Source organism: Salvia splendens, chromosome 9 (assembly GCF_004379255.2).
Source record: "Salvia splendens isolate huo1 chromosome 9, SspV2, whole genome shotgun sequence".
Classification (NCBI taxonomy): Eukaryota; Viridiplantae; Streptophyta; class Magnoliopsida; order Lamiales; family Lamiaceae; genus Salvia; species Salvia splendens.
The window spans coordinates 20,961,063-21,032,469 of record NC_056040.1 but is presented as its reverse complement, the minus strand read 5'-3'; the positions used below and the strand labels follow the sequence as shown (position 1 = coordinate 21,032,469).

The following is a 71,407-nucleotide window of genomic DNA, read 5'->3' as shown; positions in this document are numbered from 1 at the left end:
GCGGCAGCCCCCCATCGCCGATCCCGATCCCTGACCCCGGCGGCACGTGCCTACGCGGAGTTGGCAGCGGCCGCCAACCGGAGGACGTTGTTGGACACGCACAACGCCCTCATGCAATGTCAGGACCCGGCCAAAGCCGAATACCTCCAGGGGATGATCGATGAGCTGCGCCGCAAGTTGGGACTTTTGTAGAGTAGTCAACTTTTTTTCATTTCTAACTCGTATAAAACTTTTTTTTAATCAATGTAGGATTTACCGTTTTTAATTAATCGTGGTATTTTAAAATTATTTTGCATTGACATATTTGAAAATATTTAAATTAATTAACAAAACAATAGTGAAACCTATAAAGCGGCCTTTAGAGCGCTCCACTGCAGGTGAAAGGGTATGAGGATAAAATGTTGACGTGACGGTGCATAGGGCGGGCTTTAGGGTGTCCCTTAGGGGCGCCCCACTGCTAATTCTGCTAATTCTCTTATGTGTATTGAACCATTTTATTCGTCGCTTTAACTGTGACTAAACTTAGCGAACTTACACACAAGTTTTAAACATGTACTGTAGTACGTATTTATTATTCCAACACTTTTTTTAAAATTTTGAACATTTTCATCAATTACATTAATTCCAATAATTAATGTATTACCAAATTTAATTAAGTACTCTATTAGTGGTAGTCGATTAAAATATTATTTGAGATGTTTAAATTAATTATTCTTACTACCTGCGTGCTTAATATCCGTTATTTTAATTTATTGTATTTAATTAGTTATATACAAATTTTGGTTTCAGTTGTCAAGACAATATAAGAAGAATATTCCAAAATTGATGAAATCAGGCAACAAGTAGAAATGTTAGTGTTAGTGTAGCCCGAAACTTGTAAGCTAATACAAATATCCCATGAATGCTAGAAATTTTTTATATGTTTAAATTACAACCCAAATGGCTAACGTGAAACTAGATGTCCTGGACATATGTGTAACGATTATCTACTCCTTTTGTAATAGTAATATAAATATGATTACTTTTATCATTATGTATTACATGAATCACATGCTAATTTTATCTGTTAATAGCCCGATTAGCCAACACACAATTAATTCATAAGCCGAACAGGGTTGACTAAACACGTTGGATTGACCCGATTAACATCCATAACAACAAGAAGTTTAAAATGTTTTAGCAATTCATATTGTGAATATAAAATAAACCTGCATTTAAAAGCAGACGAAAATGAAAAACCACCACCAAGTATCAAGCAGATTAGCAGGTTGGAAGAGTTTAGAACTTTGAGTAAAATTCAGAACATCTACAATAAGGATAGTCTAGTAATAGCTTAGCCAAAAACTCTTCTCATGTTACATCATCATGTCCTTTCCACAACCTAGCCACTGCGCTAGCCAAGCAACAACCTAACAATAGGCTAGCAATAGCCTAGCCAATGCCTTAGCCAGCAAATAAATTGACAAATACGATTAATTCATTTAATTGTTGGTGTTTATCAAATAGTAAAAAAATAAAGTGCAATGAATTGTAAATATAGAGTATAAATAAAAAAAAATAATATTCGGCTAGCCGATCGCTCGCCTTGCAATAGGCAGTCAGCGATCGGCTAGCCGGTTTGTCCACGCCCTAGCTCTAGGGCGTTGGTTTTTCGTCCGTCGGGCTAGCCGTGCGGCCAGGGCACTCGGCTAGTCCACTATTGTGGATGCTCTCAAGCTACATTTTTTACCACCAAATCTCAATTCAAGCAATTTCATGTTTTTATACCGAGTATGAGACCAGAAGCACCTAACATTTGACATAAGCAAGAGAAGCTACAAAGCAGACAGTTTCGACAGTATTGATTTGGTAACAAGAGTATCAGACTTCTCAACAGCCGCAGTTAAAATAAGCTTGTGTGGCCTCAATGATGGAGTACATTTGTTGATTAGGCATAACACAAAATTGGCAAACTTCAAAGATTTTGAATATCTCTTACTATACTTGCAAACCTGCTCAACTAGTTGATCGACCGAGTCTTGCATCAAATGAACATTATGATCCAAAATGTTTCTCCATAAGCTAAACAACGACTCTGTCCACACTAACTCCTCGCTAATCAAACACCGGTGGCAGGGAAGGCACACGAATCTCAGCACATCTTCATCTTTGGTGAGGAGTTTTTGGCAAAACGCAGAAACATGAGCTGGATGCAGGCATTCTCTAACTACTCTAGTGAGTACATCACAGATGGGGCTATTTACACCATCCTTTCGTAGAACTAATGGAAACAAAAGAGCGTACTCAGCAGCCTTTTGGTGAGTCTTGCAGTAGTCTAGTGTTGCATTCAACAGGACACGAGAAGATGGTTCATTCAAGACTAGAAACTTTGGGAGGAAAACAGAGCACAAAATATGAGATGGCCAATCGCATTCATCAGCATCAATTCCATCCGACAAATGACACAATAGAACAGTTGCAGTTTCATCATCTGCACTCCATGGCTCAATCAAATTCAAAATCAATAAACGTTGTCTTCTACCACCAGAGCAAAGTTTGCGAATTTCCCTAGCTAACTCCACAGCTTTCAAATTACTATCGATATGCAGAAGCTCAGTTTTCAACGATTTCGCCACTTTTTCAACTTCATTGTCAATGTTTGATTCATCCTCACCAATCTCTACCATCACAACATCAATATTTTTCTGTTTACTCTCCTCAACATCAATAAGCAAATCATCCTCATCTCCTCCACTACTACCAGTCAAGGGCATTTTAGCGCTTAGTTCATCAACCGACATTGGGAGCCAAGGAAACACCGATTCACCATCTATAGCAGCATCCCTAAGCCAATCTGGCATCATATAGAAGTCATCCTCTTCAGTTTCCTCTTCGGATTCCAAATTCAAATGAGAAAGCCATTGATAATTAGACAAAGATACCAAGTCAAGCAGCTGTTGAGCAGCTTTTTTTACCCAAAAATCCACCCTTCTGCCCTCACTCAGCAAAACCCTAGCAAGTCTACACAATTCCCTTGTGCAAAATCTCTGATGTTCGTATGCAAGAAACGATAAAATCCGGGCCTGAACTACACTAGGCAGGGTCTCAATCCACATAACCCTGATCATCAAATAAATACTTTTTTTTAACAAAACTCACAGCTTTATCAAGTACAAACACAAAAGAACACATTTTGACACACACATTCACCTTTTTTCTTGTGGAGAAGAATGCTGAACAGCAGAGTTGTTTGAAGGTCTCATAAGGAGGGAGAGGAAAGATGTAGTGGAAATGCGAGGGGAGTACGATGCAGGAGGATTGAACATTTCTTCCAACCATTTTGAAGCTTCGGTCTCGGGGCATGTCGAATTTAAGAAAACTTGCAACAGTGGAATCCAGGATTCCATGTTGATGAAGCGAAGCAGGGACAAGATTGAAATAAATGAAATTAGGGTTTTGATTTGGGGGATTTCAGAGTTGAAGTACTACAGTACCTCATAATAATGTTAACTGAAACAGAACAAATTATTGTACTATTGTAGTAATACATTTAAATATGTACCTATGAATTTATCTAGAACTAGTATCACAACTATTTTATTTTCTTCTAAGTTATTTTACCGGTGACATACTAGTACTTTTTATAAAATGAAAAAAATATCAAATCTAAAATCATATTATAGTTATAAAATAAAAACTTTATCATAAGAAATAATAAAATTAAACAACTTTCAAGATAAAAATGTATACAAATGAAGTATTGATTAGTTTATTTGGCAAAAAAATACATACGCATTTTTATCAATGTTATGATAATTAAAATTAAAGTCTATTTTATGAATAGTCAATAACAATAAATAATCAAGTCATTTACTGTCTTTATCTAGCTGTAACATAGCTATCAAACGGGGCCTAAGACTATGTCGTACGTAACTGGATCGACGGTTGTCATTTTAATAACCAAAAAAGCCCAACAAGAAGGTGTGACCAAAATTTCCTAATCACTATCCATGCCCACAACAATTTTTATTCTTGTCTCCTCTGATTTCTAATACTAAGGGCTACATTTGCTATTTTGCATAAAATTGTTTTATAAGTTAAATGGAGAGAATAATGTAAGATAAAAAATAAAAATAATAATAATAATTTTATTATTTTAAGAAATGTACTTATTAATTAAAATGAGATATAAAAAAAGAAAAAATGTGTCACTTAGAAATCGATGGAAGGAGAGTATGTGTTGTAGAGGATTGAATATAATGACAATATCAATTGAAATAAGACGATATGAAGTTGACTTATGTCCCTTGTTTCCGAGTAATAAACGTAGTAGTACTAAAAATCAGTCTAAGGCCATCCACAATAGGAATAGCCCAGCAATAGCCCAGCCATAGCCTAGCCACAAACTCCTTCTGCCACATCATCAGCACTAAAAATTCTCATGTCACATCATCAAAACAAGTAAATAGCACAGCCATAGCCCAGCCACATCACTAATAACAATTATACAAAAATGAAATAATTAACTATCACACAATATACGGAATTTAATTTACGAGACATATACGGGAAACATTAATAATACTATTAAAATTTTAAAAAGTACAATAATTTTAAAGAGGTACAATATTTTTAAAAAATTACAATAATTAAAAAAAGTACAATAATTCACTCCTCGTCTCCGTCGTCGTCTCCTCCGTCGCTGTCGCCACCCTCGCCTCCGGTAAAAAAAGTACAATAATTAAGATAGAGAGAGTACTCGTTAAAACAAGTGGTGCGAATGAAAATGACGTTATTGGATTTAAGCTATATTCTTAGAAAATTCAAGCTCTTTTTCCTTTTATTGGATTTATATATGAGTGGAACTCTGAACATGTGATGATTACAACTCTAGACAGCCTCCGTCAAATCTTAATTGAGACATTTTTTGGGTAGGAAAAATTAAAAAAAATGAGTGTTTAGGTTAAGTAGAGAAAATAATAAACTTGAAAAAAGTAAAAAGTAAAAAAGGAAGAATTTTATGTGTAGAATTTTATGACGGCCCTGAAAGAACTACGAATCAACCACTGTGACAGAACTATATGTGTAGAATTTTATGTTAAATACTCTTATTCTGTCAAAAAAAAAATAGTCTAGTATGGAAATATGGGTAAGAATATTGTGAAGGTGTTTATGAGTTGAACAAGGGAAGGGATCCACATGTTAATTTTAATTTATATGGTAGGATGTACTATAAATAAATGGCAAAATGCATCCTTAAGTCCTTATACTTTGATTGTTTATTTCAATAGGTCCTATACAATTTTTTCGTTTTAGTAAGTCCTTGTACTTTTATATTCGATATATTCAAATCCTTATTTGACGGAACCGTTAATTTTTTCGTTATAAAATAACACATCATATATTAATTATTTGAATATATTCCACCTAATATCCTAGTTGAAAAATATGAACACAACATAAATATAAAAAAAAACTAAAGAATTCTAAATCGTTAAAAGAAATTTGTTGTTTGATTATTTGAAGTTCGAATAATCAAACAACAAATCGTTAATTCATATTTGGAACTTCAAATAATCAAACAATAAATTTCTTTTAACGATTTGGAATTCTTTATTTATTTATTTTTGTTTTTGTTTTTATCTTTTTTTTATATTTATGTTATGTTCATATTTTCCAAGTTCCAACTAGGATATTAGGTGGAATATATTTAAATAATTAACATGTGATGTATTATTTTATGACGGAAAAGTTAACGATTCCGTCAAACAAGGATTGAAATATATTGAATATAAAAGTACAAGGACTTACTAAAACGAAAAAATTGTATAAGGACCTATTGAAATAATCAATCAAAGTACAAGGACCTAAGGATGTGTTTTGCCTAAATAAATTGATGTAGTATTTAAACTAATATATTCTGAAGCAATATTTATAAATAAAATGTGAATATTCTAAAAAATTAGATACTTAGTCAGAGAGAAAAAACAACTCTCAACACCCAAATTTGATCAGAAATAGATGGAATATCCAGCCTAGCTATAATTAATCCTTAGTTAAATCCAGCTAAATGTCCAGCCTAGCTATAATTAAGATTCATACATTCTCAATTAAAATTTATAAAATTTGTTAATGATTCCTAACTAATATATCTAATTTGAAAGCCATCATTGACATTGATTTTGAATTTACTGCAGTCAGGACCATTGATGTGTGGGTTGCAATACTCGAAGCCAACGACGTGGTTGGGGGAGGAGGGTCCGACTGCGGGTTGTGGAGCAACGATCCGAGCCAGCTATGCTACAATGCGCTTCATGCAAGGCTGGTGTGCTGGGAAACCTAAGAGATGAATGGAGGAAAGCAAACATAATTCTGATAATCACACTAGTGCTCCTAATTTGGGTGTACCTCATCGCTTGCAGCGCATACAGGAATGCTCAAACCGAACAACTCTTCCGCAGATACAAATAGGGTTGGGTTTGAATTTGATCATATCTACTGCACTACAACGGTTTGTATCAAAGAATAAAGGGAGCTAGCTAGGTTCCACCACACCACATGACATCCAATATCCATCTTTCCTTCATTTAGTTATCATTTCAAAAAGACTCCACAGAGATCCTGTCTCAACTCTTTATCTTATCTGTTAAACTAGGTTTGAGATCGGTAGAGAGGAAAAGATCTTATTCATTCATATTGAATTGTCATACATAAGGTACTATTATATAGGCCTAAGGTAAGCTATACAAGGAAAACAATAAATTTACATTAATTGGTATCTTCTATGTTTGGCAGGGTATATTCTTGCACATCTTCCGTGATCTTCCGTAATTGGGAGCCGATTCTTCGTGATCCTCCGAGATCTTCTCCAACACTCCCCCTCAAGTTAAGTAACGGGATTCCCGATACTCAACTTGCACAATACTTCTCGAAATGACTTCGAGTTCACCGCCTTAGTCAATATGTCCGCCAACTGGTCTTCGGATTTGACATAAGGCATCTCTACTATCTTTGCTTCAATATTGTCCTTTATAAAATGCCTATCCACTTCCACATGTTTAGTACGATCATGTTGAACCGGATTCTCCGAGATACTTATCACAGCCTTATTGTCGCAGAACATCTTGCAAGTTTGAGATGAAAACATCTCCAACTCCCTCATAAGTTTCCGAAGCCACAATAGTTCAGTCAGTCCACTCTTAATACCACGAAACTCGGCTTTTGCACTAGATAGTGCCACTACCTTTTGTTTCTTGCTTCTCCATGTTACAAGATTTCCTCCCACAAACGTGAAGTATCCCTCGGTGGATTTCCTATCATTCGGATTTCCAGCCCAATCAGCATCAGTAAATCCATGGATCTGTAGGTGCCCGTGTTTCTCAAATAGTAGTCCGTGTTCGACAGTCCCCTTTAAGTAACGAACAATCCGTAGAACTGCCTCCCAGTGTTCTTCTTGGGGTGCGTGCATAAACTGACTCACCACTCCTACAGCATAAGCTATGTCTGGTCTTGTATGCGACAGATAGGTCAACCTTCCGACCAATCGTTGGTACTTTCCTCTGTCAGTCAGCTTTGCCCCTTCCTTCATCTGAAGTCCATGATTTTGGATCATTGGAGTGTCGGCTGGTCACAATCTAACATCCCAATTTCGGCTAACAAATCCAGCACATACTTTTTCTAATTGATGAAAATTCCCTTTCTCGATCTCAGAACTTCTATTCCCAAGAAATACTTAAACGGTCCCAAATCTTTCATCTCGAACTCACTAAATAGATTCTTCCTTAGTTCGGCCATCTCGTCTGTGTCATCCCCGGTAAGTATCATGTCATCCACATATATGATTAAACATGTAATTTTGTCTCATCTCTTCTTCATAAACAGTGTGTGGTAAGAGTTACTCTGCTTATATCCATACTTTTTCATCACCTCTGTGAACCTCCCAAACCACGCTCTCGGGGACTCTTTTAGCCCATAAAGCGTCTTCTGCAGCTTACACACCTCTCCACTTCCAAACTCACCCGTGAACCCCGGGGGGGGATCCATAAACACAGGATTTGGCAGCTCTCCATGCAGAAATGCATTCGTTACATCGAACTGATGAAGGGGCCAATCCTTGTTGGCAGCTCGAGAATAGTGTTGGCAGCTCGAGAATAGTACCCTCACAGTATTAATCTTTGCCACAGGTGAAAACGTCTCGGCATAGTCGACCCCATACGTCTGGGTGTATCCTTTTGCCACAAGTCTGGCTTTATACCTCTCTATAGTGCCGTCTGGCCTCCTTTTGATAGTGAACACCCATCTACACCCAACAGTTCTTCCTCCTTCCGGTAGCTTGTCCTTGATCCAAGTATTGTTTCTTATCAGTGCCTTCATTTCAGTAAGCATAGCCTCCCTCCAGTGCTTATGCTTCATTGCTTCCTCGGCCGTCTGCGGGATCTCTTCTTCTTCGTATAAGGCAGCTTCAAATTTCCTTGACATTTTTGCTAAATTTCCTTGCACGAAATTCGCCACTTGTCAATTTTCTCAGGTGAATACCTTTTTGGGGGAACTCCTCGTGTGCTCCGGGGAGGAAGAACGTACCTCCCCTTGTCACCGTCGACTGTATTGTCTTCTTCCAATGGTTCTGCACTTATTGGATCAGTGGAAACTCTATGGAGATTCGGATCAGTAATTACCTCGGATATCGGTGAAGGAGGATCGAGGGGCGGATGAGATGACTCACTGGCCGAGGACAAGACATGCGCTGCAGTAGTGACAACTGGTTCTGGTGGATCCTCAATCGAAGAGTTTGGAAGTGGCACAAGCCAACTTAGATAGTCCACGGAATTACCGGGATTACTCTCCCCCTGACTACTAAGGTGGGTGTGATAGAAATACTCAGTTTCTAAGAAGTTACAGTTCATGGTGGTGGTAATTTTCTGGGTATAGGGATCGAAGCAGCGGTAGCCCTTTCGGTTTACCCCGTACCCCACAAAGACACATTTGGTAGCACAGGGGGATAACTTGGTCCTCTCATGTTTAGCAATATGGATGTAGACAGTGCATCCAAAGACTTTCGGTTGAAGGTCCAGGTGTTGAGGGATTTTGGACTGGGATGATAGTATATCAAGGGGGTTTTTTTGTTTAGTATTTTTGTGGGTAAACGGTTCATAAGATAGACGGAAGTGGCTATGGCTTCGGCCAAAAATGTTGTGGAACTTTCGATTCAATCATTAGGGCTCGGGCGATTTCTAGGATTGTCCTATTTTTTCGTTCGGCTACCCCATTCTGTTCTGGTGTATAAACACAAGAAGTTTGATGAACCATTCCCTGGTTTTGGAAAAACTGAGTCATGGGGCTATTGATAAACTCCCTCCCGTTATCAGATCGAAGGATTTTGATCGAGGTATGAAATTGGGTTTGAACCATTTTACAAAACAAAACGAACTTATCAACAACCTCAAATTTATGCTTCATAAAATAGATCCAAGTCATTCGTGTGCAATCAACAACAAATATAATAAAGTAACGGAAACCATTCCCCCCAGCAAAAGGTGTCGGACCCCACACATCAGAGTGAACCAACGAAAACATAGATTGCATACGAGTGTTTGAGGGTTTAAACGATTGTCGGTGGCTTTTTGCCAAAACACAAGTCTCACAAAAAAAATCCACAGGAATAGAAAGGTTTGGAAAAAGTAGTTTAAAATAACCAGGGGAAGGATGTCCTAGTCTTCGGTGCCACAGCCAAATTTCTTGTCTCGTGGATCCGTGAGCCAGCATTGCACTACCATGTTGAGCTATCCCGTCCACGTAGTAGAGTCCACAGTGCTCAGTGCCACGCCCAAGTATCCTCTTCGTCCGAATATCCTATAGAATGCAGAAAGTGGGATGCATCAGAAGAGTACAATTCAATTCCTTTGTCACATGACTAATTGACATCAAACGCTGAGATAAGGTCGGAACATATAAGCAGTTTTGGAGACGGAGTGTGGGAGAAATTTCTATAGTACCCGACCCTTCAACTGTAATCAATTCCCCACTGGCGGTTTTAATATAGGTTTTAGTAATTCTACTCATGCTAATAAAATCACTTCGGTTTAGTGTCAGTGGCCCCACAGTAAAAAATCCATCCCTTCGTCATATTCGTTCCCCTGTTTACATGGAATACAATGGGCATTTTTCCTAAGGGAGCAAAGGGGTTTTTTGTTACATATTCACAAATATATGGGCTAATTTCGGAATTTTCAGCATGATATGGGCCAAAACATAAATTAGAACAGTCTGAGGGTCTGCCTTGCAAACAATGGGGTTGAATGTCTAAATTTTGAAAATTGAGGGGATGATTATCTAAATAGAGAGAGTTGCTAGGGCTTGGTGTATAACCAAGCCCAATACCTCCTTTGTCCGGCGCCGTCCCCTCTCTTCCAGCAAAATTTCCGGCCCCCCTGATGCTACTTCCACCGGTTGAGACCTCTGTGCTCACCGTCGGTCCATTCTGGGTTGTTCCCCCACGCCCTCCGTTCTGATTTCGGGGTTGATCGTCTTCGGCGATTCCGACCGTGATTTTTGCCGCCCTTATCTTCTGCCTCTCCTCCCACCATTCGGGGTAACCTAGCCGTTTAAAACACGTCTCATACGTGTGTTTGGGTTTCTGGCAGTGAGTGCACCACAGCCCTGATTTGTCCGGTCGGTTTCCCGGTCGGCCGGTAGCTGCGGTGGGGCGCAGTGGTCCTCCACTCCGATATGCTGGACGTTGGCTTTGTGCAGCTAACCCACTCCCGATGCCATCCCCAGATGATGTATCCCCGGTATTCACGCTGACGGTTTCGGGGTTTGGGGAAGACGATGTTGGTGGCATGATCTGTTGTCGAGCCGCCTCCGTCTTTACCCACCCATAAGCCGACTCTACTGATTGGGTAAGGCTCCTCCTTGAGGATGTCCCTCTTGATCGAATCATACTCTGGGTTTAGCCCGGCCAGGAACTTGAACAACCGTTTCTCGTTCAAGTAGATTCGGTATTGGTCGACTCCCTTATCACAACATGTGATTGGCTTCTTATGGCATTGGTCAACATTGATCCATAACCCATGGATCCTTCGGTAATACGTCTCCAAGTCCATATTTCCCTGCTTAATCGTTATAATTTTCTCCTCCAAGTCGTATATTAGGTATTTGTCCGCCTTGTTCTCGAACGTCACTGCGAGACTATCCCACAGTGCCTTGGATGTTTGATGGTGAGCGAAATAGGCAATAATTTCATCTTCAATGTTGTCGACGATCCACGAGAATACCACCAAATCGTCCTCCTCCCAATCATCGTACCCCTTGCTCCTTGGCTCTGGGGGTTCTTTTCGGATGTGCGAATATGCACCTCGACCGCCTATATTGACTTTCATAAGTCTCGACCACAGCGGGTAATTTTTCCCATCGAGTTTGAACGCCACAACGACATTCTTACTATTCTTCAATCTTGATGGTTGTTCTGGATCAATTTTGTTTTCGACTGTATCTGACATTTTCTGTAGGATTGGTTATTCTGGTTTCTTGGCTAGAAAGGGTCGGGATTGGTATTTCTTCGGCTATGATGAGATTTATCTGAGCCGACATCTAACCTGCTCGGATGCCATGTTAAACTAGGTTTGAGATCGGTAGAGAGGAAAAGATCTTATTCATTCATATTGAATTGTCATACATAAGGTACTATTATATAGGCCTAAGGTAAGCTATACAAGGAAAATAATAAATTTACATTAATTGGTATCTTCTATGTTTGGCAGGGTATATTCTTGCACATCTTCCGTGATCTTCCGTAATTGGGAGCCGATTCTTCGTGATCCTTCGAGATCTTCTCCAACATTATCCACTTCTAGCTTTTTGATATGGGAATCTTTTAGTTTTAGTCATTTGAATGATTTGCCACCTTTTTCACAACATTCGGGAACGTTCTGCCCACCACGCAACCAATACTATTTTGAATCTTTGAGGAATTAATTTCATTACCTATGTCACATCGTGGACATACCGCCATTTGGTAGGGTGTATATCTAGATTTCAATTAAAATGACAAAGTATAGGAAGTCTATCACAAAGCTGCTATATATTCTTTAGAGTGAACTACATATTTAGGACCTATATATACTTATCACTATGCACGTTTGCGATTCCTATACTTGTACTTGTGCACGTTTTAAGGTTCTTTTCACTTTTGACCTTTTCTGGACGAAAATACCCCCAAAGGGGAAGGGAAAATTTGTACACTATTTTCTCTCTTTACTCCTTCCTTTTTCCTCTATCTATAACAAAATTAGAACTGAAATTATGGATTTGTTAATCTTATTTCCTTGTATTCAGTTAAATTTTTTAATCAATTTAATCATATGATGATAAATTTTACATTTTCACGTCGTTTTCCTTCATCACACTAGAGTATTTGTGATTATGCTTTGAATGTGGAGTATTATAATTATTGATCCCGTAAATAAAAGATTAAAAATTTGAATGACGAATTTCAACAAGTGAATATCTGAATCTAATCAATTGTAAAGTGAGATATAATAAGCGATAAATGGAATGGATGAAATTATTGTAACTTTGGTTGTGTGTATTTAGCAAGTGGGCGGCCCCCAACGACTTATGCAGGTTCTCATATCAGAAAGTTCTCTTCGCAATTCTAACAAAATAATGTAAAATAGAACTTCTTAGCTGAACATTTGATTTGTCTTATTTCCTTGTTCAAATATGTCACATCTCAAATTTTCTTGTAATTATACAAGTCATTTACAGAAAAACGAAAGAAGAAAAAGGAAGAAGAAAGAAAAAGGAGAGAAAATAGTGTATAAATTTGCCCTCCATTCACTTGGGGGTATTTTTGTCCTAAAAATTGTCAAAAAGTGAAAATAACCTTAAAACGTGCATAAGTATAGGGGACGCAAATGATATTTTGCAAGTATAGGGACCGCAAACGTGCATCGTGATAAGTATAGGTCCTAAATATGTAGTTCACTCTAATCTTGTAAATTTGGAGGAAAAAAGGTTTAATATATGGTAACCACAAAAATTAATGTGTTCTCTTTGTCCACAAATAATGTAGTTCGACAAAAGAGTGATATGAGTTTTGAGAAATATAGGCGATATGAGTTAGGGTGTCCACTATGGGGTGCCCGCGGCTATAGCCGCGGGTTGGGGCGGAGGGCGGGCGGGCTACAGTGGAGAGGTGCGGGCGGACACCGAAATGGGGACGGTAGGGGGCGGACGGGCTTCAGCCGACTCCGGGGCGAGGACGCTGCAAAATGGGGGCGGACGCGGCTATAGGCGCGGTGCCTATAGTGGCCGCACCGACCGCCGCGGCTATAGGCTATTTTAAATTTTTTTTTCATTTCAATTCACCTATAAATACACCTCACTCCATTCTTTATTTTCACACCATTCCAACTCTACATCTATAAAAATTTCTCTCACTACAATTTGGGGTCGGAAATGAACAATTTGTGGAGAGATAGCTGGAATGCTCTGATTCAACAGGTGCAACACCATGCCGCCCAGGAGGAAGCGGCCCGTTTGGCGGAGGAGGCGGAGAATGCGAAGGATGCGATCCCTCGTGCCATTACTCATCGGCGGACAATCCCACGAGACCACATCGGTGCGCACCAGCGTCTAATGGATTATTACTTTGTGGATAACCCCCGTTATCCACCCGAGATATTCCGCCGGAGATTCAAGATGTCGCGACGGTTTTTCAACTATATAGCAACGAATTTGGCGGAGCGTTACCGGTGCTTCACTCTCCGGCGTGATGCGGCTAGCCGGATCGGGCTGTCTACGCAACAGAAGTGCACCGCTGCAATCCGGCAGCTTGCCTACGCAGGACTAGCGGACATGTTCGATGAATACCTACAGATGGGTGAGACGACTGGCCTCACGGTGCTTAGGCAGTTCTGTAAGGGGATCCGGGAAATTTTTGGTCGAGAGTTTCTACGGAATCCCAATCCGGATGAGTGTCAGCGCCTACTGGATATGCACGGTTCGATGCACGGGTTCCCAGGAATGTTAGGAAGCATCGATTACATGCATTGGGAGTGGAGGAACTGCCCCGTGGCATGGAAAGGCCAGTTCACTACTGGATTCAAAAGTAAACATCCAACGATGATTCTGGAAGCCGTTGCAGACTACCGTCTGCGGATCTGGCATGCGTATTTCGGTGTGGCAGGTTCGAACAACGACATCAATGTTCTTCAGTCATCGCCGCTCTTCAATGAGGAGTGCCGTGGGGAGGGTCCAGAAATCAGCTTCGTAGCCAACGGTACGCAGTACAATAGTGCCTACTATTTGGCAGATGAGATATATCCGCGGTGGCCCGTATTCGTGAAGACTGTCCGCCAACCGGTTGGACCGAAGAAACAATATTTTGCGCGCAAACAAGAGAGTGCTAGGAAGGATGTTGAGCGGGCTTTTGGTGTCCTCCAATTGCGGTGGGCTATTATACGGTGTCCGACACGAGTTTGGCACGAAGATGATGTCACGAATATTATGTTACCTGTATCATATTGCATAATATGATAATAGAAGATGAAGGCTTTGCGGTAGAGCGATGGGCGCCGGAAGAGGGCGTAAGTACAAGTCACGGTGTTGCCTCCGCGCCGATCCAGATGGGCGTACCACGGAGCAATGAATATTTGATCCAACGCTTCGCTGATATGCCCAGGACCACATCACATAACACACTGCAGGCCGATTTGATTGAAGAAGTGTGGGCACGTAGGGGAGGTGGTGGCGCAGTGTAAACATGTTAGTGATTTGTACTAGATTAAATGTAGCGGGTAATTTTAATTTCAATTTTAATTTAGTGTGTAATTTTAATTTTAATTTTAATTCTAATTCTAATTCTACTTCTAATTCTAATTCTACTTCGTATAGTCGTGTTCTTCTAATTACGTATAGCCCGATAAATTTGTTCATAATTACTTGAAACATTATAAAATGAAAGTTGATTATAGAATTTGAGGGGTGGAGGTGTCCACTATAGGAGGTCTTTATTCTTTTGTTCTAAACAAGTAATGGAATTCCAATTTAATGAAGGAGAATAGATTTATTCTGAATGAGGGAGTGACGCATAATGGTTGTGCGTCGTTATTAATGAAACGCACAATCCTTATGCGTCGTTCTTTAATGACGCACAAGGGTTATGTGTCGTTTAGTAGGCTTTTAACCCCCTGCAGGCAGACGCAGCGCACAGAACACACTTTCATTTCCTCTCTCGGCGATTTCCGGTGTTTTCAGGCGATTTCATCATTATTCATGTTTATTGTGCTTTCATTTGTTAGTTTTCCCCAATTTATACAAATTAGGGCTTGTAGGAAAAATGTCCATAATTGTCATTGTTTTAAATGTTTTTGATGCAGAAATCATGCAAATATTTGTGAGTTTGTATTGGGGTGGTAGAGTAGTTCAACTACCACATATGGGTATTGGTTATGAACCACCTCGTGCGAGGAGCTCTATCATATTAAATTCATGTGTTTCGTATGCTGAATTGGTAGCAATGATATGTGATGCGATGAGAATAGATATGAACCAGTACACAATTGAATTATTACGGAGACAATGTATAGTCTTTGCTTCCGGTATGAGTTATACATGTTCTGTGATTTGCAATGATGAAAGTGTAATGTTTATGTTCAACAATGCTCAAAATTCAAGTGGGTGTATTGAATTATTTGTTGAGTATTCACCGGTGAGGAGTGCAGAAATCCCACCAGTTGTTGATTAAGGTATTGGATCATCTGCGAGGTTTGAATTTGCGAGGGTGAACCAAATGAGCTTTGATCGTAGCATGAATGAGCAGAGAGATGTTGTAGATGTTGTAGATGTTGCTGATGTTGGTGTTGGATTGAATGATGAGGTAGATGTTGCAGATGAGCTTGATGAGCCAAGGCCACTATCTGAGACAGAGCCAGACCCCGATCTCAGTGATGGTGATGGTGCTGATGATGTTGGTGGTAGTTCTGATGATGAGATAGTACCAAGTAAACCTGTTATGCAAGGTGAACAACCACTTCCGGAATACAATCCTAGTGGGTTTAGATTCTTTCGTGAATTACCAAGTCGTCCTTCTGGAGTATCGGATAATGTGGGTGGTAATGAACACAGCCTTTTGTATTGGAATGAGAATGAGCCGCATCGGATTGTGTTGGGAACAAAATTTGATTCCAAGCTACACGTGAAGACTGCTATAACTATGTGGAGTTTGTGGAATGAAAAAACAGTTTAAGGTTGTCGAGAGCAAATTAAGAAGGTGGCATGCTGTATGCAAATTTCCAGCAGGAACGACAGTAACAGGGGCAGGCATCATCAGCACCACCGACGCTGAAAATGCGAGAGAATGTAAGTGGGAGGTTTCAGTTACACAAAGGTCGCATGACGATATGTGGGAAGTTAGGAAGTGGAAGGATCGACATACTTGTGTAGGCCATCGTGCTAATAGAGATCATGCTAACTTTTCATCCCCAATGATAGCTCTGTTGATTCGACATCATGTGCGACAATGTGTTGATTTCAAGGTCTTCTCAATAATAGCTGATGTTCAAGACAGATTTGGTGTGTTAATCAGTTATAAGAAGGCATGGTATGCAAAGAGAAAGGCTATAGAGTTTGTGTACGGTGAATGGGAGGAATCATTTAGGCAGTTGCCAAGCTGCATGTTTGAACCCCAGTCACAGACTACGGGCACAATTGTTGAGTGGAAGCATAACGAGCTGTTGAGTCGGAGGCATACAATGGTGTTCAACTATGTTTTCTGGCATTTGGGCCTGCAATACATGCGTTCCAGAAGGCCGCACCGGTGTTAACAGTGGACGGGGACTCACCTCCGAGGAAGATTTAAAGGTAAGTTGCTTGTTGCTTGTGGTTTTGATGCTAACAATACATGCTTGCCTATTGCATATGCTGTGGTGGATGAAGAAACCAACGACAGTTGGTCGTGGTTTTTGGATCATGTCAGAACTCATGTGGTGAAATACGAGAGAGAGGTGTGCATTATATCAGATAGGCATAAAGGACTCTTGAATGCTATGGAGTCTGAAATCATGACAAGGGCCCCGCAGATACATCACAAATTTTGTTTGCTTCATGTGAGGGCAAATGTGCTGAAGAAGCACAAGGGCACCAATGTGAAGGCCATTATATGGAAGTTGGGTGTCAGTTCTCAGGAACGTAAATTTGCCAGAAGACGTCGAGCACTACATGATGTCAACAGTGGTGCGGTTCGAATGCTGAATAGGATTACAAAAGAATGTTGGTCACTGTGCTACGGTGGTGGACTTAGGTGGGGGTGGCTACAACAAACATGTCGGAGTGCTAAAATAACGTCTTACGGGGTGTGAGAGAGTTGCCGATTAGAGCGTTGGTTGATTTGACATTTTGGAGGACGGTAAAATGGTGGGTGGAGAAGAAGACAACAATAGAACACACCGAAGGTGAATTAACCCCAAGGGCGAGGGACAGACTTGCTAAGAATGACTCAAAGGGGCGAAAACATTACATCACTGTCATTGACCGAGATACAGGAAAGTACCATGTCCGAACTCGAGGAAGAATAGAAAAATGAGTAACAAAGGGCAACAATGTTCAAATAGTCAGGTATTTGGAATCGAGTTGCAGTTGTGGTAAGTGGCAGATGTGGAGAATCCCTTGTTCGCATGCTTGTGCGGTTGCTAGAGACAGAGGTCACGTTATGATTGACCTCATAGATGAGAAGTACTACCTAAGTATATGGAGATCACAGTACTATGGTCAAGTTTCATTTGATGCACCAAGACATGAAGAGTATTGGGGTGCACCTTTATGGAACTTGTGCATCACCCCTCAGCAGTTGATTCCTAGAACGCGTGGCCGAGTTAGAAGAAAGATGATACTTAATCAAATGGATGTCCAAGAGGAAGATGAACCGAGAGCTCCTCGCCGTTGCAGAAATTGCGGGATAGAGGGGCATGACCGAAGAAATTGCTCAGCCGGTGCCGTTCAGTATCTAGGTTTATGTATCAACATTTGTGAGATGTCGTCGACATTATTATGATATGTATTATGTCAGTTATTATGTATTTTATTTGATGAGCTTAGGCAATTTTAGGCTATGTTCGAGATTTTGAATATTTAAAACCTGCCGGAAGACGCATAATGCTTATGCATTACTTCAAACTTAGTGAAATTCACCCGACCGGGCGTTTGGGAAACATAAAATCGCCCGACCGGGCGATAAATCTGGACTTCGAATGCTGTCCGAAATTCCCCCGGTGACATATAAGCGTTATGCGTCACCAAGGAACGACGCATAAGAATTATGCGTCACCAAAGAACGACGCATAATAGTATGCGTCACCGGGTGAATTTCGTTACACATTCGGAGTCCAGATTTATCGCCCGGTCGGGCGATTTTATGTTTCCCAAACACCCGGTCGGGTGAATTTCACTAAGTTTGAAGTAATGCATAATAATTGAGCCCATAACTGAAGAATGTTTTATTATGTTGACTATCATTAGTGTGTTTTCTTTTGGATTTTATGACTTTTCCTGTCTTATGAGGATTAATTAAATATTGTTTATTCCACCATAGAAAACATTCCGAAGAATTTATGTTTCATCACATCAAAAAATGTTCAAAAATCAACTTAGAACCAAAACCTATTTCAATAGACACAGATACCAACATATGACCGAAATCTATCTAGATGGAGGCGTGAACTTTGTCGGAGCTTTCCCTTTGTTCTTCCTTGTTGAAAATCCCCTGAATACATTGTGCATAGCCCTCCCAATCGTACTTGATGAACTCTTTACAGTTGGTCGTGAGGATCCCGCGGTCGGTGGTCGGAATATTACTTCGTCATGTTCCTCCCCGCCCTCTTCTTCCCCGCCATCTTCTTCCCTGTCCTCTTCTTCCACGCCCTCTTCTTCCTGACCCTCTTCTTCCCCCACATGATCCATAAATTGATAATTCTGAAAGTACGTATCACGTCCTGGTTGTGCTGCATCCCAATCAGACACACCGCCAAAGAATGAATCACATGACGCACGTGCCCCCCATTGCGAGGGCTCGTGGCTTGCACCACTCAACTGAGACCATCCTGGTGGATCGTAATCCGGACTCAAGGGCTCTGGTACCGCATACTTGGGTTGCGGCTGCTGCTGCGACAACCTATGCTGTCGTGTAATCCCGTGCCCACCCGGCAGTCCATGACGAAGAGAAGTTGGTGGACGTGGCGGCATGACCACATTTCGACGTTGAGAAGATGGATACTCCATCACATCAGCATGGTTCATCGCACGAAGTGCCGAAGTAGCCATTTCTCGAATCTGCCGGAACCGAGGGTCTGTGTCATGTTCAGAGGTCAAATGCCATATCCCCTGAAGGTCTCAACCTAGATAACACAAATACAAATGACATCATTCCACGGTGAGCAATACAAACTTTAAACTAAAGACATTTTTATATATAAAAACATAACATACCGCCAATAAATTAGAAGAGGCTGCCTCGTTCATCCCTTCAGTTGACTGTGTCCCAGGTTGAACTAGGTACGACACGGTGATCCTATTGTACCACGCCATATAGCCCGGATTAATGCGACCATCCATTGTCGCCGTTGCATGGTCAAAAGTTGCTTGGAACCTGTCGTGTCGCAAGTCCCATTCATCAATGAATAACTTATGTACCTTAGCCCAATCAGCGCCCTTCCTCCCACGGCAGTGACTTTTACTCAAATGGCCGGAGCTATGTAGTATCCTATCACAGTACTGAGGAATACGCTGGTAGCGGTTAAATTGTCGGCAAACGCGTCCAGCCTCATGTGCCTCGACAAATGACCAGCACACCAAATAAGTATCGCACAAGTAGGATGCAGTTGAATCAATGCAGTGCTCAGACAGGATACAGTCTGCATACGGTGTCCACAGAAACTACAAACAAATAAAATAAAAACCACTATTAATTTCATACTATAGTAAGTAAATTCATTAACTAAGACAACACAAATAAATTTCACCTGGCCAGGACGAATCAGTGATAACCGATCACGATAATGAGCTACTGAATGTCGGGGAGCATTTCCAATTTCAGTAACTCCGTGCCACCTATACATAATATTAATGTCAAAAGTTATCAACAAAATACATAATTATGTGAGTTAATTTAAACAAAAACATTACTTGGCTCCACACGGGGTATACGGCGTGTGCATAGGCGATATCAAGAAGGCTGGCCTCAATGTAGGCATTCTTTCCCACTCCCACAGCTGCAAGAGAACCATAGGTCCACCCATATCTCTTCTCTGTCTGCCTACAGAAGTCTCGCACAAATAATGATACAGGTATGCTAAAGCAGCACTACCCCAACTGATATTAGCCACATCTTCCGGATCGTCTAAGGCATTTAACCACATAAAGGGGACCTTGCACCCTGTGGTGTCCGGTAAAATAAGCCCCCCTAACAAGATCAGAGCATGTATACGTGCTCTTTGGATGTATGCATATTCAGGCAGCCCATCACCCAACGGCATCGTCGCTTGGTGGATCAGAGACGTCATCAACTAACCACCGTGCTTCATTTCTGTTTCTGCGTTAGGTATCCATCCTAACAAATCTCTACACTTGCTGGGCCAATCTTCAAATCCAACAGGGTAGTCACGGCCAGTGAAAACACGACCGTCTGCTCTCAAACCCCACAGGCTTTGCACATCCTGTAATGTTACAGTAACCTCACCAACTGGAAGGTGGAAACAGTGTGTCTCAGGCCTCCAGCGCTCGATCAAGGCAGTTATTAGCTCATTGTCCATCCTCATCGGCCTTCCACATTCAACCACGCCTCTGAACCCCCATACATCAAGCCAATACATCACATTTTCATGTATTGGCAATGCCCAAACCTTACTCTCCGTCCTACGAACTCTCAACACATTTGTTGTGCCATTCGCCAACAAAGAGGCTGAAATGTGTTCGTTCTGATGAAACAGTAGTGATGGATCCTCAGGTCCATAACATAACTGTTGTTCAAAACTTGCAGATGTCATCTACTTCAAAACATTCACCCAAGAGATACTAGCATTATATAACTTCAATGTTACAATTTTGCACAATATATACTAGCATACATGTGAAACACACAAATACATGTGAAACACACAAATACGCAACAAAACAACACAAATAAGGGAAAAGCTCCACAAGAGATACTAGCATACATGTGAAACACACAAATAAGCAACACAATAACAAAAATCGACCATAAATTCATCAATTTCATTATAAACCCTAACTTTGCTAAATTAGGGAAAAGCTCCACAAATTAAGCAATAATTGATTAATGTAGCCAAATGGAAGGACAATTACCGAAATATGTTTGGAGTTTGGTTGAAATCTGTCGGAAAACGTCTAAAATCACCGAAAATCATCGAGTAAATCGCCTCTTCAAGCTGCTCCGCTGCTTCTGTCTGTGAATTGGGAGCTTTCTGCCCTCTTAAGCCCGATTTATAGACGTATAACTCTTATGCGTCAATCTTAAACGACGCATAACCTTTGTGCGTCGTTCTTTAAAGACGCATAACCTTTGTGCGTCGTTCTCTAAAGACGCATAACTTTTGTGCGTCGTTCTTTAAAGACGCATAACTTTTGTGCGTCGTTCTTTAAAGACGCATAACTGTTGTGCGTTTCATTAATAACGACGCACAACAGTTATGCGTCACTCACTGAGCCGGAATATATCTAATACTCTTAATTAAATTGGAATTCTTTTAACAGTCATTAACAAAAAAAGAAATTTTCCTCCACTATAGTGGCAGACACAAAATTTTTAGGGCTATGGACAACAAAACTGGGGCTATGGACAAAAACTGGGGCGGGGCTATTGGGCGTGTCCGCATTATAGTGGACACTCTTACAACCCACATTAGTTGTAATATAGTACTATAAGTAAAAAATATTGGCAATAGAATGTGCAAATAAGTTACTACTAATATTATGGTTGTAATAAGCATGTTGTTTGATAGTGTTCATAAATGGAATATGATTATCTTTTGTAAATGTTTAGAAAATAAAAGTTAATTACGTATGATTGGTTTTTATATGGAAATGATAAAATAATTATCACATTTTTTAAATAGGCTATGGTACTCTTAATGAAATTACAATAAAAACTAAACAAATACTTATAAAATGTAAAACACAATAGAAAATCTAAATTTATAAGTTAAAATGTGAAACACGCAAACTATTTAAAATGTGTAAACAGATTATTTTACCGTTACTAAATTATGAGCAAGAATATATAAGTTGCATGGTTAACGGGTTTGTTATTGGTGATTCTGTTTGATACATAAGTTTTAGATCGAATGCTTTAATTAACAATTAATCACCGATCGAGTAGAATGATCACTTCCACCAATTTACATAGTGGAGTAGTAATTGATAAAGAAACATGCAAATAGAGTATTCTGATGAAATTGTAGATAGTCGGAACTAATCTGCATTCATCTGATCACAAAAAATATGCATAGCACTCTCAAAATTGTAACTAATCACGAAGAATTAATCAATGTATGCTAAGATTACACTAATGAAATAGAACGATTTTAGCCTACAAAACAGAATAATTGGCCGACGCCGTCTCCTTCAACCGCACCGCCCCCTCTCCGCCCTCGTCCAAATCCAAATCGTTGGTCCTCCTAAACACGGAATGCACGAGCACCGCCACAAACCCGGCCGCGATCCCCCCGAGGAAGACCGTGGCCTTGGTGAGGAGCAGCAGCGCGACGGTGGAGACGGACAGCACGGCGAGCACGAGGCGCTCCTCCACGCCGTAGCCCCAGACGACGAGGGGCGTGTCGCGGAGGAAATACAGGAACATCCACGCGAACATGGTGGCGATGAACACGATGAGCGCGCCCGGGTGCCACAGGAGGCTCACCAGCAGCGTCAGCAGCACCACGATCGCGTAGTTCACGTGGAAATACCCAGCGTTCGTCAGGAGGCGCTGGAACGCCGCCCCCAGGCTCTCGGGCAGGGACAGGGACGCGATCATCACGCGCCACGACCGCCGCATGCCGATTCCGGACCGGATCCGCCGCCCCGCGCGGGAGTAGAACGGCGAGTCCGGCGCTGGCGGGGTGGCCGTCGAGATTGTGCCGTATACGGTGCTCATGTTGGGAGAGATGTGAATGTGTGGATGAAGATGAAAAATATGTGATACTATATTTGATGGTGCAATTCTCTCTCATTTCCTTTCATCTTGGAGCATCAAATTACTGTTTATTCATAAATTTAATTTAATTTTAATTTTAATTTTAATTTTAATTTGACACTTTCATTTTCGTCGTTATCACTTCAAATCAAAATCAGTATATAACTAATTTCATCACATCTATCATACCATTCAAAATTTATCAATTGTATGCATTCCAACGCGTCAATTTTAACAATTACTCTATTTTAAGATAATTGTTTCTTAACATTTAAAACTAAAGTAAAATATTAATATCCACGCATATATCTCCCTACATTTCATATCATGATTCAAACGTTGGAGTGGAATTTTGATGGTAAAATGTAGCCTAAATACATAGATCCCTGAGGCTTCATTCCTGTTCGTGTAACTAGACCTATATTGAACTTTTGCATTATGTTTTATTTGAGTACGATTATGAACATGTAAAGAAAGTAAAAATAATTATACAGTGTTGAGAAATCCAAATGAATCAAACGTTGAGCATGCCTTATTCAACTTGTTTTTTTAAACCAAAAATAAATGTAAAATGATTCTAATGGCTTAATGCTACAAGGCAGAGCAGACAGCAGTAATTGATATCTCAGAAATAGTTGGGAAAGTTGGGAGACACATATTTCAGTTTTGCTTCAGTAAAAATATTGCTATTATAGACAATACATAAAATTTACCAACTACAGTGGGGACCAGTAGCACAACATAAAAATGCTGTTGTAAAACAATTACTTCTAAGTTGCAGGTGACTCTGATAGCTTGTCTTTTGAAGAAGTGAGGCCTTCGAGGTTTAGGTCTCCGATACCTCTAGGAGGGCCAATGCTGCAACGATCCGTGTTATGCAGCGATATGGCATCTTTAATCTTCTGAAACTGCAAGAAGATTTTGTAAATGCACTCGTCAACATTTCAACATCAACATCATCTGGTTCAGAGAATAAACCTCATGTGATTTCTCTTTTTCAATTTTACCCCGGTATATTAAGTGGTAATGAAGAAGAAATGTATGGTGAAGTGCTTAAAGACTAACCTAAGACGATGTGCCAGCCAGTAAATTGTTTGTCAATTAGTTATGAAACCTTTAGTAGTTACAAGAATAGCTCAAAGATCCCTATTTCCAGCAAAGAAATAAGCATTGCCTCAATCAGATGGTCTCAAAGTTGTACAAATGCAAATCCGTCTCAAGTATTAATGGAGATTAGTTACCCTTAACGTGAATGCTCTGATCTCTTCAACAATTATAAAGTGAATCAATTGAGCAAGTGAGAGAAAATGAAATGCAAGTGTGTTAAGTTCACTTACTTTTGCAAGGGAACAAGAGAAGGATTCGAGCTGTCCATCTGCTCCACGGTAGAAGTGGAAATATGGAAGAACCTTGACATTCAAACTCTTGCACATGGGCTTGTTCTCATCAAAATTGACTTTCAAGAACAAGATCTCTGGATGCTCCTGTGCTGTTCTGCAAAGCTGATAACAGGAAATGTTTTAATTCAACTTACATTGATTTAATAGACTTACTGAGCATTCAAAATGAATAACATTATATTTTACTGTGGCACAGAATTAGCCGGAAACTGTTATAGATTAACTCAATTTAAGATAGCACAGCAGGTTAGGAAGTTGAATAATAACCATTCAGGCTATTTGAAAAAGAGGCAGGAACCCAGTGAAATGGTGTGGGGAAGAAGCTTTCGTGATGAGTAAGAAGTTTCTAATAAATTGTTGTGAATTTAGGCTTAAATTCGCATTAGGCCAATTTTGCTGTTGAAAGTGAATATTATTGATTCAGTTAGGGATACTTGAGTTTTGTTTGAATCGCAAGTATGAATTATTTCTACTTCTTGCAACTATTCCAATATATCTCGGAACAGAGAGAAGAGAAGAGAAGAGGAGCACCCAGTTTATTTGGGGAAGTATTTTAACCTGAAGGGTGTTCTAGCATTTTCCATGGCTAAATGGGTAAGGTCCTGCTTTTTGCATAAAATTTCTTCTCTTTGTTCAAGGGAACATTTTGCGATTTTTATACTTAATATCCCAAACTTTCTAATGACCATCATGTTTAAGCATTAAGAGACAATGATATTACCCTGCAGAACAATGAACCTTTCAGGAGCCTATTTCTACGGTAACGATAGAGCATATAATTAGTATAAAATCCTGGGGAAAAATACCTTAGGGAATAATGCTTTACAAGAAGCACACCATGTACCATAGAACTCAACTATAACCAGCCTTTCTCCAGCCTCACTCAAGGCAGTTAAAAATTCATGTGTTGAGTGAATATCAATCATGTTCGGTCCAGCACTTCTTTCCCACCATTTGGGTGGCTCAGTTTCGGTAACGGTTGCACATACCTGTTATCATTTACCCAGAAAATTAGATACTAGTAATAACTTAAGAAATTACAAATATCTGAAGTGACCACATAAAACATGTGGAGTATCTTTTTTTAAAATTTTCATTTTTTTGAAACAAGTTGTTTCTTTATGGAACAGTGATTATTTACCAAATCTGGAGGACTCAAATATTCATGCATGCCCCGTACCAGATTGAAATGGCTTAGGGTGACCAGCTGAACTTATAAACTCATTTAAACAACTTATAAGTTGTTTAGGAGCTTACAAGCTCTTGAAAAGTTTTTGGCAAAATAACCTCCTCAACAGCTTATAAGCTGTAAAAATAAGGTCCGACAACTTATAAGCTCCCCAAATATTAAATTTCTCAATCCTACCTTGTAAGTTGATGGCTCAGTTGCATCGCCACAGATCAAGAAGAAGAGAAGAAAGAAGCTCAAGCGAGCTTCGAAAGTTCAGTGACCGTCCGATGAAGTTTTAGTTTAGAGATTAAATCCTGACCGTTAGATCTAACTAGCCGTTAGATATCTTAGCTTAAATAGTAGTTAAGTTTGTTGAGAAGTCAGTTTTGTACACCTTCGGTTGTAGCTCTTTTCCCAGTTCTCTCTCAACGAAATAAAACGATTTGATTTCTTCGTCGCACATCTTCTCGTTCAATCAATTCTTGCTCACACGTACAAATCACACTCAATCATAACAAATTGGCGCTGTATGTGGGAAGAAGAAATTCTTGAGCTGAATTGATTTCACGTTGGGGAGCGAATCCGCGAAGAACGATGGCTTCTAGGTTTGAGGCGGAGAAATTCACGGGCAAAAATGATTTTGCCCTTTGGAGAATGAAGATGAGAGCTCTGCTGATTCAGCAAGGCTTGGCGTCGGCGCTTACGGTCGAGGAGAAGGATGAGAAAGGGAAGGAAGCCTTGGATGAGAAGGCGATCGCCAAGAAGGCTGAAATCGAGGCGAAGGCGCATAGCGCTATTGTGCTTTGTCTCGGAGATAAGGTACTACGCGAAGTTGCAAAAGAAAAGACTGCAGCAAATATCTTGACTAAGTTGGAAGAACTTTATCTCATGAAATCTCTGGCAAATCGGCTGTCTATGAAGCAGCGCCTATACTCCTATAGGTTCTTGGAAGGAACTGGGGTCTAGGAGCAGTTGGAGGAGTTCAATAAGGCGGTGGATGACCTTGAAAATATCGATGTGTCGATAGGAGATGAAGACAAGGCAATCCTGCTATTGAACGCTCTGCCGCAATCTTTTGACCAATTTCGTGATGCTTTTCTATATGGTCGTGATAGAACCATCACATTACTTGAAGTTCAAACAGCCTTGAGGGCAAAGGAACTCCAGAAATGTGAGTTGAAGGCTGCTGGATCAAATGCAGAAAGCCTCAACGTTAGAAAGTACAATGGAAAGAAGTTGTTCAAGAAGCCTCAGGAGCCTTTCAAGAATGTTTCAGCTGGTCAGAAGGAGACACGCTCCTGCCATTGGTGTAGAAAACCTGGCCACTTGAAGAAGGATTGTTTTGCTTGGAAAATTAAACAAGAAAGTGAAGGAAAGGTGGTTAACTCAGCTGAAGGAATGGAGGATGAGGAGGTGAATTATCCAAACACTTTGATAACTTTTTATAAGCTCTCTAAAATTAGCTTAGGCAGCACGAATAATGAAATAAGTAGACTGCCCTACTCCAGGAAAATATGAAGCATATCATAACAAGTAAAACAACCTAAACACTACTAATACTCCTAGTCCTTAAACACCACCAGTAACTAACCGGAGAGAAAACTCATCTAATCCAATCAATCCCTGCCTAATCCAATGTATAAATATAACTCCTAAGAAACATAACGACCAGTAAAATAGGTATTCTGGAGGTCAGAAGAAAGAAGACATTTCATTTCACGCAAACTTACCTTCTAAATTCTAATGATTTCATCTTGAGACTGGAAAAAACTGATTATAGGTTTTACCGTTTACACTCTCTGGTTCCATAAGATCTATCCTTAAATATTATAGAATTTTGCACACATAATAAAGGTGTTATCAACTAACATCAAGCAGATCATCTATCAGAACTTCAAGTAGCAGTTGAGCATGCTTAAAATGCAATATATTACAATTAATAAAAGGTCTTGGTGAGAACTTCTTGGTATGTCGCATGATTTACACAGGTCAAACAATAAATCTCTATTTTCTGATTGCATTTCACAATGCACAATTTCTCAAAGCAAAAGGAGAGAGCGAGAGAACAAACACAAGCAAAGAATGGATATGAAGCAACTGACCAAAGGAAGTTTAGGGATAGACATAGCTACATTCAAACTGCACCTCAACCAACCGAGGATTCACAATACAGACTAACTCTTTTATAACCTACAAAATTTAATCTAGAATCTATCCATTGTTTTAGAAAGATAGGTCGGGTATGCAGTTGGAAAATCAGATTTATATGTTTTATCTTATTTAGAACTTAGAAGAACCTTATAAATAAAAATAGATTTACAATTGCAAAGATTCCTACCTTTTTATATTGCCATGTGTACATTGGTCACAAAATAAGAAAAGATTGGCATGTTAAATTATTTAAAAGCTTACAGAAAGCAAAACTTATTTACTTTTATGATAGAAATGGCATTGCGAATTAAGCACCAGTAAATATTCAGGAACAAATTGGGCAATCCAAGTCTTAAAAGTTCTCCAGCCATAAGTTATACACCAATTTGCATATGGAATGTGAAGCTCGAAAAGGCCATTAGAGCACCAAAGTGTCCCTCCTCCTTAATGACTTTCATTAACGGGCTAGGACGACATTGTTGACAACATTAAAGTGTTATGAAATATGGCAAGGTACTCTATGAATGCAAGCCATATTGCGTAATTAGCTGTTAGTACTTTACTCCACAATACCATTTTGACCATCATACTTTCTTTTTCCAGATCAGATAATCAAAATGGGCCTTGTAGTTAACTGCAGTTCTTTGCCTACAAAGGCATCACAAGTATTGCTAAGACATGAAGAACTTTACCCAACTTCTCTTAAGTTTCACAGGAAATATGGCAGACATCAGGAACAATCAAGATGGATCAAATAATAAAGCATAGTAATCATGTTCTCAATCCTTCAATTACTCAATTAGTAACTAGTCTCATATCTAGATGATCTTGATGCAGGATAAGTCCCAAGAGTTTTCCACAATTAGTTCTTGAAAACCCCTACATGAAGCAACCAACTGAAACCAAACATCACTCCAGTTCCTTCTTCCACCCAGTCTTAAATTCAGCTCGTGCAAATACAAATTCACAATCACTTCTTATCAATTTCAACCACGCCATCTTAAATTTTCAATTGAAAGTCGGTATCTTTACCTTAAATTTCCCAAGTTTCCTGCGGCGTTTGAAGGCAATCGAAGCGCCACCACTAACAGAGCAAAATTCAGAAACAGAAACTCCACTTTTCTGCAAACGTGTTTGATTTGGGGGAAGAGCCCGGTGACAAGAATTCAAAGAGGAAGAGAGTGAAGTTAAGAATGAATAAGAAAATCGTTGAGAATTGCAAACTGCATCAGCCATTTCACGAGAAAGAATTCGCTTCTTCCCTAAAACCCTGGAGAGCGTGTGGTTTTTACGATTGATTTGCTTCAAAATTGATTCCTTTCACCATAGTACTAAACAGTCCCAATATATACAAAAAATGGAGAGAAAGAGGGAGGAAGGAGAAGGTGTAACATCAATGGAAACAAAGCAAAAAACGGAAGGAAAGAGGGCTTAGATGTTTGTGGGTGACTCACACGGTTACCCGGTGTGTGTGTGGGTATGAAATTGCAGACGCGGGGGAGCTAAAAAAATGTGATGATAAGAATGTGTGAACGAGAATACAGGATGATGAAGGTGATGAAATTGTCTGTTATCTACTCCTTAATTTGGTTTGTGCAATAATCTATCTACAATAAGATGATAGTTTTGTGATGGTCTTAAATTAATTGACAATGTTTTTAACATGAAACTTAAATACAACTATAATATCCTGAGTATCATACTATTATTTTTAAAAGTGAGCATCCAAGATAGGGACGGACTAACACTAAAACTAACTAAAAACCAAGTGATGTCACATCACTAAGACATCCAACAACTTGTCATATCATCAAAACTAATCACAGTCCAGTAATAGCCTAGGACTGGGACTAGTCGATGCAAATAAATTAATAGATACGATTAATTCATTTTAATTGTTGGTGTTTATCAAATACTAAAAAAATAAAGTGTAATGAGTTGTAAATATATAGTATAAATAAATAAATAATAATAATAATAATAATAATAATAATAATAATAAATCGGTGATAAACTCAGATTTTAACTGTTTTATTGGACATTAAACATGATCTTTTGTGTGCTTTCATTGCATTATCTTAGAGTTTATGTCCATATTTCACTATAAAGGTGCTTTGATGAGTTCACACTCTCTCTCTCAAGAACTATTGGAAGAAGATTGAAGATTCAAGCTTCGATTCCTCCGCCAATTGTAATTCGTATCATGGTTTCCTCTGTTTTTCTTAGTTTCTTTTTGTTTTCTACTTTGAATATGAGTAATTAAACCTTTCATGTAGAATTCTTAGTGAAGATGCATTGATTCATAGTTTTAATCCAATTAATTTCATTTTTATCTTGCTCTTGTAATTGTTTGAATTATTCTTGTGCTTTTTCCTATCAATTGTTTGATCACCAATTGGGAGTGTAGGCTTTCCTAGAGTAATCGGGAGATGAAATAATTAATCTTGAAAGAGGAATAATTCACACCTTTATTCAATAAAACTCGGGAGAGTTGAGATTCTGAGTGGGATCATTAATCTAATCAAACTGTTAGGAGTTAGGTCTAAGAATTAGAAGGGGACTTCAATTACTACACCCAATCTACGGATTTCTCACCTCGGGAGGGGGTTTAATCAACAATTGTGATTGATTCAATAATTCTGGAGACTTTAAATGGTAAATCGGTTTTAATTGGGTTAGGCTATTGAGTTGTGCATCGGATCCTTGAATTCTGCATATTTCTCTATCATCTTATACAACTTGCTTAATTGCTTTCTTGTTAATTGTTCTATTTTATTCTCTGAATTTACATGTTTTTAGTAGTTGTTAGTTTCAAAACCAAATTTCCTGATTGTCTGGATAGTAGTTGAAATTTGTTAGTGGTACTTAGGTTTACACTTAATTGTCTCTGTGGGATACGATATACTTTTGCTTGCTATTTGCTACGATAACAGCGTACACTTGTGGGTATTAATTGGGTAAAATAAAGTTGAGTCAAGTTTTTGGCGCCGTTGCCGGGGATAATTTTTTGTTATATAGCTTGATATCGTGATAATAATCAAGATTACTACTTCAGATTTTACTGCTTTATTTTTCGTTTTATTTTTTTTTGAGTTCTCACATTTGTGTTTCTTGTTCAGGTGTATGCACACACGTTCTAAAGGCTTGCCCTAGAACCTTTCGACTCTGAGATCGAAGCATCGAACCGGAAGAGGAACGCGTATAGGAGGCTCACGCAGAAAATTCACACTTCTTCGCCTACTCACGCAGGAGCATCTTCAGATCAGAGGGATCTTTCACCCATCTGATCACCAGTTCAGGATCATATTCAGTTTGATCCCGTTTCTCCTAGTCTGATGAAGAACGAAGAGGGTAACAATGGCCCACCACCACCTCCGCCCACTAATGCCGAGCTTCTACGGCAACTGGAGGAACTGCGTCAACAAGTCAATCGTAGACCAGCTGTGGTGCCTGTTCAGAATCAGTAGGCCTATCATGGAGTGGCACAACCACCTGTCAACAACAACATCAATGCCAACAATTTTGAGCTGAGGAGAGGACTGATTCAGATGGCAGAAAATATTGCTTTTAGAGGAAAATCTACAGATGATCCGAACAAACATTTCACCAAGTTCATTCAGATCTGCAACACAACAAAGCTGAATGGAGTGACAGATGAGCAGGTTCGACTAAGGCTGTTCCCTTTCTCTTTAGAGGATTCAGCAAAGGACTGGTTGGAGAGTTTGGAGCCAGGATCAATCAGAACATGGGGTGCTATGGTGGAAAAGTTCTTGGAAAAATTCTATCCCCCGAGTGAGGCTATTAAGAGGCAACATGAGATCCTTGCTTTTCAGATGAACCCTGCAGAGAATATTAGAGAAGCATGGGGGAGGTTCAAAGCCTTGATGAAGCGGTGTCCCAACCATGGGTTAACCCCGACAGTGCAAGTCATTACATTCTTCAAAGGGTGCGTGCCTGAAGCACAACGGGAGTTGAATTTGAGCTCAGGTGGAAATCTTCTCAAGAAAGGAGTGAATGAAGATATGGAAGTGATAGAGGAGCTTGCATCTAATGATGAAGGATGGAGCAACGACAGGAGTAAGGTGCATAGAGTGGCCTCTACTACAGATCATGGTCCTATGAGCGCCCTATCCGACAAGTTGGATGCGTTGACCATTAATTCTACTGCATGGCAATGGGGCAACTGTCTCGAGAACACCAAGGAAAAATGGGGGACGTGAACTATGTGAATCAAGGGGACAACAACCGGTACTTCAATAATCACCGCCCCAACTTTCAGGGTAGAGGATATAATCAGTTCGGGAACAAAGGGCATCCCAATCTCTCTTATGGAAACCCAAATAATGCTCTGCAACCACCCCCGGGGTTCACAGTTACTGATGGAGTGGTTAATGATCCGAAGAAGATGACCACGGAAGACATACTCAAGTCTTTCATGCTACAGTCCAACAAGCTCATGGAGCAGAACAATCAAAGGATGGAGAAGGTTGAGATAGATGTGCAAAGTATGGCCACTCATCTGAAGAACATCGACACACAGATCATCCAGATTTCCCAGACTGTGAGTACAATTACGCAATCGGGAAAATTCCCTTCGAATACCATCATAAATCCCAAAGAATGCAAAGCCGTGCATCTAAGGAGTGGCACTGTTTATGAAGCTCCCTCACTGCCTGCGATCATATCTGATACCGTTCTTGAGCCCAAGGCTGCCGTGGCAGAGAAGGAAAATGAGGCTGAAAAGGAGAATACTGGCACCACTTCTGGAGTAAAAGTGCCATTCCCGCAGGTACTGAATCAGAAGAAGAAGAAGAAAGATGAGCAGTTCACTCGATTTCTGGACATCTTCAGAAAGGTGCATGTGAACATTCCTTTGATCGAGGCACTGCAGCAGATGCCTAAGTACACTAAGTTTCTGAAGGAGGTGATAGCCCTGAAGACCAGTTGGGGGCAGGTTGACACTATTAATCTAACTGAAAATTGCAGTGCTCTGCTGCAAAGGAAACTGCCTGCCAAGCTGAAGGACCCTGGAAGTTTCACTGTCGACTGCCTCATTGGGGGCTATAAGGTGGAGAATGCTCTCTGCGATCTAGGCGCGAGATTAATTTAATGCCACTATCAGTGTTCAAGCAACTGAACATCGGTACTTTGAAGCCCACCTCAGCCACACTACAGATGGCAGACAGATCTGTCGCATATCCAGAGGGCATCATGGAAGACCTACTGATTAAGGTCGGGGAATTTATTTTTCCCGTCGACTTTATGGTCTTGGACATGGAAGAAGACAAGGGAGTCCCCCTACTGCTAGGACGTCCCTTCCTTGCCACTGCTGAGGCAAATATAAACGTGAAAATGGGAGAGTTGACAATCTTCATGGGAGAAGAAAGTCAGATGTTTTCCCACAAACCGAGAAGCATGGATGGAAGAACTGAGGAGTGCAAAGTGGTGCGTCTGAAGCACCAAGTGATTACTGAAGAAGGAGGATCGAGTGCAGTCAGAAAAGTGAAGCAGAAGGACTTTTATGAGCTTCACATGGAGATGATGGCTTCCACTAACTCGGAGCCAATAGCATGGATCGATGCAGACCATAGTTGCCCTTTACCGATGCACTCGGTGATCATTACTGAACCCCCTAGGATGGGGGGTAAAATACCAACTGCTGCCAAGGGAAGAAAGACAACTGCTCCAACACTGAAGGAGCCTATCTCGAGAGAGACTGAAAAGTGGTGGCTCACCAAGACTTGGAACGATCTATTCCCTCATGGAGGCAACTCTGGGATGAAAGGGGATCTCGGTTGATATGTAGAGACGTCGGGCATACGACGGTAAAAAGTTGCGCTACCATGGGAGGCAACCCATGGAAGGTATCTTTTATTGTTTTATGTATTTATTTTGGTGTGGTTGCTAAGCAAGAATCACCTCTCCACCAACGTTTCAAATTTATGTCTTTGCGTAGCTTTGAATAAGTTTGGGGGGTGATATGGTGGATGGTGAAGTTTACAGTTTTTATTGTTTTTTTTAGTTTAGTTTTGAGTAGATTTTTTATTTTCTTAGGATTTTTTAGTTGAGGATGAATAACCTCCCTTGGATAAACTTGAATAGGGGTGGAGAATAATAGAGTTAAATTCTGGCATATGTGTTGGATGAGTTGCTTATGATGCTTAAAATTCTTCGAAAACTTGTTGATACTTTTAAGCATGCTTGTATGTTCTATTGTGAACTGATCAAAGTGAATTGCTCGTTGCCTTGTCCATTGCCTATACCTAGTGAGATTTGAGCATATATTTTTAAAATGTGTGATTTATCGTCAATATGTTATATGTTTCTAGAACTTGCTCGCGATCTTCCTTGAGTCTGCATAGTGAATATAGAGATATGAAGTGACGTTAGGCCATCTATTCTAGCCTATTAAGACCTTCACCCTAAAATACAAATTATATGAGAATTCCTTGCTAGCCAAGTTTGAGCCTAAAAACCTTTTTCTTTGATAGCTAATCAAGGGGGGATGTGTACCTAAAAGGATAAGTTTGTGGGAAGAGTTGTGATTTGGTAAAAGAGTTTAGTTGAAAATCTTGGGAAGATGGATGTATACCTGATTATTGAAAAAGGAGTTGTAAAAAGAAGAAAAAAAAGAATAATTTGGTTGTATAAGCTAGGCAAAGCCTAGAGGAGTTATAAGCTAGACGAAGTCTAGAAGTACGGAAAAAGCCAAGTTTGGAGGAAAATTGGTAGATGGCAAGAGTCTATTAGACTACTGAGGAGTTGATATGATTAAGAGTTGGAGTATTGTAGTTCTTCGGGATTATGAGTCACTTTAGCCAAATATTCCTCACCTAACCAAAAAGCCTACATTACAACCAAAATGTAAGACCTTTCAGATCCTTGAACTATAGTCACAACATAGTAGATGAGAGGTTAAATTTCGAGCAAGCTTATGGTAAACTATGCATACTTGATTGATCTGAGAGCTATTTCTTGCCTATACACTTTTTAGAGTGAGTGATTACACATGCATATACATATCGTGTGAGAGGCAATTTGACAAGGTTGCATACGTGAAAGTAACTCGAAGCAGTGATCAGTTTGATGTGCTTATGTGTGAAGTCGTTGATACATGATACATTTTTATATACTGAGGCAATTATGATATCCGACTTATATGCACGAGTTTATATTTAGTTGTCTTCTGTCTCTTGTTTGAGGACAAACAAGTGATTAAGTTTGGGGGAGTTGATAAACTCAGATTTTAACTGTTTTATTGGATATTAAACATGATCTTTTGTGTGCTTTCATTACATTATCTTAGAGTTTATGTCCATATTTCACTATAAAGGTGCTTTGATGAGTTTATCTAGTGTTTGAAGTTAAAATAGGTAAAAAAATGGTCAAAATGAGCCAAGCCGAGGCTGGGGTCTGCTTCAAACGTTAATCTGCCTACCAAGATTGGGTCCAAATCCTATTTTGAGACTACCATTGTCTTCATCATCGAAAGATCTTTGTGTGGGTACCTCACACGCCCCAATCGGAGTTCGGATGAGAGAGATATGGCCGATCTACGAAAGCCGCGCGCGACTGCCTGGAGTGCTACCCGACCGGGTGGATTTTATGTTGAATAATTCCACCCGGCCGGGTCGCTAGTTTTGTTCATGAAGACTCCAGAGAGTTCTACCCGGCCGGGTGAATTTCCTATGCAATAATTCCACCCGGCTGGGTCCGTCAATCTGGCGATTTTTTAATGCCAGACACGATTTTTAGGAGAGAAAATAAGAGGCAAGAGCTAGGGCAACAAAAGACATTCTCTACGAGCCGCAAAAACACACACACTCTCTCTCTCAAGAACTCTTGGAAGAAGATTGAAGATTCAAGCTTCGATTCCTCCGCCAATTGTAATTCGTATCATGGTTTCCTCTGTTTTTCTTAGTTTCTTTTTGTTTTCTACTTTGAATATGAGTAATTAAACCTTTCATGTAGAATTCTTAGTGAAGATGCATTGATTCATAGTTTTAATCCAATTAATTTCATTTTTATCTTGCTCTTGTAATTGTTTGAATTATTCTTGTACTTTTTCCTATCAATTGCTTGATCACCAATTGGGAGTGTAGGCTTTCCTAGAGTAATCGGGAGATGAAATAATTAATTTTGAAAGAGGAATAATTCACACCTTTATTCAATAAAACTCGGGAGAGTTGAGATTCTGAGTGGGATCATTAATCTAATCAAACTGTTAGGAGTTAGGTCTAAGAATTAGAAGGGGACTTCAATTACTACACCCAATCTACGGATTTCTCACCTCGGGAGGGGGTTTAATCTACAATTGTGATTGATTCAATAATTCTGGAGACTTTAAATGGTAAATCTGTTTTAATTGGGTTAGGCTATGAGTTGTGCATCGGATCCTTGAATTCTGCATATTTCTCTATCATCTTATACAACTTGCTTAATTGCTTTCTTGTTAATTGTTCTATTTTATTCTCTGAATTTACATGCTTTTAGTAGTTGTTAGTTTCAAAACCAAATTTCCTGATTGTCTTGATAGTAGTTGAAATTTTTTCGTGGTACTTAGGTTTACACTTAATTGTCTCTGTGGGATACGATATACTCTTGCTTGCTATTTTCTACGATAACCCCGTACACTTGCGGGTATTAATTGGATAAAATAAAGTTGAGTCAATCGGCTAGCCGATCGGAGTCCGTGCAATAGCGGACTAGCGATCGGCTAACGGTTTAAGTCTGTAGATGAGAGCTCGTCCTACTTCGGGACGTCCGTCACATTAGCCTAATGCAATAGTGGGCGTCCCCACGCCCTAATCATTAGTCCGTGCTCTAGTTCGCTATTTAAAAATAATATGCTACATATGAACTTTTTACGTGACCACCACATTGAAGGACGGAAGTAGAATTTTAAAGAAACCCGTGCTAAATTTAAAATAATATTAGTACAATATTTAATTTAATTTTTATTTATAATATTCCATACAATAGTAGTTTTTAGGAGACGCTAAATTTTAATTGTATTAGATAGATTATGATGACTTTACGCTATAAATAATGGTCTTGTTATTATTTTCTTTTTGAAAAATTATTTTACTAATATTTGGAGCACTTGACATTGACAATTTTTGTATGCTCTCCTAATAAACATGGAAGAGGAGTTTTTAACTTCACCAATCACCACCAATATTTTTCATAGTAAAAAGAAGTATATAAATATTCATATTATTGAAAAAATAGACTAAAGAAATATTCTAAATAAAGTATACACTATAATATTTAGAAGATCACAAAAATATTAAATATGATGCATGGGAACTTAGAATATGATAGAATATTTATTATTGCATCTTATTAATAATGAAAATAGACTAAAGAAATATTCTAAATAAAGTATACACTATAATATTTAGAAGATCACAAAAATATTAAATATGATGCATGGGAACTTAGAATATGATAGAATATTTATTATTGCATCTTATTAATAATGTGAAGCTGTAAAAGTTAGATTTAATAAAGGAGTACTCCGTAATTAGTTAGATACTTAGAAATTTGGGCTCCCATTCCAATCACTAAACCCTAAAGACTCAAGCCCAACATAACATATACTTCTTCCGTCCCATGTTACTTGAGGCGTTTCTTTTCGGCACGAGATTTAAGAAAGTTGTGTTTAATGAGTTAAATAAAATAAAATAAAGTAGAAGAGAGGATAAAGTAAAAGAGATGACAGAAAGTAAAGTAAAAGAAAGAATAAAGTAGGTTTGATTAGATGTTTTGTTTTTAGTCAAAAAGATAAATGACTCAAGTAACTTGATACAACCCAAAAAGGAATACGACTCAAGTAACTTGGGACGGAGGGAGTAGTAAATAATAGCCCAGTAAGGCTATCTTTTTCCCCGACTCAACTTTCTCACACGCACAGCTGCAGAGCGGCGATGGCAGCCAGGGCGGGGAAACTGGGTCCGGCACCGGCCAAGCCCCCGCTGGAGTGGCAACTTGGTCAGTGTTAGGTCCATCCCTGACTACATTCATTTGAAGAATGTATAACGTTGTTTGTTTTGATTTATATATTTAGTTTGATTCTAGTATAAAAAAATGTTAGAAATTTTTAATTTCACAAATTCGTAGTAATCAAAGTTCGATTTGCTCGTTTTCTCTATAACTTCAAATAAATGATAAAATAACAAATTGAGCTTTGATTTTTATGAATTTTGTGAAATTAAAAATTTCAATAACATTTTATAATGTAATAGAATCAAACTAAATATATAAAATAAAACAAATAACGTTAAACGTGCTTCAAATGACTGTGGGTGCCCACATAAGGTGTGTAGCCTATCATTTTCCTATATATACATAATCACATCTTAACGCATAACTAGAAATCAAATCTCAACCATTAGATAAAAAATGGAAGGATGAGATTGGATTAATTTTAAAAACACGAAAGTTATTTTAAGGGCGTTTTGGTTCATTCCAATGGTGTTTTAGTGCATTTTGAATAAATCGTAGTATGTGTTATGAACTAAAACACCGTTATAGTGAAGTCTGTGTATTCAAATATGAAAATTTTAAAACTTAATCTCAATCTTCCATTTGTTGATATAGTGATTGAAATTTGGTGTCTAATTGTACACTAAAAGAAGTAGTGGATTTATAACACTACTACCCATGTATATATACATATGTAAACCGAAAATAATAATAAATGTGGCCTTCAGATACGCGCGTAATCATTCCTTAGTATATAATCCACGACTCATGATCATGTAGTTGTAGGTTCGTTAATTGTTGGAAAATCCTCTGGCATTGATTATGTTTTGAATTTTGATTCAATGTCAAAACCCTTGAATAATCCCAAAGTCACTTGTATTAGGCTCTTCACGTGACATGCCATAAACAGTGGTAAAATCCATTTTCAATGTTTTAATTATTGACTTAATGCGTGGCTTAGCCTCCTCAACACTCGCATTAGGTAAACTAACTTGTCCTACAGTTCAAATAGACACCCATTTTCAACTTTAAATGTTCTAAGATTCAACAAGTGAGTTTAGCATCTTCCTCATAAGTCCATTTTCATATCTCTACCGATTTGAGTAGGTAGAATTATTAGAATAATTAAATGAACAATTGCATAAATCTTTCTATGATGATTATCTAAGATTAACGGAGAAGGAGTAGAAACTGTAGAGCGGAAGCGTACCTTGATCCATCTAGAATTGGACGGCGTAATTGCTTTGCATCGGTTATGGATCTTCCAGACGATAAGAGATGTCATTCACAATAGTTTGCCAAGAGATTACAGGGATATTGAATCGTTCTTCCGTGGACCATAACCCTAGCTATTTATTAAAATATAAACCTCTTTATTTTCTATTCGGTCCCTCATCAAATAGAAAATCACATATGGTATCTACACTTATTTCCATCAAATAAATGCACTTTTAGCCCAAACTTAATCTTTATTGGATCACTTTAATTGGATAACTGAAAGATAATCATACACATTAAATTAGTCATGTGGAAGCCCAAATTTCTAACAATATCCATTCTATGCAAAGCAAAAATAAAAAAAATGAATATTGATCTCTAAAATTATAAACTTTGGTCCAATTATGCTATTTTCCATAAACTTTAAAATGGTCTAAAATATTACAAACTTTACATTCCACATGTTATTTTCTAACCTGACCCGAATAAGATATTTTTCGGCAAAAACTTATTCTACGTGACAAATCGTGAAATATTTGTAATATTTTAAACAATTTTTAAAGTTTGTGGCAATCATGATAAAATGTCATGTTGATTTAATTGTGCCGAGCAGAATAAAAAGGTCATGTACACAAATTGGATATATCAATCCCGCTGTTTTTGTAACATAAGGACTCACCTAAATAAGAGAACGACTTCATTTACTTGATTCTGCATTAATTATGTTGGCGAATCACATTCACAATCCTAAACAATATATTCCTCGGTTCCTAAACAAGTTTCATATGATCCACAAATTTGTTGGACTTTATATGTGGAGTCCTATCATATCCTATTCGTAGGGTTTGTAATTTTGTGTACAATGTTAATTTATTAGACTATTTACTAGAGTTGATTTTTTTTGAAAATTACCAAAATTTAGGGTGGAAAAAAAATCATCCTTAAATTGAGGATACAATTATCTACTGCATCTTATTTTTTTGTTTTTCTATTATGATTTCATTTGCATCATTTATTTTTAGTTAGAACACCGAGAATGATGACGTGTTTTAATAGACAAGTGATATATTTAGATATACAAATTAACATTAATTAAAAAAATATCCTTAGCTATTTTTATTGTAGTGTAGTAAACTTCAATACTCTTGTCTAAAGTGGATAAAATGTAGAGTATTTGCATTTATCATATTATTTTTTGTTGTTTGGGGAAAACATCAATAAATTTAATATGTTGATAAATAACAATTGAATGGATGCAATTTTTACATGCTGAATGATGGAATGATGTAGGTTTTGTGTCCCACTAAAAGATGGTGTAGTAAGTATTGAGTTGTAAGATTACATTAAAAACAATTCAAACATGTGTGTAAGATAAAAATATACTCTGTAAGTATTTTCCACAGTATCTTTCCTTAAACAAAATTTTTTGGAGTAGGATCCTCTGCGGTGGAGGAAATGCACAGCATGGTGTTGTGGCATAAAACGACGCCGCATTGCCTTTTGTTTACTTGGCTGATTACTAAAACTTACTTTTGCCTTTTGTTTACTTGGCTGATTACTAAAACTTACTTTAGTTAATAGATGTTGATTCGTTATCATACGGAGGAATTAATTATTAATTTACAACTTTGGTTTTTTTGGCTAATTATTAACACTGGATTTTTTTATTCCCTAGTTTTATTTTTCCACTCTTATTAAATTATGAAAATCATACAGTAACTATTTTTGTTAAATATTTAATTTATTTTTTCCATTATTCTTTAGCAAACAATCAAGTTTGTCAAATAATAAATGTTTAATAGGTTCCTAAGAGTAAATTAAAAACATACTAATATTGTTCTTTTAATTTATTAATTTTTTAATTCAATATCTACTTTGTGAAATCTTTTCAAATAAAAAACTGTTGTGAGATTTTATGACATACTCCCTTCGTTCCAACTAAATTGAGTCAAAATTTTTTGGTATAAAGATTAAAAAATTGTATTGAAAAATAAGAGATGAATAAAGTAGGAAAGATAAAGAGAGAGTAAAGTAGGTGATGGAATAAAGTAAAATGACTGAATGTTTGTTTTTTGCCAAAAAAGAAAATGACTCAACTTAGTTGAGACATTCTAAAAAGGAATACGACTCAAATTAGTTGAGACGGATATATATATATATATAGGGATATATTCAGATCATTTTTCTATCTTTTGTTTTATGCCACATCACCATGCTGTGCATTTCCTCCACTGCAGAGGATCCTACTCCGAATTATTTTCACCACATATTTTAACTTGTTGGAGAGGTTGGGAGTTTTTATTTCTAATTATTTTTAAGGTTAAACAATTTTTTTTTACAAAATATTTACGTGGGACTTTGGTCATCCAACTATATTTCCAATCCAATGTTTTCATGAGCTAATTTTTACATTTCTTCGAAAAGATTAGAATTAATTTGGCTTATTTTACATTTTACATTTTACATTTTACATTTTACATTTTACATTTTACATTTTACATTTTACATTTTACATTTTACATTTTACATTTTACAATCCGCCGATGAGGCTAATGAAAAGGCAAAAATATGTATACGCCTGTTGAGAAGCCCAACGGTCACAACTTAATTAATTGATACGAAGAGTATAATATTAATACATATGGAATGATGGTCGGCTATTTATAAAGAAACACGATATAGATAGAGTGGCCCACAAATTTTAGATCCAATATTGTAGGGTTTAATTAGGCATAAATTAAGACCAGGCTGGCTTTCAAAATTGCATAATGATCTGCTGATTTTAGAAATTTATACTACTTTGATATAATGATATTCGTGTTTTTTCAATTAATTTTTTTAAATAAACTAAAATGAACTAAAACGATCTAAAAAATAAATTTTGTATGATCCAATAATGAACCTTCATATTTTGATTCTACAGTTCTATATTAGAAATTAATTTTGTTTATATCACAACTTTTTCTATATCTTTATATATTTACGTACTACTCCACATTACAAATATATCTATAATATTGTACTCCATGTTCGCTATTAGGAGTCCCATGAGTTGCAGATCTAGATGCATCTTCTCACAAACATAAATTTGAAAATTTTACTATTAGTTGAATGGGGTAAAATTTAGACGTAGGTTAATACACTTGAAAAATGTAAGTATCTGTTATCATATACTCCATTTTACTATTAGATGCGGGCGGGGACCCAAGTGCTGTCTGACCCGTGGTGTTATTGATTCTCTTATGATCCAACGCCTGTGTATTAACCTATTGATCATCATGATTCATGCATTAAAATTGTGAAATCGATCATTTCAAGTAATTAAACACTGCAAATAAATGACTAAATTACCCACTTACTAGTCACATGAGAAATATGTTATCAATTCAGAAATTTTAGGACATGTAGTATGACTAAATTCATTTTGAGTCCAGCAAAAAATAGAATTCTGGTAATGCCACAATAAGATCGAGATGGCATGTGGGAGCACCACCTAGTCCACCTCCATGTTGTTGCGATGATAGATGGATAAAAAAAGAATATATATTAATGAATTATTTTATTTTATTTAAGTGGATTCACTAATTTTAAAAGAACACCTATCTCAGTATTAATACTCGAAATCAGCATTGGCTGAATTCCAACAACCTTATTTCAAAGTCCCAACTCTCAAGGTATACCATATTATAAAGAGGAGTGATGCTAAACAACCACACAAGGGTATAAAAGTAAATTTGAGTGTTCATTATATAATAAAATATTAATTGCAGTTAGTGGACAAATTAAAAAAACCTTTATTATCCTTCAGCCTATTTTCGATTTTTTGTAATCTGCATTCTTTTCATTTTCAAATTTGAATTAAAGTTACATGCATTAATTACATTTTATAGTTCCCAAAAAAGTAAAAAATCAATACACAAATCTTGAATATAAGTATTGTGGAAACAACCGTATGACAAATCTTTAATTTACAATAATATGAAATAATGTTGCTATTACTCCCATAGCAACCACCATATAGCAATATTCTGAAATAATATTTGCTATACTACTAGTAGAAGTTAAAATATTCATACACTAGAGAATTTCCATAAAGTTTAGACGTTTTTTTGGGAGAAAATATTCATATACTAATAATAATTTTTATAACTCATTTCATCATAAAAATATGAAATAAGATGCCGATAATTTCACAAAAATAATTTCCATAACTTAAACCAGTAATTTCTTGATTATTAACTTTTGCAACGTTACAATCAAACCTCGATGTAAAAAATAATCACACGATTTTGACTCATATATATAATATTTTAAAGATATATTAAATAATATTTTCTTCATAAATATTAGAGTTTTTAGATCGATTCACTTTAATATGCAACAATATATTATCAAATAAGTTATAAATTGCTAAATCAACCATATATACTTAATTATTATTAGTCTCTTCCAATTAATTTAATCAAACAATAATGTTATAAGTCAAAAGGTCGGATGAAAATAAATCACTGGTTGAATTTTGCAATATTAGTTTTCGAGCACATTAAAAAACCATCTAACCAAATTACTAGGCCTATCTATTTTACACCATTAGATCTCAATCAAGATTATTATAGTATACTATTTATGTTACAAAACCAAATGATTAGACAAGATTAATTCACGAATTGATCTATCTATTTTGCAAAGTATGTATATATACTTACCTTATTAGTACTACTATTATCCACTAATCGACAATAATCATGTATATTTTCTTTTGCACTCGTCATCTTGACATAAAAATTATGAAAGGTCATTAAAATTAGGGAGTGTATGATATAGTTGAAAAAAATAGTGTAAATAGTGATTTTCATTCAATTATTTTATTATTAGACAATCTTATAAATATAAATTATAAAGTCAACAACATATATATAATTAATTTATTAATATTAATATTCAACTAATTTATTAAAATTGTCGAGTAACATCTTGTGTACTCGACATATTGAGTCCAAATTACGGAATATAATTACTTTTAACGATATATTTATTAGTTAATAATAATATATTAAAAATAGTCATTCACATCCTACTATTTTATTAGTATTAGTTCTTAAAATTATAAAATCAACCACATTTATATATACCTAAGTTATTAGTTACATCTTCCGACTATTTGATTATATTAAGTGATTTCCTTATCTACAACTGTATATGTTTACTTGAAAATAACAAATCATAATTAATCAGATACATGATAGTATAAAAAAATAAATTGTGAATAATTATTTGTATCCAATTATTTAATTATAAAGTAATTTTAAAAATCACAAATATAAAATTGACCACTTGTAAACATACTTAATGAAGAGATAATGATTAATACTCCTATTTCCTTAATATAAAAATACTCATCTCTAAAAGTAAATTAAAATTTAAAAAATATTCCCATAATATATTTTTGGACAATTAATGAAAAAAGAACAAACTAAAGAATTAAAAAAATAAAAAATAAAAAGATAACACAAAAGAAAAATACTTAATCATTATAACTATATTACCTTATTATCTAATTCACATATCAAATAAAATACTTAATTATTTTTTTATTATTTTTCATAGGCTAAGATAAAGGATTTTATTTTTACTGCATTAATGATTTATACCTCACCGAAATTTAGTTTAAAATATATACTTTTTAATAAAGTTGTAAATTTTTTCAAAATTAAATACTATCATAATTAATTTATAATTTAAAGTAATGATATTTACGTAATATGCTAGTGTGAACAAATTATAGACTAAGATACGCCAGTCATTAGATTATATTCTAATGATAGAACTAAATTAAAGAGCAGTATTATGCAATAAAAAAATATGTAAAATTAATTTTTCACTGGGAATAAACATGGGCCGTAACTATTTGTGTGGAGAAGGAAATTGGAGAGAGGGATAAAATGAAAAAACAATGAAATGAGAGAGAGAGAGAGAATAAATATTGATAGTTGAGTTGGGAATGTAGAAATAATTATGAGTAGTTGCAATTTTGGAGAGAAGGAAATGGGAGAAAACTGAATAAACCAAGAAGTGGGAGATAGGGAAAAACAAAAAATTAGGCGCCACTTAAGGAAGGGGAGGGAAAGAAGGTGCGGCATTTTTACTATTAAACCAGATTATGGTTGTCAATAATGTGGTCACCTAGCTTTTTTCTATAAGAGCATCCACAATAGAGCCTAGCGCACCGCCTAGCCGAGCGCCGGCGCTAGGCGGTCTATTGCAGCCGCCCAGCGATTTTCGCGAAAAAAAACCGCCTAGCGCTCGGCGGTTCCGTGGCGCTAGGCGATCCGCTAGGCGCTATTGCAGCGTCCGGATCGCCTAGCGCACCGCCTAGCGCGAATTTTTAATTTTTTTTTGTTTCCGAAACACTATATATACGCGACTTGCCCGACATGTGCCAAACGGAGGCTCATATTCGACTCCAAAAGGATTTAATTGAAGAGTTATGGGCGCGGAGGACTGCACGGCAGTAGTTTTTTTTTGTTAATTATGTAATTTTTTTAATTAATGTACTTTTTAAATTTTAATAATATTATTGAGTTTTCTCGTATATGTATCGTAAATTAAATTGCATATTTTGTGTGATTGTTAATTATTTGTTTTATATAATTTTGAGTGATGTGGCTATTGATGTGGCTGGGCTATTTATGATGTGGCAGAAGGATTTTTAGTGTTGATGATGTGGCAGGAGGAGTTTGTGGCTAGGCTATGCCTGAGCTATTGCTGGGCTATTCCTATTGTGGATGGCCTAACGAACAGCTATGCAGTAGTATATGAATTATAAATAGTACCATATGAAATATAAAAGAATTAATTGAGATGCTCAAACATTTATTGTTATAGCATATTAGCATTGATGGCTGTTTCCCATTTCGAAGTTAGATTTTGGTATTTTCAAGGCGCTTTAATCCGTATCTAGACAAAGCATTATTAGTGAAAGTCATGGATGTTTAATTGCAGATGCATATAGAATTTTATTTACCAAAGCATCAATATAAATTTAGTTTTTGGTTATTATTTTGTAAAAAACAATAGAATCAACAGATGTTAACTTTAGGTTTTACTCATTATTTCAGATTTCCTTAACGAAATTAATCACGCCACAACTTTATTAGTGCATGCGTTGATTATCAAGTTGTGCCATTCATAATTTTCTTAGCCGACATTAAAATGGTGAATCTCTTTATATGTAAAAAGTTAGGAATGCTGAAGCAGTGATGTATCTAACATTTTCAATTTGAAAATGCAATAGATATTAACTCCAATATACAACCTAGCTAGATTGTTAAATTAAGGAGTTGCAACGGAGTACTGATAATTTTGGTGCTCAATGTACAATTATTCTCCTAAAATCATCTCCAATTATTTACACTAAACTTAAATTCATTTTAGTGCTAAATGTCTATCAAATAGTGATTTTACTCTAATCATCTATACTAAACTCAAACTTAAAAGAATATTATCTATGTTATACTTCCTTCGTCACCCAATACGTGTCTCATTTTAACCAGTAGCTCGAATAGGGTTTGTCCAAAATCTGCTAGGTTGACCCAATTAACATCCCTGACACGTTGTATTGATATAGTCAAGTAACACATCAAAATTCGTCAATCCACTAACTGTGATGCTCAAACCCTAGAGTTTGAAATTTTCCTAAATTATTTTGATTTAACAATTTAATTAACCCATATACCATTTTGTTGACATTCGGCATGAAATGTATTAACATTAGTTAAAACTAATTATGTCCATTTATTTTTTGTTCCATCTATCTATAATGGGTAATTATACACTAGGGGATGATAGCACCTTATACACTATATATTGAAAAATGTTCAAATGAGAATTATTCTTTTATCTTTAAAATGCTACTCTACAATTTAAATTATAAATATATATCTGATTGTATACAATTTGAAATATAAAATTAAACCAACAAAAATTTTACTAAAAGCCAACAAAATCACGAATAAGTAAAGAGACAAAAATAGAAATTAAGTAGACAATTCATTATTAATGTAGTCATAGTTAATGAATTCAGAAACTTATAAATTCGGATTATTATGATTATACTAAAAGCATTATCCATATTCTACTGCAGATTGAGTATACTGTTAGAAAACGTATTGATTTTAGGATGAAATATGATGAAAAGAGTGAACGAAGATGCTACGAGATCATTATTCAAAAATTAGTATGGGATTATTGTTGACAAATTAGCATAGATTTCACAGATCGTAGTAATGGATACCGATTTGATAAAAAATAGTTCAAAGTTTGATAATCAGCTTAGCCAGCCTGGTTTATTCAATTTATTTATTTATACATTTAAAGTATTAGATTTGAGTGTTAATAATATTATCCTAATTCTTAAGAGAGATTGCACTTGCACACATGTTCGCTGACTATTTCCTATTTCATGGGCAAAATAAATATTTGTTGCTAAATAAAACAAACCTGGCAATATATAGTATTTTCCATTTATAGTAGTTTTATTTACCATGGTCGATCAGTTTTCTCTCTTCTATTCTTATCCTCTTTATCCTACTTATTTATAATAATATGTTAATAACGCCATCACTTTATTCTTTTTTTTACTATCATCCGATCCATTTGCGTCAATACTAATGGATGCTGTGAATCATTGAAAATAGTAATATAATTGCATGTTTCAATAAGAAGATTGAAGAGAAAATAATTTGAAAACTAGAAAATTTTCATTTTAATTGGAAAAAAGGTGGCCATTATATGGGAAATACTATATGAATAATGAATCCATAAAGCTGGAATAAAGTCGTGTATGTCACGAGGGAGCTGTGACACACAGAAACTTACGGTACTTACATTTTTTTTATTTTAATTCATACATCAAAGAGAGACTTTCTTTTGAGTTGACTAAATCACAAGTACCCAAAATAATTATTGCGATAAAATAATTATTTATTTATACATAAACCTCACCTGTATATTATATATATAGAACTAATAGAAGCTAATATTGGCATACATAGAGCAAGGAATAAGATATAAAGCTTCCAAATTTGTTTGCAGAAAAACAATGGCGGATGTTTATGGCAACAGTAGAGGCGGTGGCCTGCTCAGGGTTTCAATGTGCGGCGACGCTCAAGCACGTGAAATTGAACAGCTCTCCCGCGAAGGCAGTCAATACAGCCTCTCTACTGGAATTCTCCCCTCCCTTGGCGCCAGAAGTAATCGCAGAATTAGGCTTCCTCCTTTCATCGTTTCACCTTACGATCGCCGCTACAGGTTCCTTCCTTTTTTTTTTCATTTCACTTTAATTTCTGTTTTTGATAGTTTCCTACTCACCTGCATGTCTCACGCATTGTTCGATTTTTGAGTGTTTTTCCAATTAATTTAAGTTATTTTTTTTGCCTGATTTGGAAGATGGTATGAGTGCTTGATTTCTCTTCATTTCTCTCTCTTGGAATATTTCAGTCTTAACAGTGAGCTTTTCTTCACCGCAATCTTGTTATTGTGTATTGAATTTCCACAGAAATGAATAAAAATCTATGGAGAAACATAAATATATTTCCAATTTTCTGGTCAAAGAGGCCGAGTAGATCTTTGTATTGGTTCAAATATTCCGAACTTTTCGAATTGACTTTGAGAAACTTGCATAATTGACGTAATTTGGATGTCCTTTTATCATATGGCAGTTTCACTGTGCACTATGCTTTCTTGTGTTCATTTTATTATATTGTCCAATGCAATTATATGATTATATTTCTCTTTGCTGCACCTTTTTTTTTTGTATTTTTGTATGCCGCTAAAATCACCTCAGGCTGAATTGAATCTTACAGAGCATGGCAGAACTTTCTCATTGTGCTGGTTGTTTATACTGCTTGGGTGTCTCCATTCGAGTTCGGGTTTCTTGATAAACCAGCAAGGCCTCTCTCCATCACAGACAATATTGTCAACGGATTTTTCTTTATCGACATTGTCCTTACATTCTTTGTAGCTTATCTGGACAGAAGCACATATCTTCTTGTTGATGACCGGAAGAGGATTGCGAAGAAGTATCTGTTATCGTGGTTCTTTTTAGATGTTATATCTACTATCCCATCCGAACTAGCTCGTAAGATAATGCCCGAACCATTACAAACTTATGGAGCATTCAATATGCTTCGCCTCTGGCGTCTTAGAAGAGTTGGCTCCTTATTTTCACGGTAGCATGTTATGAATTTTCTTATGTATATATTCTCAGCTTTAGTGAAGCAAATATGCTCTTTTTACCCGTGTGTCTTTCTACAAAACAGATTGGAGAAAGATAAGAACTTCAACTACTTTTGGGTTAGGTGTGTGAAGCTTGTCTGTGTAAGTTAAATCTCGAGCCTTTGGAACACTTTGGTGAAATTATAGTTTTCATTCTATTGAATTTAGCTTTGTTTGTGTGTAGGTTACTTTGTTTGCAGTTCATTGTGCTGGTTGCTTCTATTATCTACTTGCTGCCCATTATCCTAATCCAGATAAGACATGGATTGGAGCAGCCATAGAGAATTTCCATGACAAAAGCATATGGCTACGCTATGTGACTTCTATTTATTGGTCCATTACAACTCTCACAACTGTTGGCTATGGGGATTTGCATGCTGAAAATACGAGGGAGATGGTATTTGATATATTTTACATGCTTTTCAACTTGGGGCTAACATCATATTTGATAGGAAATATGACAAATTTGGTCGTCCACGCGACTAGTAAGACCCGACAATTTGTGAGTAACTTTTGATACTATATGTTGAAAATTTCGTTGGTGGTCCTTCATGCCTCAAATTGAATGTTTTGTTGTATTTCTGTTATGTGGTATCCAACATTAGAGAGACACAATTCAAGCCGCTTCAAGTTTTGCACAAAGGAATAAACTGCCCGCTCGCCTTCAAGACCAGATGCTTTCACATTTGTGCTTAAAGTTCCGAACTGACTCTGAGGGCCTTCAACAACAAGAGAGTCTTGATTCTCTTCCAAAAGCCATTCGTTCAAGTATTTCCCACTTCCTTTTCTACGCTCTAGTAGAAAGAGCATACTTGTTCCGTGACGTGTCAAATGATTTGCTCTTTCAGCTGGTAATTTCCTGAAACTGTATTTCATTTTTCTCCCATTGCTATACACTAAACATTCGTCATTGTCATTCATCACACCTTTTTGTATGGAAGGTATCTGAGATGAAGGCTGAGTATTTCCCTCCCAAGGAAGATGTGATCCTGCAGAACGAAGCTCCAACCGACTTTTATATCCTTGTCACAGGAGCAGTGGTAAATTTTGGCATTAATAACCTTCACTTATTTTTCTCTCTTATTTTTCTCTCTTATTTGCCTCGAATATTTCTGTTCTGTATAATCATGCTAGAGAATGGACTGACTTCTCATGTGTCCTCCATTTGTACTGATTTCATAATGTATGAATTTATTTGCAGGATTTATTGGTCCAAAAAAATGGAGTAGAACAGGCAAGTCCAATTTGCATTGGTCGCAAAGATGTTTTATATTGAAAACCGGACTAAAATTTCAACAATTGTTTTTTATTCAGGTTGTTGGAGAGGCCAAAAATGGTGAATTATGTGGAGAGATTGGTGTCCTTTGCTATAGGCCTCAACTGTTCACAGTGCGTACAAAAAGATTGTGTCAGCTATTGCGTCTGAACCGTACCACGTTTCTGAACATTATTCAGGCTAATGTTGGAGACGGGACTATAATCATGAACAACCTTCTTAAGGTATGTTTCCTATACAATTATCCTCTATCATCCCTAATGTGAGTGATAAATATGTCCACCTCAGATTCTTTCACTGTATTTTCTAGATCACTGATTGGGCTCATATACGATTTGGAGAATACTGATACATTGATTTTTCTGATATTAGCACTTGAAGCAATTGAAGGACCCAGTAATGGATGGAGTTCTTGTAGAGACCGAGAACATGCTTGCTCGAGGAAGATTGGATCTACCTCTCACATTGTGTTTTGCAGCACTTAGGGGAGATGACTTGCTATTGCATCATCTGCTGAAGAGGGGTCTTGATCCAAACGAATCTGATAATAATGGAAGAACAGCACTGGTCAGTACATTTCAGCTAAATATTAGCACACTTTCAGTAAAGAGGCCAATCTTCCTATTTATTTACTAATATAATTGTCTTTATACATGTATTTATTCAGCATATAGCAGCAGCACAAGGAAATGAGAACTGTGTGCTTCTTTTGCTGGATTTTGGGGCAGACGTCAATTGTAGAGGTTCGTTATCGTTACATAACAATACTTTTCCAAAAACCACATTATAATTCTGTTCAAATCAGATTTGTGTGCTTTATGATGTGGTGGATAGCCAAATATAAAATCCATAATACTTCTTTGCCATCAAATAGGGAGTATATTAGCTACAAGCATCGACCAGATATGATTTAGTGCGTATCATTGTTTTCGTTGTACTAGGGATTCTCGGACTAACTATCTGTTCTAATGTGGAACGATAAATAATGATAAGTTTTATGCATAATTTGACATATGCTAACTCTAATATGGCCATTGCCTGCTACAAGAGCTGGGGTTGCATTAGTAAGCCATTTTCTATCAGGTTCAGTTGACTTCATCATTCACTCTACTATTCCTTCATGTTGTGTTCTATAACTGACTTTTGACAATCACTAGAAATTGTTTATGTTTAGCAATTCACGTCAATTTAGCAAGGCATGTAGTATTGCGTGGCCATACAAGTTGGCATGGCTGGTTTTTAAAATTCTGATTGACTCATCACTCTGATGTATGTGATAATGCTTTTGTATGAACTCACTTGCTATTTACAAATCTTGTCTTGATTTGTTTATTTTCTTTAATGAATGATTGATATCATCATCTTGTGAAGATAAACTACCATCCTTTTCAGCATTCAGCTCAAATCACAGATGTTCATTAGGGGCATCTATCCATGGTTTTCTTGTTATATGTTTGCTATAATTGGCATACATTTTACCTGATAAGCAACCCGTTATTTCTTTAATGGCTAACGGTTGGTGCGTCTGAGATCACTCTTGGGACCCTTTACTAGTAATGGACATTTATTATAATTAGTACTGTAATAAACAACTCCTTTTTTATATGAATAGGACGAAGCTACACCAATTATGGCCGGTAATGGTCAGAAATACTTATTTATTGTAATCTCACATAATCTGACTTTCAGAAGTCAACTTCATGACTAAAGAATCACATGACTACCTGTCATCTTGCCACATTAGGTGCATTAATCATCATCAGCTGAGTTTACTTCAAATGGACTTTTTCTTGCTGGATATATTTTAGAAAGTAAAAGTGTATTATTTGACTTTTTCAGTGATTGATTGTGTTATTATTGTTATTATTAATAATTAATTGTAGTATTGTATTTATTTTTTTACTGTTTTCTGTGACTAAGAGAATGGTTGTTTGGCTAAACTTGCAGATTCAGAGGGAAGTATACCACTTTGGGAGGCCATGTTTGGCATGCACAATCAAGTTGTTAAGCTATTGTCGGACCATGGTGCTGCAATAACCATTGGTGATGTTGGTTTGTTTGCTTGCAGTGCTGCTGAACAAAATAATCTGGTTTTACTCAAGGAAATTGTTCGTCGTGGAGGGGATGTCACTCTATCAAAGAGCAATGGCTGTACGGCTCTCCATGTTGCAGTTTGTGAAGGCAACATCGAAATGGTCAGATTCCTACTTGACCATGGGGCTGATGTGTATAAGGGGGATGAAAATGGCTGGACAGCAAGGGACCTTGCTGAGCAGCAAGGGCACGACGAGATTAAGGAGCTCTTTGATTCTTATAAGGTATCTAAGACTGGAGAACCCGCTGTCACAGTCCCTGAGGAGCGCCATGGAGTTCGTTTCGTGGAGAAGTTTAGAAGTGAACCAACAACAATTTCACCTGTTAACCAGGACCCCTCGTTTCCTGCACCGGATGGATCATGGGGAAGGTCTCGTCCAAGGCGCAGGACAAGTAATTTCTATAATTCTCTGTTTGGAATAATGTCAGCAGCACAACTGGGAGACAAGAGCTCACATTTGCCTGTAGACAACAACGGTACAAGTGCAGCACCGGCAGAGAGAACTTATGCTGCAAGAGTGACTGTGAGTTGCCCCGAGAAAGGAGATATAGCAGGAAAGCTCGTCCTGCTTCCACAAAGCATTCAAGAACTAGTTGAAATGGGGGCGAAGAAGTTTGGATTTGTTCCTGCTAAGATTTTGAGCAACGATGGTGCTGTAATCGATGATATACAGCTGATCAGAGATGGTGATCAATTAGTCCTTGTTAGTGATGATAGGAACTATGAAAAGGAATAATGTTTGCTTGTATTGACTCCAAAGTGGTCACTTGTATCTTTAAATCTCGTGTTATCCACTACCATTTCTTTTGACTCGAATAAATTAGACCCCAGCTCATACACATACACACACACACATATACCATCAATAAAATTTTCAATGTGCTCAAATTGAAATTGTAGATATGTGTGTAACATTGGCTCTTTCACAAACATTGGACCATTCTAGTGAAAAGGCTCGTATGATCAAGGCATGTATGCTTCCAAATTACGTGATGAAGAAGAAGAAGAAGAAGCGTCTATAAAGTACGTGACTAGTGGATTAGTACCACGATGTTGGGCCTAAGAACTTCAAGTTTATAGGCCGAGGCAAATAGGCCCAATTATTATTGTGCGCACAAGAATGAAATACTGTACTACAATAGTTGGAGCTCAACAAGTATAAACAAGTTACAAAATTAAGTGTGAATTATTATTTCACCATCACGTCCAAACATTAAAAATCGGATAATAATTCTTATCCTTACTTCAACATATTATTGATACACAATGCACATGCTTCGTTTACAAATCGAGATTTTCAATCAAGTTAAGGATAAGAATACTTGTGTGAGCACGCGCATTTGCTATTAATTGGCATTAAGTATATGAATTACAAAATTAATTAAGATAATTAAATTTTAATTAATACTATTATGATAAATAAGTGTTAATTAGAGACACTAAATGCATGTTTATAATGGAGCGCACATGAGTGTCTCCCACTTTTAAAACGTTTATTTGTTCATCTTCTCTTTTTACACAACTTGGAGTTGGAATTTAGACATTTATCCGAGGTCAAAATTCAAAATCGATTGAGTGATCTAAAATCCATAGGTTGTATTGACTGATTGACCTAATTACGTCTAGAATCACACCCCAAATTACAAAAAAAGTTTAATTATGCCTTCCAACTCTAAACTCAAATAGTTAGCCCATAACTAAATTATCAACAAACACCATGATTTTTTCAAATGAGTGCCTTGATTATAATTTGACTCGCCCTTTTTTACTTTCTAGAGCCCCACTAGCTACTCACTTTTGTCTCTGACAATATTCTAACAACTTGAGCTGATGGATGTGGTCTTTTGTTACTGAGCATTCACTATGCTGTCCCCACCGTTCCTTAAATTACTATTTGAGGGTCTCACTGTACTTTATTCCTTCATCCCTTAACTAAGAGACGGAACCTGCAACGCTCCGTCCCTTATTCCGTCCCTTAAATTACTATTCATTAAATTTCATTTTTTATTTTTTTCCAACCCAATTCAATTAAAACAAACACACTTTATTAAAATTAAAACAACATTAAAATTCAAAAAAATAGAAAATGGATATAATTAAAATCCTAAAAAAATAAAAATGACATAATTTAATTTTCTCCGCCAAAGTTTTCCCAAATGTGCTTAATTAGATCCTCTTGGAGTTGGGCGTGGGCGCTAGAGTCGCGTGTCCTTGCCCGAATACGGAAACGGCGACGGAAGTCGCGACGGAAGTAGGTTTCTCCCCAAATCGGGTATCGCAGAAGTAGTCGCGTACTAACCTTGCGGCGGCTTCCTCCCAGTTGCGATGGATGTATGTCCGGGAGCGTCGTGGAGGCGGCGTGGCTTCCTCCGCCTCTCGGCGTCGATCTTCTTCAAGTGATTGTTCCATTAGTTGACGCATTTGCTCAATAGGAACCATTTGTTTGAGTTGATTTAAGATGAAATTGGAGTGGTTATAGAGAGGATTTGAGAGGAATAGATGTGTGTTTGTGTGTGAAATGAGTATGAAATAGGATTATTTATAGAGTAAATAAATAAAAAAAAAGAAAATAAAAAAGAAAATAAAAAATTAACGGTAACATTACCGTTTGAAAAATAGATTTTTTTTAATTAAAATTCGAATTAAAAAAAAATGAATTATTGCGTCATCCGTGACGACGCCCACTCGCGGGCCAGCGAGTGAGCGTCACGCATGCATCAGGGGCGCGACACGTCGCCCGGGCGCGTGTCGGGACAGCGCGTCCCTTGTTTCGCGGCTACGGGCTACGGGACGGGCTCGGTACGAGACAAACGTTGCAACGCGTCCCGCGGCGGAACCGTCCCTCCGGGACGGAACGCGAGCCGCGCGCGAGACGCGTAGTGGATGCTCTAATTCATATTAATAGTGAATAGATTTAATTATTCTCTGGTTTAACATAAATTCATCAAAATCATGATACACCTCAGAAAGGGAGAGGGAAGGATAGCATAATTTAAAATTTAGAATGAGTGAACATACAAAAAGATAAACTGAGAGTGGTGGGCAACAAAAAAGTACTACTGATGTAAAATATGAAATTCATTTCGTATCATCACAATCAACATTATAATCCCACCCTGCACACACCCTCTCGTATCATCCATTAACAGTAAAAATGCACACACACACACACATACATACAAGTATATACAGTTTGGTCCACTCTATATAATACTACAAATATTTGTCCAGAAACATGGAGTATACAACAAAGAAACAGCTACTACAATTATTTTTATACATTTGAAAATCCCCAAAAGAAAAGATAGAAAGGGACAGTATCAACGAATAATTAAGCTACTAGCTAGATTTGTTTTATCATACATATATATCACAAAGAGTATATATGTGCTAGCTACATTCAATTCCTATTAACACTTAGAGCATCTACAACCGTGCTCTTACCAGCGAGCACAGTTATCGGCCCGACGCCACTATTCATGTCTGCTTTCTGGCAAGAGCACAACACCCACAACTGTGCTCTTCCGCAAGGACGAATACAATTCAATTTAAAATTCAATTAAACAAAAACATTTCCATAATATTAAAATTCATTAAAAAACCATAATAAATATTACAAATTAAATAAAAAAGACATAATTAAAATCCTAAAAATTAAAAATTACATAATTAAAAGCTAAAAATACCCCGTGGACGACTACTCATCCGACGGCACTACCCCCAATTGTCTTTGGAGGCCCAATATCATGGCCTCGTGCTATCGAAGTTGCGAGGGGGTCATAGTGGACCTATTGGCCATATTGAGTTGGGCCAAAAGCTGCCACAACGAGTTGGTGGGGGGTGGAGGTGGCTCATATGGAACGGGAGCGGGAACTGGAGCATCGGCGGTTGCAGCCGTGGCTCGGCGGCGGTTGGCCGCCTCTTTCTTCCTTCGTTGAGGTCGGCGTTGGGAACCGCTCGGGCCGGCGTCGGGGCTACTCAAGTTAGCTCCGGCGAGTTGGCTAGCCACTTCTTCGGAGCCGGCGTCGGATAGGGATACCGACCTTGATCGTTTGGAGGAGCCACTAGAGGAGGATGCTACGCCTCCCATATACTTCGGGTGCGTCTGCGTCTCCTGCCAAACGTTGAGGTACTTGAACGGCTTGTAGTTCATGGATTGGTAGGTGCTCATCGCGGCAGTGATGAAATCGACCTCGTTCCGGCCGCTCCCCGCATTCCGCTCTTCCTGGAGGAAATAGCCATTGAACTTGCTAACGTCATCGTTGGCTCGGAAGATGGCGTTGCGCACCATACTCTCATTGCGCTCGACTGTTCCCGGCGGCCGGTTTTCATTGTACCGGTGAGCGATGCGCCACCAAAAGTGATCGCCGGATTGGTTTGTGCCAACCACCGGATCTTTAGAGATTTCCAAGTACGCCTTGAACAATTTATCCATCTCCGCCGGAGTGTACGGTGTGCGGACACCGCGAGTAGGAGGAGTCGGAGTTTGGGAGGGGGCGGTCGGCCTAGGCTCCGGTGTCCACCCGTATCGCCCTTCGGGGGCACCTTGGTCGTCGATTGGGTATGGCCGGTAGCCACCCGGAACGCCCAAACTTTGGGTTTGAGGAGGGGCCGAGTATTCCATTTCCGGACTAGGAAACGGTAGTGAACCGAACCATTCGGGGTTCCAACCGGAGCCCGGGGGGTTATCGCCATGGCCGGACATTTTTATGGTGTAGGAGTGGAAGAAAGATTGAGAATGTATATGGGAGAATGGAGATGAGAATGGATATGGGAGAATGAAGATGAGAATTGTGTAGTTTGGTGTGAATTTTTGGGTGTGAAAGTGGGGGTATTTATAGATGAAAATGTGTATTTTTGGGGGGAAAAAAATAAAAAGTGGTAAAAAACGGTAATAAACGGATATATTTTTTTTGGAAAGTGAATTTTATTTTTATTTTTTATCAGTTTTTTTAATTAAAAAACTGATTTTTAATAAAAAAAATTTTTCAAAGGCAACGGCTATGCCGTTTCCTAATCGCGTGCCACCACGTCGCCTACTCGCTGGCACGGACGTGCTCTTCGCAGCGAGCAGTGCCATGCCAGCGGCACGGACGGACGAACGCCGTCCGTCCACCGCTGCGCATGCTCTTATGTTCAGTGAAATCTATGTACTATTACTCCCACCGACAATGTACATGGATAATACAAATATTACTAAATTAATACTGTAAGGTGGCGTTCGGTTGCCATGACTAATATCATGAGAATATCCATCTAAGATTAAGTTGTAGGATTATTTTAGTTGGAGGGGGGAGGCTATGACTAATTATCATGAGACTATCCATCTAGGATTAAGTTGAATGGTTCAATCTTATGAACCAAACATGATACATATTTAATCATGAGATTTAATCTTGTCAACCGAACACCCTCTAATAATAAAATAATAGTCTTATTTTAAATGTGTGCCGCTAAGTATTGCAAACTATATGGATCACTGTTACTATAAATAGTACCCCTCCCTCCGTGAGGGATTGATTTTTTTGGTCTCACTACAAGTGATTGGTTTATATTTTTAACTAAAAAAACATATATATATATATATATATATATATATATATGGAGTACTATTAATTTCTTATTTAATTATCTCTCCTACTTTATTTTTTCTTAACTTAACTTAACATAACAAATATCGATTTCTCAAATCCTGTGTCAAAAGAGGAAAAAAAAAGAATGAAAGAAAATAAAAAAATCTCACTAGCTTGATCTCTTATTAAATATCGATCCATAACAATACAAGTAGAGCACTCTCTTACATTAACCCTAATCTACTAAATTACCTCCATCAAGAAACAAAAATAAATACCTAAGCCAAATTAATTTGAATATAAAAAAAAACAACCATTAATTAACAAGGCCAGATGATAGAGCCATGAGCAAGATCGCAGCATCCTTCTCGTCGTCTGGTAACACTCTGTTTAATGTCAAATTCTGGCTTAAATTTATCAAGAAATCTTCAAAACTAATCCGCTTCTGCCCATTTCCACCAGCAGTAGTCGCCGTCTTGCAGCGTTTCTTCAGCTGCGACGCGGTGTGTCCGTTGTTACCTTTGTACGTCACTGGCGCCGCCGCGGCCATGGCGCGCCTGGCTTTCCTCTGTCTGATACCACACGCGTTGCATAACGACTGCCGATATATAAATACAAATAATCATGTTAAAAAAATTATGTGAGATTAATGAAAAATGATGTGCTACATATCTTATGTAAGTACCCCGCTTGTTTAATGCACGTTCAGTATTATTTGTTTTGTTTCTTACATTTAGTTTAATTCTAATGCATTAAAATTATTATTCATACTTTTATTAATACAATTTTCATAAAAATCAAAGCTTGATTTGTCATTTTATTCATTTATTTGAAATTATAGAGAAAACTAATAAATCGAGCTTTGATTTTTATGAAATTTTTAAAATTAAAAATGTGAATTGCAATTTTTAACGTATTTGAATCAAACTAAATGTATTAAACAAAACAAATAACACTATATGTGCTTTAAACGAACATTTTTCTGACATAAGGTTTATAACATATCATTTCTCCATGGTTAAGTATGGCATTTATTGATAACCTCTTTTAAATCTGTTACTACAATATTTTCCATTTGTATCAATTTTTATGCTCGGGCGATTTAATCATGGCGTGACGCGTCAAAGAACGACCTATTATTTTGCCACCAGTAAGTCGTTCCTCGGCGCGCCACTATTCCGATTCAGTTTCCGATGATAAATTCGACAAAAATGAAAGGGTCAAGACATATTAAAAAAATTTGTGATAGAGTCGATAAAATGAACAAAAATTCTTTAATCACCTTAGGGCCTTTGGGACCACTTCTCCATAGAGGGGTCTTGGTAGTGTTGCAGTCCGAGCAAACCCTAATTGGACTGTTGTTGTAAGAGAAGCCGTTGCTTCTCGCCGTTGTTTTATCAGAAGCGCGATCACAATTCGTCTTCTTCATCTTCTTCTGCATCACCCTCATTTTCGACGACATCCATCTCATAGGGTTACTACAACTATTACTGCTAATTTGAAGCTCACCATTTTCTTCCTTCCATAGGGTTAACTTGAGGCCGCTTTCGACTGCGCCCTTCGCCTCATAAGCTGATCCATAGTTCTGATATCAAAACAAGTAAACTTCATGTCACAACTACAATTACTCTTAATTTTAATTTTTTAAAGAGAGAAAAAATTTGTACCGTTAAATGATGAGTAGATTGGTACAGTTGGTGATGATTGTAGAATCTTGTGTGATCGTGTGTTGGATCAAAGAAAAAATGGCAAGAAACGGAAGAGGATCGATTTGGGAAAAATTGTTGCTCATGATCATTGCCATGACAAGTAATTTGGTGCATCGAAAACTGAGAAGGGGAAGGATATAAGTTCATTTGTGACTAGTGAAGAAATGGTATTTTTTTTGCTCAATCCTGTTCGAGGAAAATGGAAGTGGTTTGTTGTGTTTTGGAGGAGGGAGGGAAGGTAGTGTGTGATGTGTGTGTAAACAAAGGGCATAATAAGGTGAGGTTTAGAGGGTGTTACGAAGTTGGGGGGATTTATGGGAGCTAGGCATTCACGTGACTTCATGGCAACCAAAGAAACAAGACTAATAAAAAGACAAATGGAAAAAGGAAGGAGTCGAATGCTACCACACGACCATTTGCACATAACCCTATCTTTTAAAATAGTCATGCTATTTAGTAGTACTACTTATAAAATAAAATGATTGTAGTATATAATTGAAATCTAGAAATGTGTGATTAGTTTCATGCCACATATGATTAAGAGCTCCCGTTAAAACATTTTAAACGTCTTTCCCAATTCTAATCCATCAATGTGTGATTAGTTTCATCGCCAAATATCATTGTTCTGATCCTATAATATTATTTTTTCAGTTTTTGATATAATTCATGCAATTAGGATTTTTTTAGTACGCCATAAAATTACCTTTAATGTGATATATTTTTTGTTAAAAAATAATTAAATTAAAAAAGTTATGTAAAAAATTTAAATTCTGAATTATTTTAGAGGAGAGAAATTAATTTTCATAATAATTTTGATAGGAATAATCGTATAACTACACCATGACTAAAATATCCTTCTACACTCCAGAAACAATATATTTTGATCTAAAATAATATTTTTGAGAATCAATTATATGCACATATTTTATATAGATTGTATGATCCAAATTGAGTTAATAATTTTCATTTCAGTAATAGGAGTATCATATTTTGGGCTGGGCTAGGCCGAATGCTTTGACACAAATTGGGTGGATCGATATTCGCTAGTAAAACACATGTTTATTTAGAGGTAATATTGGGATTGGACTAACACATCAATGGTAACACGTTAATACAACCGATGACATATTATAGGGGGTTAATATTAACATGTAAATGAGTCAATCAGCAAGAGGTAGGTGAGATTTTCTTATACAGCCTATGGAATGAGATATGACGAGGATTAGAGTAAGAAATAATAGTAGTAATGAGGAGAAAACGACAATTGAATCAACAATTCTACCTAGTTTTGCGCCTATCCTCTCAATCTCTCATTTCATTTTCAATCCATATTATTATTGAAAGCCACTCAAAAATTTAGACATAGACCACACTACGCGAAGCTACACACTCTTTACTTTTCAGTACTAAGTTATGTAAAAAAAAAACTACATGGATTTTATTTGTGTTTATTTTGCTAAGTTCAAATTTTTGATGGACCCTCAAAACGATCTTAGGCCAGTGTTTTTTTTTCATGTAATAGTATTAAAACTACGAATCAAAGAACCTATCAGAAAAATATATGTATAATCTAAAAATAGTTATAAACCTAACCATATTTTGACTTGTCATATCTATCGTCCAAATTAAACAGGCCCTTAACGTGCATATACCAATAGTGACATAAGGTTGAATTTTTTAGAGTAGTAGTTATATTATCTATATGGAATTTTTGGATCATCAAATACTCAAATCATATTCATAGTTTCAAATGTAAAAGTTAGGTTTAGGATGGTAGAGAAGTTGATGCCGTGGAATTGAAATTGGAATCGGATACAATTGAACTTAAAAGTAATTGTATTCTAATTCATTTCCAAAACTTTTATTAGGTTAAATGAAGTAATCATGAATTTGAATTTGAAGGAGTTGTGTGCACCCAGAATACATACATTAATTGATGTCACGACCATTGATGAACAATGAGGATTTTAAACAAAGAACGCAGCAAAAGATTTGCTAGGATGAATGAATGACACTATAAATAGGATGAATGAATAGTTTGGTAAACCATACCCATGTCCCAAGTTACATGAGTCGTGTTCCATTTTGAGTTGTCCCAAGTTACTTGGTTAAAAACAAAATATCTAATCACACCTTTATTCATTTTTTACTTTTACTTTACTCTCTTATTTTATTATCTCCTCTACTTTATTTTACTTTATTGAACCTGCTAAACACAACTTTCTTAAATTATGTGTCAAAAAGAAACGCTTTCTTAAATTATGTGTCAAAAAGAAACGCCTCAAGTAACGTAGGACGGAGGGAGTAATAGATAATCATTTGTTAAGTCTTGTTGATGGATTAAAAAGTGTACGATTTTATCTTAGCTCAAACCATATATGGCTTTACAACGAAGATGTGACGCCCCGAAATTTCGTTCCCTTCTTGCGAGATAAATCGAATTTATTAACTTAATTAATTTCCTACTAGAAGCCGTGTAATCTTAGAATCCTCGGTGTATCTTCGACTTTGGAGTAATCTAAGTATTTATATTGAGAAAGATAAAGTGTAAGGAAATTATTAATTCAAGGATAAAAGTGGAGAAAATACTTTTATTAGAAAAAATGGGGATTATACATGTGTATTAGAGTGTCCACTATGGAGTGGACGCGGCTATAGCCGCGAGGGTGGGCGGTCGGCGGGCGGACTATAGTGGCGAGGTTGTCCGCCCCGGGGGCGGACGTGGCGGACGTGGCGAGGGTAGGCGGACGGGCGATCGCCGGGTGCGGGGCGAGGACGCGGCGGGGGGACATAGCCGGCGATTATAGTGAGGACATCCGCCGCGGCGCATGCGGTCGCGATTTTAAATTTTTTTTCCCTCTATAAATACCACTCCCCACCACCTATTTTTCACCATTTTCACAAAATCCATCCTCTCACTATCTACACAACCACTCTCTAAAAAATGCACTGAGGAGGCGACGAATCACCCGACTCTCAGGAATCGGGATATGGCAGCAATCCATCATACCCCTCGGCCTATCCTTCGCAGCCGTCGGGCAGTGGCACTGGCGGTAGCGGTGGCTCTGGTTCTGGGTTCAACCGGGGCAAGCCATACACCAAAGACGAGAGCATTGTCGTGGCGAAGGCTTGGGATGCTATCACTTCGGACCCCGTGGTGGGCACAGATCAGGCCGAGGGGAGCTTTTGGAGGCGTGTCATGTTTGCATACGAGGAGTTCAAACCCGACGGCGACGAGAGGCGCGACCCAGAACAGCTCCGAAAAAAGTGGGGTAGGATTCTCCATGCGACCAAGCGGTTCGCGTCCATATACGAGAACAACCTTCGCCACGCTGAGAGTGGCTGCAGCGCAGCAGATGTTAAGAACCTGTCTGAGGGCCAATACCACACGGAGGGATGGCCGAAGTTCACCTTGTGGGAAGAGTATCTTGTCCTCGCGGATTGTCCGAAATTCAGGTCGATCGTAGCGCACGAGGTGGGAACAGCTCCTAGGCCAAAGCGCACAAGGCACAACCTTGCCGGCGACTACAGCAGTGGAAGCGGCTCGCAAGAGTTCGAGCAGTCCGACGAACAAGTCGAAGAGCCAGCCGATACTCACACTAGGCGACGACGGCCCACGGGACAACAGGCCTCTATCCGCAGCACCAGAGGGGGTAGATGTGCCTCCCGCCTATCGGCCGGCGCGTCCGGATCGCGCATCCACCAGCCTGCCCCAATCCCACAGCCCACGGTGCAACCCCACTAGGTATTGGCCAATACCATAGACGTGCAGTTGATGCAACAACTGCAAGACGTATGCATGTCATACGCAGGGGAAACTGACCAATACGTCAAGAACGTCTACAAGAGGCTCATCACTCGGATCGAGAGTGACTGGGGTTGGTTGATAATGCGGCCGGGGATACCGCGGCCGGCAGCAGCGAGAGAGGAGGAGAAGAAGAGGAAGACGAGGAAGCCGACTCTGACACCGAGTAGACGGTGGCAGAGTTTTGTAGTTGTATTTTATTTTAATTATTCATTGTATAATTTTACCGGTTTGCAATACAACGAATATTCAGCCCTAATTACCTCGTTTTCTAATTATTTACATTGCGATTATTTAAATTACAATTGATTGAAACTAAAAATATTTTAAAATGAAAATTGATTATAAAATTTGGGAGCTATTGGAGGTGTCCACTATAGTGGCGGAAATAGAATTTTAGGGCTGTGGACAACAAAATTGGAGCTATGGACAAAAACTGGGGCAGGGCTATTGGGCGTGTCTGCCTTATAGTGGACACCCTTAAGGTACAATACATGCTTCAAGTTGTGGGACCCATTCCCTTACATGAATTTAAGAGCATCCACAACCGTGCTCTTGCCAGCGGCACGGTTGTGGGCCCGGGCGGTACTATTCATGCCTGCTCTCTGGCAAGAGCACAACACCCACAACTGTCCTCTTCCGCAAGGACAAGCACAATTAATATAAAATTCAATTACACAACAACATTTTCATAATACTAAAATTCATTAAAAAAACCACAATAAAAATTACAAATTACAAATAAAATAAAAAGACATAATTAAAATCCTAAAAATTAAAAATTACATAATTAAAATACTAAAAATTAAAAATTACATAATTAAACTCCTAAAAATTAAAAATTACATAATTATTGGCTAATATAACCCGAGGAAGACTACGCATCCGGCGGCACCAACCCCAATTGTTTTTAGAGACCCAATATCATGGACTCGTGCGTTTGAAGTTGCGTGGGGGTCATAGTTGACCTATCGGCCATATTGAGTTGGGCCAAAAGGGCCCACAACGAGTTGTTCGGGGGTGGAGGTGGAACATAGGGTGCGGGTTCGGGAGCAGGGGCAGATGGAGTCGCGGCGCGACGTCGTTCGGCCGCCGCCTTCTTCCTACCTTGCGGTCGGCGTCGGGAACCGCTTGGTCCGGCATCGGGGCTACCCAAGTTAGCTCCGGCGAGTTGGCTAGCCACTTCTTCCGAGCCGGAGTCGGATAGTGCTACCGACCGTGAGCGTTTGGAGGAGCCGCTAGAGGAGGATGTTATGCCTCCCTTATACTTCGGGTGCGTCCGCGTCTCCTGCCAAACGTTAAGATATTTGAACGACTTACCGTTCATGGATTGGTAGGTGCTCAGCGAGGCGGTGATGATGTCGACCTCGCTTTGGCCGCTCCCGGCATTCCGGGACTCCTGGATGAAATAGCCGTTGAACTTGCCAATTTCTTCGTTGGCTCGGCCGATGCAGTTGCGCACCATACTCTCGTTGCGCTCGATCGTTCCCGGCGGCCGGTGTGCATTGTACCGGCTAGAGACGCGCCACCAAAAGTGATCGCCGGATTGGTTCGTTCCAACCACCGCATCTTCGGAGATTTCCAAGTACGCCTTGAACAATCTTTCCATCTCCGCCGGTGAGTACGGTGTGCGGACACCGGCGCGAGATGGAGGATTCGGCATTTGGGAAGGGGCGCGAGGCCTAGGCTCCGGTGTCCACCCGTAGCGCCCATCGGAGGCACCTTGATCGTCGATTGGGTATGGCCGGTAGCCACTCGGAACGCCCGAATCTTGGGTGAGAGGAGGGGCCGAATATTCCGTTTCCGGACTAGGAAACGGTTGCGAACCGAACCATTCGGGGTTCCAACCGTGAGAGCCGCTTGGGTTGTCGTCGTTACCGGACATAGTGGTGTTGTAGGGTGTGAGAGGAAGATGAAAATGGATATGAGAGACTGAAGATGAGAATGGAGATGAGAGAATGATGATGAGAATTGTGTAGTGAAAGTGTGAATTTTTGGGAGTGAAATTGGGGGTATTTATAGATGAAAGTGTGTATTTTTGGGGTAAAAAAAAAAAAAAAAAAAATTAAAAAGTGGGGAAAAACGGTTATAAACGGATATAATTTTTTGGGGAAGTGAAAAATTTTTTTTTTTTATTTTTTATCGGTTTTTTTAATAAAAAACCGATTTTTTAAAAAAAAAAATAAAAAATTGTTTGAAACCAACGGCTATGCCGTTGGCGAATGGGAGAGTGACACGTGTGCGTCCGCTGGCACGGACGTGCTCGATACATCGAGCAGCGCCGTGCCAGCGGCGCGGTTGCAGCGGCGGCGGTTCTTCGCCTTGCCGCTGGCACGGACGGCGGTGGCGCCAACCGCCACCGCTGCGGATGCTCTAAGAACTACAATGAGCCTACAAGAGAAGGGCTCAAAGCTTGATGTTTGACCCTAACCAATTCTAGCAATAAAACAAAACAAAGATCTTGAAGATTCTTCTCTTCTCTTCTCCATCCTTTTCAAAAAAAATGCTCATCATAAGACTCAAAATGTGGACAGCCTTGGACACCAAGGAAACCTGCAATTTTACACAAAAGAGGTTAAAATGGAAACTCATAAGTGAAAGGGGAATGGGAAGCAAGCCAAAATAAGAGAGCTAAGGTAGTAGGCGAAATAGAGCAGCCAAGGAGATGCAGTTTAGAGCTGTGAGATCAGCCACATTGTCCTATTTCAACTTGCATCATCTGAGAATCAAAACCAAACTGCCACAAGTAGGAAGGCTCAACCACAAGCCCAAAATAGAAGAATAGAGTTCCCATTTATCGAGGCTCAAGGAGCCGGCCAAGAGGGGGAATATTTTCCCCAGAATTTTCACCAAATGAGTAACAACATTTAGATTGACACATAGTAGAGATAGAGCTGGCAGCCCCAAAGTAGGAGCCTTTGTCTCCAAGTTTTAGTCACAAACAGCCAAGAAATGTGGCTATATAAACCACCCAAGACCACTCCTCTCCCACACCTCTCAAGCACCCCAAAGTTCGAGTATTACCAAGGAGTAGCAAAGGAGAGGCAGTGGAAAGGAGCAAGGAGGGCAGCCAAGAAACCAAGTGAGGTAAATACCTCAACACCCCAACACCATATTTTGCATCATATAGATCAACCACAAAAGATAGTCAATAACTTAGAACCTTAGAAATCATTAGAATATCCACAACAGTAGCAATTATATAGTATCATGTTTAGAGCCCAAGAGCTTAGAGCTTTTACAGCACATAACTCGGAACAGAAATAAGCATAGGCTGCCTTCTTTATGAAGCTCAGTAGCAAAATCACAAAAGTAAGAACGCATTTCGGTGAAGTGTCGAGAGGATTCAAATAACAGGACCCTTCATCAAACTCAATTACACTCCCAATTCCAAGTAATAGCTACTGCCACAACTCAAAGAAATCGAGTAAGGGAAAGAGGGGAGGATGACTTAGCTTTTAGGCCTTCCGGCGACGAGCGTTTGACGACGGAGAACTCGTCGGAGGGAGCAGGGAAGAGCGCAAGCAGCAGCGCTGCTTGCCGGAGAGAGAGCTCGGCGGAAGGCTAGACGCCGAGAGCTGATGCAGGGCGCTGGCAGCAGCGACGGAGAGCCGGCGACGCAGAGGAGCGGCGGACGGCGAGTGATGGCGGAGGTCTGCTCGTCGAACAGCCGGAGACGAGGACGGACGGAGGCGCTGCTTCTCGATTCCTCGATCTAGAAAAAAATTACAGATTCGAAATTGAGAAGGAGCCGGAGAAGGGAGGAAGGAGGCGCTGCCTCTCGAAGTCTTTGAACTAGGATTCCAGAATCAAAATTGAGAATGAGTCGAGAAGGGGAAACTGAGAGAGGAGGCGGAGCGGGGAGCTCCGGCGACACGGAGCGGGGTCGTTTTCGCCGGAGGAGGCGTGAGAGAGGGAGTACGCGCCGCTGATTTCCTAAATTAGGGATTTCATTTGGGAAGAATGAAGGTGATTTGGGGGAGAAATACCAATGGGTGGAGAAAGGAGTATATTGGGTCCTTATTCATTTTTTGTTGGGCCACTACTAATTTTTAGTTGGGCCAAAAGAATTATTCCTACACATGAGCTGAAATTAAATAATTGGGCCAGTAAGTAATTCATGATCTGGGCCGAGAATTATTTGAGTTTGGGGCGAAATTTTTTTAGCATGAAGATGGGCTTGATTAATTGTTGATGGACTACAATTTAATTATACTTTGGGCCTAAATGAATTATGGAGTGATGGAATATTACTACTTAATTATTTGGACTAGTTCCATTTAATTAAATTGAGAAGTGGCCGATGTTTGGTGAATGGAAGAAATGAGTTGAGAAATTAATTAGTATGGGCCAAGGTTGTAATCAATTGGGCCGAAATTTAATTCTGAGAAGTTGGAATTAATTTAAGAGTAGAGTTGGAGCTTGATTAATTAATTCCCGAATAAATTACTAAATTCCCAAAGATGGAAAGTGATGAAGTGGGAGACGCGACGCCATGGGCGGCCTTAAGAAAAAAAAATCTGAAGAAAAAGGATTTAAGAAAGGATTTTCCAAGAATCCACATTTTATTAAATAAGTGCCTAAATATTTTTTTGAAAGAAAATAGAATTTCTCCAAAGTTAGTGAAGCGAATAAATAAATTCTGCAGAGTTGTGAAGCCGAGGTAGGGTTAAGAAAATCCTATAAGACGAGACTAAGATATATGTGTTATCCAATAGGATGCATGCATTCTTTTCTCAAGAGAAATATTCAAGTACTAATTAGCGTGCTACGCTATTTAATTTTCAAATGATAAATTGCTCAAGCGCAAGTAAGGCCAAGGCGAGTAATTGAGTTGAAGAATAAGCATATCAGGTGAGCTTTCTTTTAATATCCAGCACTATAGTGTGGATATAAAGCAAGTACTTGTGAAATTATGAAATATCATCTTTTCTCAAAATGGAGCAGTGATTATTTTAAAGTTGTTGTCATGCTATAAAATGTTTGTTTTTTAGGCCTATATGTTGGGGCTATATGCCTTGGGTTTTGGCGACGCAAAGCTATGTAACGAATCTTGTTCCCAATGGGACCGCAAATCCTGTTCGGAATAATGTGCGTGAGGGCTGTGAGCCATCCAAGGTTGGCCGACTATGGTTTCCGCTGAAGGTGGCCACCTTCACGGTACACGTTTCTCGAATATGGTATGAAGTTTTGAAGAACTTAGTCTGACAAGACAAACTTTTAGGATCACAAAGAATTTAGTATGCTTAGGCCTTTAAGAAAAACCCCGCGTGATACTGTTGATGGATGACAACTATATAAAATGTATGTTTTGCTTTTCGACGTGTGTCCACTGAGTACTCATGTACTCAGCCCTGCATGTATTTATAAATGTGCAGGTTGAACGTCAACAGGATGGTGAAATGATCGGAGTCGACCTTATTAAATAATCAAGTGGATATTTTCATGATTCGTGTCTTCATACACGCAGTCGTTTAGTAAGGACTTATTCCGCTGCTCTTTTGTGAAGTGAGAAATATTAGAATGTCACCATCGAACTCTGATTTATTGATGCGATATTTATTCTATTTCTAAGACCATGTATACTTGGCTTCTATTCTATGATATGAATCGACTAGACCTTTGTTAAAATTCTCAAGTTCTTCCCCTTTTCTTTCCCGCTTCTTTAATCCCTCTTATTAGTCGCGGTTTACCCGCTTTCGTTATCCTTAACAAAATGCGGTCGTGACTCGTGATAGAAGAGGTGTTTCAATAATAAAGTATCCAATCTAAGTAGAAATATGTGTTTTTAACTTTCAATAATATTTCTCAACTGCATTGATTAAATAGTGTTTTTTTTAATATTTGGAAAGGGGAAGTTGACCAACTATTTGTAGAGGATATAAATAGCATAAAAAATCAGTTATGCTTCAATAATTGCAATTTGCAAGTATCTAGGATAGTACAAAAATCATCGGCATGATTTGATTCGTGGATAGTCAAATAATATAATCAATGAATAGTATTTAGTACGGTATATATCAACTTGATTAGTATTAAATAATCAGAATATAGATAGTCTCGTGCACAAGCTTAATTTTGTGCAATGTTTTGCTTCTAACATCGTGACCTTAAAAATATGTTAAAACAAAAAAAGTAAATTAATAAATAAACGCAGAATAATAATGATTGATCCTAAGACAATATTGATTATTTAGATGTAGCCATCACTTATGAAACCATGATGGTAGAGTCGGCGCATAAATTTATTTTGGTAAGGGTTAAACATTCTAAATTTAAAAAAAATTATATTAATACATTTTTTTGCAATAAAAACTTTTGCACAATAAATTTAGAAAATACCAAAATTTTGATAATATTATAAGTATGAATAACAATAGTAATAAAAAGAATAACTTGGTAGGGGCTTAAGCCCCAACCCTGCCCTAAGGTGGGTTCGTACTTACGTGGTGGTGAATGGTGATCGTGCGGGCAATCGACTCTCCTATTCTTATCAAATAATTATAATTTAGTGTATATGTACTTTCACAGTTACAATTTTTACTATATTTCATTAAAAAAAATGTTCTATACACCCCTATAATCTAATTAATTTTCTAATAGCACAATTAAAAATATTAATGAGAATAACACTAATAAAAGGGAAAGAAAAAAGTGTTTCCATTTCCTTGAAAAAGAGTAAAAAAGATGGAAGATCATATATTCATATTGATACGTAATCTTTTGAGGTCACCTTTTGAGAGCATCTTTGCGTTAATAGGCTTTAATTTATTCATTTATTTAACCATTTTTAACGAATCCACGATCCTCAAATATCTTCACTTCCTTCTAAGTAGATTTCAATAAATGATGCATATTTTTAGCTTTGATGATTGCAGCAAGATCTATCCCTTCGTCGCCAACTGCGCTACGCACCTGCAGGCGATTTTTAGCTTTGATTATTAGTAGTATTAAATTAATCCAACGATTGGCATGCATCGATATAAGAGAAAAAAATCGTACTTGATTAAAAAATAAATAAATTTACTACTACTACTAAAGACGGCAACTAACCCAAATAATTAGTTCGATGCAGTTGCAACTACTGTTGCATAGTTAATCAATACTTAACTTCATTAATCAAGAAATAATTGCGTACAAGAAAAACTTTGAAAGCTCTTTCATCATAATATAGGGTCAAGTACACCTCATAATCAACATTATCACCTTAATAATGGAAAAACATCATCTTAAGTCGCAACACTATTTTCGTCTGATAAATGTTAGTATAAATTTTTTGAAAATATCATTATAAAAATGGCATAGGGTTTGATATTCGTTTCAGGTATGCTTAGAGCATCAACAGTGGTGCGGAATTCCCGGCGGAAGTCCCAAAAACAACTCATGTCACGTCATACTGACTTCTCACTGCACTACCACGTCATAAGGACTTCCCACTGCATAGTGACGGACATCCCCAAGGACTTCCCGCAATTAAAAAAAGTTTAATGCAATAAACGAGAATTCCGCGCGGACATCCGTGGGAGTCAACGCAATGGCGGACGTCCGCACGCCTGTCGCGACGG

At 38.0% G+C, this 71,407-nt stretch overlaps 7 protein-coding genes across 8 annotated transcripts; 2 read left to right on the top strand and 5 right to left on the bottom strand.

Moving 5' to 3' along the window:
• Positions 1–1,312: 1,312 nt before the first annotated feature.
• On the bottom strand, positions 1,313–3,478 carry LOC121746625. The gene is made up of 2 exons (XM_042140528.1): positions 3,190–3,478; positions 1,313–3,099 (listed from the first exon to the last, which is right to left on the bottom strand). Exons 1-2 carry the CDS (start codon positions 3,384–3,386, stop codon positions 1,815–1,817), a joined length of 1,482 nt encoding a protein of 493 aa, XP_041996462.1. The 5' UTR covers positions 3,387–3,478; the 3' UTR covers positions 1,313–1,814.
• A 7,114-nt stretch (positions 3,479–10,592) lies between these two features.
• LOC121749285 lies at positions 10,593–11,477 on the bottom strand. Its single transcript, XM_042143869.1, has one exon. The coding sequence runs from the start codon at positions 11,475–11,477 to the stop codon at positions 10,593–10,595; it is 885 nt and encodes a 294-aa protein (XP_041999803.1).
• Positions 11,478–22,579: 11,102 nt separating this feature from the next.
• Positions 22,580–23,044, bottom strand: LOC121749283 (PRA1 family protein F3-like). The gene has a single exon (XM_042143868.1). The coding sequence runs from the start codon at positions 23,042–23,044 to the stop codon at positions 22,580–22,582; it is 465 nt and encodes a 154-aa protein (XP_041999802.1).
• A 770-nt stretch (positions 23,045–23,814) lies between these two features.
• LOC121748264 (thioredoxin-like 2, chloroplastic) lies at positions 23,815–29,513 on the bottom strand. 2 transcript variants are annotated; one of them, XR_006039423.1, is made up of 5 exons: positions 28,937–29,513; positions 25,389–25,571; positions 24,520–24,684; positions 24,248–24,328; positions 23,957–24,090 (listed from the first exon to the last, which is right to left on the bottom strand). XR_006039423.1 is itself a non-coding variant. In XM_042142507.1 (4 exons), the coding sequence occupies exons 1-4, from the start codon at positions 29,138–29,140 to the stop codon at positions 23,953–23,955; spliced, it is 690 nt and encodes a 229-aa protein (XP_041998441.1). In that variant the 5' UTR covers positions 29,141–29,508; the 3' UTR covers positions 23,815–23,952. The 2 variants fall into 2 exon arrangements, 1 of the variants encoding a protein (XP_041998441.1); XM_042142507.1 differs by lacking the exon at positions 24,248–24,328 and having other exon boundaries at positions 23,815–24,090; positions 28,937–29,508.
• Positions 29,514–32,309: 2,796 nt separating this feature from the next.
• On the top strand, positions 32,310–33,014 carry LOC121749282. The gene has a single exon (XM_042143867.1). It carries the CDS (start codon positions 32,310–32,312, stop codon positions 33,012–33,014), a length of 705 nt encoding a protein of 234 aa, XP_041999801.1.
• Positions 33,015–48,154: 15,140 nt separating this feature from the next.
• On the top strand, positions 48,155–53,565 carry LOC121749757 (potassium channel AKT1-like). The gene is made up of 11 exons (XM_042144382.1): positions 48,155–48,418; positions 48,973–49,338; positions 49,429–49,486; positions 49,569–49,886; positions 49,990–50,235; positions 50,326–50,424; positions 50,586–50,618; positions 50,699–50,884; positions 51,033–51,227; positions 51,328–51,403; positions 52,608–53,565. The coding sequence occupies exons 1-11, from the start codon at positions 48,210–48,212 to the stop codon at positions 53,489–53,491; spliced, it is 2,670 nt and encodes an 889-aa protein (XP_042000316.1). The 5' UTR covers positions 48,155–48,209; the 3' UTR covers positions 53,492–53,565.
• A 4,917-nt stretch (positions 53,566–58,482) lies between these two features.
• LOC121747213 (putative GATA transcription factor 22) lies at positions 58,483–60,546 on the bottom strand. Its single transcript, XM_042141212.1, has 3 exons — positions 59,996–60,546; positions 59,611–59,913; positions 58,483–58,926 (listed from the first exon to the last, which is right to left on the bottom strand). The coding sequence occupies exons 1-3, from the start codon at positions 60,182–60,184 to the stop codon at positions 58,645–58,647; spliced, it is 774 nt and encodes a 257-aa protein (XP_041997146.1). The 5' UTR covers positions 60,185–60,546; the 3' UTR covers positions 58,483–58,644.
• Between the last annotated feature and the right edge of the window lie 10,861 nt (positions 60,547–71,407).

What these genes read in the sequence shown, in the direction of transcription:
- LOC121746625 (XM_042140528.1), bottom strand. Translation starts at nt 3,386, where the DNA reads ATGGAATCCTGGATTCCACTGTTGCAAGTTTTCTTAAATTCGACATGC. An exon ending in TCTTCTCCACAAGAAAAAAG is followed by an intron (nt 3,100 to 3,189) that starts GTGAATGTGTGT and finishes TTTGATGATCAG; the next exon opens with GGTTATGTGGATTGAGACCC.
- LOC121749285 (XM_042143869.1), bottom strand. Translation starts at nt 11,477, where the DNA reads ATGTCAGATACAGTCGAAAACAAAATTGATCCAGAACAACCATCAAGA.
- LOC121749283 (XM_042143868.1), bottom strand. Translation starts at nt 23,044, where the DNA reads ATGCGGCGGTCGTGGCGCGTGATGATCGCGTCCCTGTCCCTGCCCGAG.
- LOC121748264 (XM_042142507.1), bottom strand. Translation starts at nt 29,140, where the DNA reads ATGGCTGATGCAGTTTGCAATTCTCAACGATTTTCTTATTCATTCTTA. An exon ending in GGAAACTTGGGAAATTTAAG is followed by an intron (nt 25,572 to 28,936) that starts GTAAAGATACCG and finishes AAATGATAACAG; the next exon opens with GTATGTGCAACCGTTACCGA. An exon ending in TCTCTTGTTCCCTTGCAAAA is followed by an intron (nt 24,091 to 24,519) that starts GTAAGTGAACTT and finishes ATCTTCTTGCAG; the next exon opens with TTTCAGAAGATTAAAGATGC.
- LOC121749282 (XM_042143867.1), top strand. Translation starts at nt 32,310, where the DNA reads ATGACCACGGAAGACATACTCAAGTCTTTCATGCTACAGTCCAACAAG.
- LOC121749757 (XM_042144382.1), top strand. Translation starts at nt 48,210, where the DNA reads ATGGCGGATGTTTATGGCAACAGTAGAGGCGGTGGCCTGCTCAGGGTT. An exon ending in GGTGTGTGAAGCTTGTCTGT is followed by an intron (nt 49,487 to 49,568) that starts GTAAGTTAAATC and finishes GTTTGTGTGTAG; the next exon opens with GTTACTTTGTTTGCAGTTCA. An exon ending in GGCAGACGTCAATTGTAGAG is followed by an intron (nt 51,404 to 52,607) that starts GTTCGTTATCGT and finishes CTAAACTTGCAG; the next exon opens with ATTCAGAGGGAAGTATACCA.
- LOC121747213 (XM_042141212.1), bottom strand. Translation starts at nt 60,184, where the DNA reads ATGAACTTATATCCTTCCCCTTCTCAGTTTTCGATGCACCAAATTACT. An exon ending in AATCTACTCATCATTTAACG is followed by an intron (nt 59,914 to 59,995) that starts GTACAAATTTTT and finishes TTTTGATATCAG; the next exon opens with AACTATGGATCAGCTTATGA. An exon ending in GTGGTCCCAAAGGCCCTAAG is followed by an intron (nt 58,927 to 59,610) that starts GTGATTAAAGAA and finishes ATATATCGGCAG; the next exon opens with TCGTTATGCAACGCGTGTGG.